Genomic DNA, 72,089 nt, shown 5'->3' on the forward strand with positions numbered 1-72,089 from the left:
TATATGCCTGAATACCGCTCATGTATACAATAAAACACAGTGAAACCTAGCATGATATACATTATACATATATATACATTGGCACAACATTTTTGAATGTTTGGCCTGCAATTCTGTTGAATTTTGTATTTGATTTTGGCCTTCATTTTTTCATTCGAGCGCCACTGATGAGTCTTACATAGACAAAAAGCGCGTCTTGCATAACAAATTATTGCCCGGTATCTTTGATATGTTTTTGTTATGTATATAAGGATGAAAAGTGCAGAAAACATTTTAAGTTTATTAATACATTCTTCATATTTTAATGTTTGTGTCAATACACATAGATGTCTTATGATTTCATTTGTCATTGAGTTGATGTCTCACCAACATTTTCCTCTTTGGGACCATACACATATTTTACTGTAAAAACCTCCAATGTTAATAGGTGTCGATATTTCGTACAAAGAGAGATAACATTGATCGATGTTGCTTTACTATCAAACATTTAATCTGAAAAATTCACTTCATTTGATACCTGGTGAAAATTCATATACCTCTGAATGAACTTTTTATGAAAATAGTGATGAAACAAAAAGGGAAAAGGAAAAAGGTTGACTAATATTCTTTATCACTTGCAGATAAGAAAACTTTAGTGCAGAGGGAACCATTCATCGAAAGAAGTAAGGTGTAAACACAATTTAGTTGAGGGGAATAATTATACATGCTTTTCTCATTAATGGAAAGAAACATGCTTACTATTTATATATTGATATTTCCATCATTAATTAGTGTTGACCTATAATGGCATTAAAAAGGGGATAACCCAACGCAAATCAGTGAATACAAGCACGTTTAGCTAACTATCTGGTAAATCCAAGAGACCTATGCCCAGGTTGGAAATGCAAGTAAGATGTCCTGTGTTATATGGCATTTGTTTAAATAAATCTAAATCGGAATTCTCTAGATTTTTTTTAAAGTAATGGTCAATATTGCTGATGTAACCGGTTGAGCTTGCCCTTTTTCTAGGAGTTATGCCCCTTTAAACTTTGGCCTAAAATATTCTACTGCAACAGTTTCGCAACTCCTCTGAAATCACTCAACAGAATTAAATGGAATTAGATGATAAGGACATACTATGTGGATGTGTATATCAACTGGAAATTATGATTCAATGTTTTTTTCTAGGAGTTATGCCCCTTTGAATTTAGAATTTTGGCCATCATACTCACAGAGTTTTTTTCATTTGATATGTTTTAATCATCTTTATCTATCGTTGTTGGTAGCTCACCAACTGTTATAAATAAACGTTATCTCTTAATTTTTATTGTGCATTAAAAGTTGCATTTTGTAAATACAGCTGTTTCACAAACCACGCCTGTTTTGGGGAGATAAATAATATTCATAGATATTTTGTTTTGTTTACCTACTGGTTCCCAGATATGATCTCTATGTTTCATCTCATAGAGAGATAACTTGGAAATGTTACCAGTATAAATACACATGGATAGCGGCGAAATTGAATTATGAGGAAGACCCAAAGTGAAGAGAAGGGTAGTACAGAGTTTTAGTATAAGTTTAAACTGTTAGAAGTTCGGGGCATAGAAATGTTGAAAATATGCCACACATTCCTATGTTTTGACCTTTGAAAAAAATATCATTCTAGGATATAATTTTTTACAAAACTTAAAATTAAAAGTGACACAGTTTTAGCCGTAAAAGGAGTTTCTATGGGAAATTGCATTGTCTATATTTACAGAAGTGCAACCTAAATACATGCAATGGTGATTGTTGGTGTTTAACGACCGTGCAGCACGAAAAATGCTGATGTCGAATCAATGAACATGAGGTATATGATAAATGATATAAAATAGATATGAGATTAAAAAGAGGTGGGATAGGACACAAACGGGGAACACAATTCATCTGCCACATGGAAATCACGGAGAGGTGAAAAGGAGGGGACAATTTCTAGCCTCAACATCGGCCTCCAATGTACATACTCATTACAAAGGATGCTGGATATGCTTTTATTAGATACCGAGAGTGGCACACCAGTTGCATATCTAGTACATCCCGACAACCACTGATTCTGATGTTACTTGTGGGAGGTCATACGACTAAGAGAAATCTGGTTCAATTCATATAACTGTGGTTCCCGCAGAAGTATGTTTAACCATTCAAAAAATATCCATTAACATCAAAGTAAGTTTATTATGACCTATGAATTAGTAGATGGTACAATAAGATTTGTAACCCCACACGTTCACATGTTATCAAGTTCGAGTCGATCCGTCTTTATGCTTACTCCTTAATGCATATACTTAGAGACGCAGTAGATACACGTTTTAAACTCTTTGAATTGACATGGCTTTGATTGAATCCACAAACTCTCGCATTACATCCAAACAAGCTACAGAATCAATACTGATACGATTCTGAATAAAATGACGTAATATGTATGTTGGAAAATATCAAATGTTATAATTATGTTTTGTCCTAATTAATCTCATATATATACACAAATGATTTCTTGTGCCCACTAAATAATTCCCCAAGCTTAAGTAATGTTGGAACACAAATATCCAAACATCATTTAAAGCTTTGAAACTTTGATCTTGTTGAAACGCTTTATTAAAAGGAGCAGTATAATGCTTAGCAATGGGAACATAGAGTTCAAGAACAAAACGAAAAATATAAGGCTAAATATTAAGATATCTAAACAGGCCATGATTGAAAGCGACACTTTTTGTTTGTCCCTCATTAAACCAAAAGTGTTTCCGTTAATGGTAAGACTAACAGAGTATGACTGTGAGTTTATAAAAAATCTGTTTTTTCAAGCGAAGGTGGAGTTTTTAGAGACTAGACATGCGCTTAAGTAGTCTCTCTATTCTATACCGCGGTTTCCGTTACATAAACGTATGATACACATATCCGTACACACGCCAAATGTTAATCAGCAACGTTTGAGATCGTTATTTTGAAAGGATACTAGTAGTCCATAAAAGTTGTGTATAAAAAAAAAAATGACGTAATGAGAGTAGTCAAATTTGAATAAAAGCAGGTGTAGCACAACGACATATAGAGGTCAACGTAAAGGTGTATATTTACTACATTATGTCAAGCACTAAATTATCAAATCACCAAATTCTCATTATAAATAACGGATATTTATACATGACATGTATAAACCACTTAAGGGAAAAAAGGGGGGATTACGGACTTCAATCAGACAAAATTGCTCGGTTAATACGTCCTTTTTTCTTTTTTTTATTAGATCGTAGCCCTTCCGTTTTCATTTCGATGAGTTGGCTTAGAAAATGAACATAAGAGATCAACTAAAGGGATATAAAAACGTGGTCAGTTTTGCCTGAAGATGGTGACACCTTAGATCTATCAAAGTTACCAAAAGGAATCGTATATTATAATAAGGTAAGCATTTGTTTGGGCTATGCTGACATAATACAGGAATACGTCTGTTGTTATAGCAAGTCTTACATGTCTTACAAAATGTCATTATTATAACGTCTTTTTCAGTACTACTAGTATTGGCTATATCTTGGCGGTCAGTTTTTTTATTTTAGAAGGAAGTCGGAGTGCCCAAAGAGAACCACCGACTATTGGCATTTAAAAACTTACAGTCCTAGTCAATTTAGATTGGAGTCGAGCGCACTCGTTCCTTGCTGGGTTTAAACTAACAACCTCTATGTTGAGAGATTAGGAATACAGTAGATGAACAACTTAGACCACTCGACTACCGAGCCCACATCTACCGAAACGTATGGACCGTGTGCAGGCATTATACTAACACAAGTACTCTGTGAAAAAGAAATATAATAAATAATAAGAATATGCAATTTACACGTTAAAGTAAATTTTACTTTCAACTGAGTCAAGAAAAAGAACTCTTAATTATCATGTATGTAGAATAACTCCTACTAAAAAAGTATTTGAAGGAGACTGTCACCATGAAATAGGCTAAAATTATGTGTGAATTAGTTTCGGTGAAATCTTACAACGTGAATGCTAGTTTAGTGGCTGAACACATGGAACAAATGTAACGAATATGTTGATGAGTCACACTCAGTGGTAAGGCATGATACAGTTAAGAATAAGTAAAAGTGACGCATCTAACCCTAAAACATTACCATATTCATAAACGTTCGGCACATGTAAATGATCTATCCCTTATGAATTACAGCATTTTTTTATTTTGAAAAGAAACTCAAGACTGTTGCATACATATTCCATCGGATCCATTAATATAACAATTAGATCCAGAATTGCAGATAACATCTGTGCATGGTGTATCTGAAATATAATAAAAACAAAACTAGACTTTAAGCCATAATCAACAATATATGCAGTATTTTTATCATTAAAACAACTAATATAAAAGACTTAACACAAGTTGTTGTCTTAGACCGAAAGAGAGAAGAATAGACAATACGTGCGCCAGCTACGTGTTAATTTTCAATTGGCCGTTTCAGAATCTAATGGATTGTGGTTAATTTAATTGTTCGTACCTCAAAATAAAAATAACGTCGCATCATTGGCTGACTTTCCATTGTTAAGGACGCTTTTAACCAATCACGACGTTTTGGTGTACACTTTTGAAAATATTACCCAGAATGCATTAGATTCTGAAAAGCCGAATTGACCCTTTCATCATACATGGGCTTCACATACGTTCGTTCGTATGTTATCTATAGAATTGTTAGTTCACATATTTTGTTATTAGATTTATATAATTATGCAACTATGTTTCACAAAATTCTTCTTCATTTGGTTTTCAGATATTTCAGTGACGTGTGGTATTACTCCTTCAGTTCAGACGATTTTGTGTTTCGTTAAAGAAAACACATTAAACCATAATACTGTAAATAAGTATTTCACAGACACAACAGTTGATTCATATTTCACTTTAATTTCAAAAGAAGCAAAGAATTTAAATTTTAATAAGGAAACAAGACTAAGGGCAATACAGTGCTTGATCCGTAGTATACACGCTCGTTTGTTATTTATGGTTATATGTCAACTTCTGGTTGGTCTATTATTTTTTGTGTTTTTTTGTGCTTTTTTACATTTAATTTCAATTTTGAATGTTGAATCTTTTTTAAGGGTGAGCGCCATGACAAACAATCATGAACAAACCATTTTTCTAGACCTCACTAATTCCTACACATATGAAAAGTGTTGATGGAATTGTTCATCATTGAAAGAAAACACATGCGTTGTAATGGAATTATAAATGCCACACAGAATTATATCAGTTTGTGATTGAGGCAATATCATATACTTATCTAAAAATTAATTTTCATTTAAACTATATAATTCCTTATCTCCTCTTGTTCATACAAAGGAAGACTTTAATATTGTCGTACTAATGCTATGTATACTGTTTGAATCAGTTAAACTATCACTTTAGATCTTCCAGAAGATTAGTTTCTAAAACAAAGCTGTTCTCGCCGAGTCTCTTGAATTATAATTGTAATGTAAAAAAAGTGTGCCCCCGTTCTTTGAAAATATTGAACTATATAAAAATAGGGAGATGTGGTATGATTGCCAATGAGACAACTATCCACCACAGTTCAAATGAAGTGGATGTAAGCAATTATAGGCAACCGTACGGCCTTAACAAATGAGCAAAACCCATACCGTATGGTCGGCTATAAAATTTATTTCTTTTATTGAGATAAATAAAAAAAAATGTAGTTAATAGAAATACTTACGCTCACAATGATCGCCATAGTAACCTGCCTTACAAATACTTTAGTGTCATTTGAACAACGGTCAAGGAGTGGGAACTATTTTGTTTGTCACGTCCATTGTTTTTTATTTAAAATGATCTTAACTTACTTGTTTCCATGAGGGAATATAAGCGTGGAAAGTGATATGTTGGTATTGTTTTATATAATCATACAACGTGTGAGGAATGACCAATTGAGATGCCATTCTTTTCATCGTAATTAATTCCGGGATCGTTACCCTCCGGTATTTTAAGGTTGTCTCACTGGCAATCATCTTGCATCTCCTTTGGTTACATTAGAATATGATTAACTGAGTGGCACCAAATTATACTCTTGAAAAGGGTACTGGAATAAACCTTGGCGTCCATATCCAATCAAATGAATGTAACTTACCAATTTTCAAGCAGATATAGTTATTGTACATTGCAGGGACACATCGTTGTCCAACTTCACATGGGTTTGGAGTGCATCTAACTTAATCCTTAGAGTGATTAGAATATTGCTTCCGTTAAAACAAATGTATAAGCGTGTTTTTGTTTTGGTATCATTTATTTTTTGTTGTTGTTTGTTGAAACAAGAATGGTTCTTTTTTTTTAACGTATTTACATTTTAAGGATTAAGCATGTTAAGGTAGCTTCGAAAGGTTTGTTTTTGAATGTTTTACGTCTCACCTCTTTAGAGGTAGTATTATGCATAAGATTCATATTAATTATATTTCTTAGCTTAAAGTAAAATGAAAAGGTTAAACGATGTTCCGTGTTTTGTTACAATTTAGAACGGACATATTCCACAGCCTTTCTGAGTAAAATTTATTATCACTGTTTTATTTCCGTTGATCAATCATCAGAACGCTGACGATCAAAGAGCAAGAATTGATAAAATGAAGGATTTATTCTTCCCAGCTGCTTTATATTTGCTAGTTAAAATTAGCATAGCTTAATTACTTGAACAAGAACTCAGAAATGTTATCAATGTTGACAAAAACGCAATGTGGCTGCAAAAAGACAAGTTCAAATATGGATTCCTGTATCTTCTTCGCGATAAGTTTCTTTGTTTACTTGAATAATTCGAATCATTTAATAAAAGTGTTATGAACTAACTATTTCTTTATTGGTTTTGTGATATATGCTGGGTCAGTTGTGTTGGCGCTCCGCCCTTCGAGTTTCAAGGACAAATACAGTCAACCTCAAATATATAACATGGACATTACAGAAACAACCAGTTAAGAATACTATAGTAAAGCCAGTGTCGAGATTCGCTTCATCAATTGATTTATTTGTTTAATTTTTAACTAGAACATACCCGCGACATCGCGGGTTCGTGACTGAATTAAAGTACATATGCCTTATTTTAGCCTGGATGTTTAGTATTCGTATTGTCATCTGAAAAAGAAATGCTGATTTTAAGGTGCACAGTTTTCTCTGCTTACAAATCTTTCTGTTTGAACCTGTCCTTGTTTTCTTACTACAATAAACCTACTATAAACTTAATTTAATTTTTTTAACTAACTAACCAAAATTAATAGTGGTATTGAGGTGGAAGAAAACAGACTTTCTAAATAGTGTACTATTGTGTAACATAGATATAAAACAACTACGGGGAAAATTCCAGGTTCTCCTGAAAGAGGAGGGATTTACAGAAAGTGAGAGGTAACTACAACCGGAAAGTACATGTGACATATACTATTGGTATCGGTATCGGGTTCGACCTGGAACTTATTAATTATTGGTAATATTAATTATGTGGAAAACAAAAGGTCCTGGAATGGTGTAAGTTTTAAACAACATCTTTGTCCTATATAAGTTATATATAAAGTTGAATTATTTGATAAGTCGTTTTTACGTCATGCCGGCTAACACATTGATACTCGTTATTTTGGTAGTATAGACATGCAAAAGGGATTCCAATAAATACACAGTAACATTGTAAATTGTGTAATTCAAAATATCATTTTATCGACTTTAGCATATACACCAACAGCGATCTCGTTCTCATGTCAGCGTATACAAAGCTTAAAATTAAAAAAAAAAAAAAAAAAAAAAAAAAAAAAAAATGGCGGAAGCCAGCATTGTTACCATTTTTAGCAAAACCATTTTCAAGTCAATAAGAGGAACAAAAGTGATGGGTTGCAAACAGTTTAACATATATTTCATTGACGTACAAAGTATGTAAATGAATATAGGAAAAAGGAATAAGATATTAGAAACGTGTTAACTGTGTGCTCTCTACCATTCAGGACGTTTCCTAGTGATACCTATTTGCTTCATTTCACAGTTCCCAATGATGCATGAAGTATCAAAAAGGCCTTATTGTAAATTATAATCAATAAAATCTACACAAAAAAAACCTCTAGTAAAAAAAAAACCAAGGTCATATCATCTATTTATATCATAGGGATCTCATATCTAAAAGAACAACAATGAATGATCACCAACTAAACGTTTCAATCATAAGAAATGGAGACATAATCATTCTTCCGTCACACTTAAAGATCTTCAAAATATCTTCAGAAAAATCTAAAGGAAGAATTTATTTATAATGTCTATCCTTTTTATGGTATACAGTTCAAGTCTATATTAGCATACTTCAATAATGTATCTTGATGTTAGTCTACGTTATGATCGAACTCAAATTATTAGAGCTTTCTTTTAACAGACAGTCCTGCATGAATGTCACAGAATGATGTCGTTTGTTTTGAATAGGTAAAATTAGATAGACTAACAGAGGAAATAATTTAAATAATTCTTCGAGTATATTCAATTATTGTAACGTTGAAAATGTGTGCTCCCATACGCTGAAAAAAGGCGAATTTCATTTATCCTATCACACTTACACATACCATATCAGAACCATAATTTTCTTGCATACATCTTTCTCTGTAAACAAAATTGAGGAAGAGCACGTCGCCACATCAACTGAACTGACAGTTGCTACCGATGGGTACATTGGAATACCACAGTCCAATAATAACAGACAATACCACGTCCACAAATTAGAACAAAGAAAGGAAAAACAACAATTACAAATATCATACAGAAAACTAAATGATGGGTACAATGAACCCTCCAAAACTTTGAGATCGCATGTGCCTCGACAAAAACAATCAGTTACTGCTCCACATGCCACAACCTTCGTGAAACTCAAGGAAAAGAGGTTGGGATTGTGGTTATTGCTAGTGGGACATAACCGTAGTCATATAAGACACAGATATTCCACATCGGCCAGCCCAACAATGGTAGCATTCTTAAACCATTCGGAGGGATGAATTCAGCTTTACCTGAAACTTCTTACACAATACCTTCTCGCTCAAGGATCACAGGTTGCATGTTGTGCTCACGAGTAACGCTTTAACAAGCTTATTAAACTACACAAATCAAGCATGCAGGTCTAATAACTACATTTAAACGATAAAATCAGAGAACTCCCGTTTACTTCAAGGTTTTCTTTCGTTTGTTAAGATATCCCTACGCACTATTTTGACGCTTGGTTGGAGAGCATTTATTTTTTAATTGCTATACCAAATATTGTTGAATTATGAAGAATAATATCTGACATAAAGATGGACTGGAAAGCATAAATTATTAAAAAAAAAGCAGACCGTATCCTGAAATCGTAAATTAATTCTAAATGTACAAATGGATCAGGGCCATAAGCAATGGTAAAGTTTAATAAAAAAATACTACATCTTTTAAAGCCTCAAGTTGAATAACTACTATAATAACAAATCAACAAAATTTACTGTAGATAGTTTTGGTATTGCCAAGTCAATCGTTGAAGTTTGAAAACAATTATACACAATACTCTAAATCAATATAATACCGATATAACAGTTGAATACTTTTATAGGCATTCGTATTTAATTCAAGAACATACGTTCCCTTCTTGTTGTTCTGGAGAGATATTATTAGTTTTTGGTCGGTTGATTGTACGTATAATTTCAATTTTGAAAATACTAGTAGTGAATATCACTGCATAGGTGAACGCCATGACAACCAAACTTGAAAAACCCGTTGATAGACTCATGAATATAGATTCCTACACAGTTGAAACGGGTCGATGAACGTTTTTATTCAGACAAGATTACAAGTGCGTTTAAATAAAATTATAAACGCAACAGTTTGTGTGTGAGTCAGTCGATTTTACACATCGATTTGTTCCTTTGAATTAACTTTTTAATAACGATATCATCCCTCATCTCCCCTTATTCATACCAACGAAGACTTTAACTATGTCTAGCTAATGCCATACGATCTGTTCTACACCAGCCTCACGAAGGAGCTCTTCTACCCTTAAAAACTTTAGGAAGTTCAACCCTTGAACCGGTTTTGACTTTTCTATCCTTAAAGAGTTCTATCCTAGTACATATCCTGACATTGGACCAGTTCTACATTCGAAAAGATTCTGACAATTATATATTCGAACAGGTTGCTACGGTTCAAATGAAGAACAGTTCAAAGCTAGTACTGTTCTAGAGTAGTTTATAACAGTTCTATGATATATTATTTTGATAGTTCTGATTAAAGGTTACAACTGATCTCATATGTGCATGTGTATGTTTGAGTTTCTTTTATTGACAACCTATGTAGTTAAAGAAACATAAAGAATAATACTAACGCTCACAATAATCGCCATAGTAACCATCCTGACAAATACATCTATAACCATTGACTTTATTTCTGCATACACCATACTTATGTTGACATAGGTTAACATCGCAAGGTAAATCTAAAATATGAAGAAGAAAAAAAATTGACTCTTCAGCGTTCGCTTTAAATTTCGCAACAAACAAACAAAAATAATTATCAATATTCGCTCTAGCAGTACAGCATTAAAATAATTACATCCTGTCTCCTTTGAAAATTAAAGTCAAATATTTAGTACGATTTCGTCTCCCTTGACCGATCGAGTATGCACCATCGTGTAAATTCACAGGAAAAAAAGAAAATTTGAAGTCATGATTGAATTTTGATCAATGATATACTGAGATCTAACATAGTCCATACGTAAAAAAGATCTGTATTAAGGACAAAAAACAAATAGCATGAAAGGGTCACTAAATGAAAAAAGATCTGTAAAATACGTGCTTTATTGACTACTCTTTCGACTTGACTGTCATTTGAACCCCGGTCAGTAGGGAAACATGCTCTGTCACATGAATCGTTATCGATTGAAAATTAGTTGAACTTACTTTTTCTTCACAACCTTTTCGTCCCTATATCCAATCAAATGAATGTAACTTACCAATTTTCAAGCAAATATAGTTATTGTACATTGCAGGGACACATCGTTGTCCAACTTCACATGGGTTTGGAGTGCATCCGTCTTTATCCTTAAAATGATAAGAATATTGCTTGCATTGAAAAAAAAGAACAAACGTGTTATTGGTATTGTATTATGTTAATTTTTGTTGTTGTTTGCGTTTGTTGAACATGTCGAAACAAGAATGGTAGCTGTTTTTTTAATGTATTTAACGGATTTACAAGAATTAAGATAGCTGAGTGTCTTAATATGTGACGATACATTTTTCTTAAACTTCTGAAAATGACTCCTTGGTCAATGTACTTCCGATTTTCAATATAAAAAATGGGGGTCACGGTATGTTTTTTTCGTTAAAATACATTGAAATTAACGAAATCCCAGTTATTTTGTATATATGGAACACCTAAATTTTCCGTATTGCGGAAACATTAAGCGATAGAATTGGTAAAAATTCCACTAGAGAATTGCTTTTCATAAATACTTCCGAAATGTAAATTAGAATAAAGGGCCACGGGCGTTATTTTGTTGAGAAAAAAAGAAAAAAAAAAAAAAAAGAAAAGAAATTATCCTTCCAAGATCAATATAATTATCTGCCTTTGATTTTAAAAATGATTCTTCTGAAAACGTTAGATGTACTTAATGACACTTAATTTTGTGATAGTTTAATCTTTAAATTTCAACCTTAAGATGTTTCTGTTGTATACTAGTATTGAATGATAATTGGTAAAATAATATTTAACATAAAAAAGTGTTTTTGAGACATGACCAGAAGAGATGGATCAGATCTACCTTAATTTCAAAATGTTACTTCAATATTTCATACGCGTTAAGAAACTGCCAAATCAATTACTAAATCAAATTAAAAAACATTTTGATATTTAGGGGTGAACTTTATTGCTGAGAACTAAATATTTGTGACGATATATATCAAAACAACGAGGCTATTTTCACTTGTTCCGTTGATTGATAGCGCTTGATTTTGTCTGTTTTTATTGACCATCCCCCTTTTTGAATTTGCCTTGGTGTTCAATTGTTTTGTTATACCTTTTCGAAGATTGTTGGATTTTTTACCGAAATTCAAGAAGATTGAGGGCATAAAATGAAAATAAGTAAGGCAACATTCTAAATTACTGAAATTGATATCTTATAGTAGAATATTTGCACATTTAAAGAATACTATTGGATTTTAGAATTGTATATGTATATATTTATATATAAATTATGTATCCATAAATGACAAAAGGGTGGCCGTATCATACTTTTGTTTTAGAACAACACATAGGGATATATTTTATTCAACATTAAATCTAAGAAGTAAGTCAGAGTAACTGCACAAATGTCATTCGTAGAAAGTTTTTCCGCTGTATTTTTTCCTTTCTTATACTAAATGACATTCTGGGTGCATACTTATATACTTGAAAAATTAGAGGGTGCGTTCAGTGTTTTGAATAAAATATAAAGGTAACATATACAAATTATACTCCCTCCCCCTAAAAAAAGAGATACATATAAAATCCAAAGAACAAACAGTATACACAAAAATTTGTCAGTTATGCTAAACCACTTTAGTCTTGCTAGTATACGCTCATCGATCAATTTATGATTATGAACTTGATCATCACTAAACACAATCGCCGTAGCTTTAAATCCAGTAAACACAATGCAGTTACAAATACCGAAAAAAAAAATTTGAAACTAACATTACTTTATAACTTACCTTCGTCCAACCATCTATTTCCGTATAAAATGAGCCTTTAATATCAGTTAACATGTCATAAGGAAAGGTAACATTCAGCAATTCGCATTCAAATTGACTTCCGTTAAAATTCACCGCTTTGCACCCTTTGTGCAGCAAACAGTTTTTTATGCACATCAGTGGACCAACGTTGTCAAAAGCCAATATAACAGGGGAGTAACTATATTTATTTTTAATGAACGAACCACCGGTTATGTTTTGTCGAATTCCCTCAATAGTTCGTAAAATCAATATTGAAATGAAAATTTGAAAGAAATTTACAAACATTGTAGTAATTCAATGTGATTATTTTAACCTTTTTATTTTTTTCGCCGAATTTGAACAGCTTTTTAAAACATGTATTCTGTTGACTTGATAAGGTCGTTTCGACTACACTGGTTTCATTGCACTGTAGCAGATTACTTCTGTGTCGTCGTTTTATTCGTTGTTTGTGACGTCAGTCAACGTACCTAACATGAGACACCATGAAGTTTTCCGTTAATAACAGAATAGATAAACCAATATCAATAGTTTAGATCAAACTACTTGTAATTTAATCCTCAAGTTTGGTGTCGTATTATACATTTACAACCAGACACATATCGCTCTGGTATAATTGTATTCTATACGTAATAATGTTAATCGTATCGCTTTTAGCTACGCCCACACCAATTCGTTCTTAAATTTCGATGCCGACAGTACTTAAGCGGTAAAAAAAACATTCCCACACAATGTTAGGCAATGATTTATTATTGGTATTTACCATTAGAATTAATTAATATATAATAATTGATAATTATTTTCTGAAAGCGACGTGTTTTTACGCGAGCACGAGTGATTCTTTGCTGCGTACCGATCATAAGCTGATTGCGTCAATTTCACTTTCTAAATATTACGTCAAACGTGTTGGTGTCATGGGGAAACTAAACAAACATTAAATATTTTTGAAACGAAGTAGTTACAGACTTGATACAAAATAGGAATAATTAAGAGCATACCACTTTATTTATCCTGCAGTCGGAAGTATTATTGATAAATTAACAACCCCACACATATCGCTCTGCTATAATTGTACACTAAACGTTTATTGCTATAAGCGCCACCCAAACCAAGTCATTCTCAAACTTCAATGCTGACAGTACCATTTTAGAACTGAAGCGCTGAACAAAATTATCTCAACACAAAGTTGGCAATGTTTTATTACTGTTAGTTACTATCAAAAATATTCATAACGTTACAATTCAAAATAATCTACTTGTAGCGAGTAGTTCTTTCCTGCTTACCGTTCATAAGTTGTTTGTGTAGTTTTATCTATAAATAAGAAAACATTACGCAACGCGCGTGGGTTTCATGTGGATACTTAACAAAAATTAAAAATTTTCAAAACGAAAACAATTGCAATCAGAATGAGTGTACCAATATGTTATAGCAACACTATTAACCATGTAACTTGCAGGATAAAGACACTTTATGGTTATATATAATTAGTGTCTTTAAATATCAACTGAATATTTAATATATACATGTATGGTCACTTGCCTGATTGGTATTTTTTTTTTTATTTGAAAAAAAAAAAACACGACTCTATGGGATTTTCCCTCATTAAAACATACTGCAAATAGGCTTAGTGTTTTTATAATATGATTGTTTGATTGTGGTTTGCTTTTCGTCTAAAGCCAATATATATATATATATATATATCTTACCTCCTAGAGATTTCTGGGGATATGATTGGTTAAAGGACTACACGTGGTGACTACATATATTTTATATAGTGTGTCTTAAAAAATATGGGGTTAGTTACCATATGGGAGTTACTTACCTTTCAAAACAAAAAAGAAATCTGAAAGGTTTCAACAGACGAAGAAATTGATAATGAACGATTGATATAAATTAATAAAACAAATTTAAAGCTAACAAGTTGTTATTGTTGGCATTTGTATTTTGTATAGACAAATGGAAGTAGGTTCTTAATACTAAGTATTGAAGACTTAATTAATTTGATAGGCCGCTAGTCTAAATACCACATGTGAAGACAGTCGGTAAGATAAATTCGTTACACGGTGTGCTAGTGACCTAATACGATATATATGGGGTCAGTAAATTCTATATGGGGATTAGAGTTTCGCTCTCACCCCATATGGAATTTATTGACCCCATATATATCGTATTAGGTCACTAACACATCCTGTAACTAATAATATATGATATGAATAAATAATTGAAACAGCTTTTATTTTGGTCAACCCTCTTTATTCAAGTTGTTTTTTTAGTGGAATATTGTAATTCCATTGTTAGAAGTACATTTTTACTACAATTGGAAAATTCTGACCAATATAAATTTAATGATACATATATTTGTATTACATACATTACAATTTCTTTTTTTGTGACATTTATCTAATCATATTCTTCTCGTATGGATATCATTTGAAATAATTATATTTTGTTAATATAACAAAAACTCACCAAAGATACCAGAATTTAAATTTGTAACGTCAGACGCGTGTTTCGTCTATATAGGACTTTCCAGTGACGCAAGAACCAATTGTGTTATATCAAACCTTATATGCAAATGTCTAAAAAAGGAAGTTGTCGAAACTGAATGTTCAATAAGTCACTGAAAATAATTTGAATAATGAACAAGGTATTTAAAAATTGATATTCGAGTCTAAATAAAAAGAACATGAAACATTTTGTAAAACATAATATAAGGATTAATCAAAATATTAATTATTTAAGGTATGTAATATCATGAACATGATGCGTTGGCTATACGTCACTGAGACATGCATAGCAAGACAGTTTACCCCTGGTATTCCCTAATTGTATCACATCAGTTATCATTTAAAGAAGTAAAATAAACAAACACAAATTGTTAAAACTATTACAAGTATATTGGTAGCATGTATTCGTATGTTTTCTGTGTAAAAATATTTTTAACTTTGGCCCGGGTATTTTCGGTTTTTGTCAAAATGATGAGAATCACTTGCTATTCAACTACATTTTATAACCCTTACATTACTAATATTTCCTAATAAACGTCTTAACCGCTTATCTTTACCCCCAAAGTTGACTTAGAGTGAATTTGGATTTCTTTGAGATCGGTTTTGGTTATATAACTCCTTACGGATTCAGAAATTTAAGAATAATTGGCTTTTAATTGTTTTGGGTTGAGCGTTCCTGATCAAGACAAGTGCTTCGAATGAACGGAATTTCACAAACAAAATTAAAACTAATCATAAAAGTTCCATTTATATAAAAGGAATAACGATAGCTAAAACAAGTATGCATGTTACAATTTTTATAACAAGCAAGGGTTAAGAAGCATTGTATTGAAAAAATTAAATTATATCAAGCACTTTTTATCAAACAAAACAATAAATTTTAACTTATTTTAACTAAATCAAATTTAATTGAAGAAATAACTGCAAGTTATTTCTATTTGGTACATAAGTTAGATAACTACTCGGGAAGAAAGGCTTAGTCACTTAGTCATATTCACTTAAGTCGAAACGTAGTTTATCTTGCCTCCTATACATTTGTAGGAATATGATTGGTTAAAAGCGACCGTATGGAGACCCTATATATTTAATATGGGGTTAGTGGGCGTGTTTAATTTTAATATTGGGTTAGAAGCAGTGTTACGTCCCTTTGTAAAAACAACATGCCGTTGAAGTAAAATCCTAAACGTTTCGCCCAAGCAACAGATGAAGAAATCGATGATGAACGACTGAAAATGAATGCAGAAAACACATTAAAGCTAACAAGCGGTTACTGTTGGCATTTGTTTTGTATAGATCAATGGAAGTAGGTTCTTAATGTTAGACTTGATCACTTTGATATGCCACTAGTCTACATGCCACATATTAAGAATGCTGGTAAGATGAATTCGTTACACAGTGTGCTATTGAACTGAAACGATAAATATTGGGTCAGTAAATTCCGATAGTTAGCAAAATAACTCATGTCCGACAAATTTGTCTGATGTCGCTCATACATTTTGATTTTTAACAAACCTACAAAATTTCAAAAGCAATCACCATAGAAGAACATGTTAAAGAAATGTCTCTCAATTTCAAACGAACATAGTATTGTTAATCCATGGAAACGTTACAGTTGAGGAAAACGATAAAGCCGTAGGATAATTCGAAAATGCAGTTCTTTTTATCTCTTGTTTGCTTTGTCGCTGTGGGTTTTTTTTACTGTTGTATTTGTTTTCGAATTGTATTGTTTGGTTTTGTGTTGTATTGTGTTTAGTTTTAATGTTTTTGGTTTATTTTTGTTTGCTTTTTTGCTTTTTTGCTTGTTTGCACGTTTTGTTGATTTAGAGTATACATCACTATTATCCCGACATTCTTTTTTGAAGTTACAACTATGAAATCGACAAAACAAAATAAAAAAAACCTAAATGTGTTACTGCTTTATAAATGAGAATCAATATGCTGTATCATGTTGCGCTAAATATAAACAGTTTTGTTTAAAGCATATGATTAAAATAAGACAAAATGGCAATTACAATTAATCATTCAATATCTTGTGACATTGATATCAAAAGACAATTGAACTATGCTGTAAATATACGACACGAACACTACGGTATTAATTATTTATCAAAAGATACATATTTCAGTACTAATCTGCTGCTAGAGCGATTAATTTAGTTTTTATAACATTTCTATTATAAATTAAAAAGTTATTATAAACATTAGGTAAATTTTAGGGTTTAAATTTATGGTGCAATTTGATTCTTCTATAGGTCACGAGTAATTTATCTAAATTTCAATATTTTTCTACAGAATCTGCAAACGTCATTCCAAGTCAATATGAATAACATAGTGAGCCATAACGCCAGTATAATTAATTTGATCTTTGGTTTGTAGGGAGATGTAAATATATAAAATTTTTCTTCCATGATTTATTAGCTAAAGGAGCAAATGGCTTGTTCAAGAGAGATGCACATTTTTGCAATATAATGTCTATTTAACAGTGACTTAATTTAAATTTGACAGGATCAGTTTTAAAAATTTGACAGTTAATTCTTTTGTAATTTTTATTTCTTTTCAATTCAGACTGTACGAAATTCATGCATTGTATCTGCTGTTGACATTAAAACTCTTTAAAGATTATAATTTGGTACGCCAAATGCGCGTTTCGGCTACATAAGATTCTTAACTTTGGGCTCCAATAAAAACAGTTTGAAGGCCAGATCAAATATGAAGCAAAAAGGTATTAAGAAAAATAAGCCCAAAAATTTGTGCTAACTATGGTTAGGCAATGTATGGTTTGAGAGGGGGGGGGAAGGGGGTATTAGAAAAAAATCATTAATGTTTCGATAATTTCACATCTGTTAAACAATAAATTTACAGAAAGCAAACAAATCAATGATATTTCATGTCAACACGACAGTGATCATTTTTAGACTTGTGATACCCTCGGGTACCAAAACTTGCACCAGCAGTGGCATCAAGCCATATGTTAAATTATATTATTGTGTTTGTTTCTGTTTCTGTTTCTGTTTTGCTTGGCTTTTGTTTTTGCTTGTTTGCACCGTTTTATTTACTAAATTATTCCGACATTCTGCAAAGTCATACCTATGAAATTGACAATACAGAATACAAAAATACAAATGTGTTGATATTTTATAATTGAGAGTCAATATGCTGTATCAAGTTGCGCTAAATTTAAACAGTTTTGTTGAAACATATGATTAAAATGAGGAATGACTGGCAAATACAACTAATTATTCAATACCTTGTGACATTGATATCAAAAGGCAAACTGAACTATTCTGTAAATACACGACACGAGCACTAAATTATTAATTATTAATCAAACAGATCGTATGCAGGGATAGTATTAACATGAGTAATGTGCTAGAGCGATATGTTTAGTTTTTATAACATTTTAAAAATAATATGGTAAAATATTACATAAAAAGTTTAATGTTTAAAATTACGTTTCAAATTGATATTTCTAAAAGTCACGTGTAATTTATCTAAATTTCAATATTTTTCTACAAAATCTGCAAACGTCATTCTAAGTCAATATGAATTACATATATGGCAACAGCAGAACAATTAAATGATCTCTGGTTTGTAAGGAGTCGAAAACATAACATAATATTTTCCTTGACGTAACTATTAAAGGATCGAAATGCCGTTAAAGAAAAAATAATCATTTTTACAACAACAAACAAATCATCTTACAGAGAATTATTTCAAATTTGACATCATCATGTGACGATTCTTTTGTATTTTTTTCTACTTTTCAATTCAGACTTGTACGACATTTATGTATTTTTCTGCTGTAGACGGCAAAAATCATCAAAGATAAGAGGCTTATAAAGACGCGCTTTCAGTCTAGAAAAGGCTCATAGTTGGCGCTCAAATAAAAAACAGTTTGAAGGCTTCTTCAAATACGAAGTAAAATAGCATAAAAAACCAAAAATATACAGCAAAATTAACATATCAATGATATTTCACGTCAATACGAAAGTGCTTAATCTTGGGCAGGTGATTCCTTCGGATATTAAACGTGCACCTGCAGTGGCATCGACCCAGTGGTTGTTAAATGGGTATTTATTACAAAGATCGCTCGTTGTACGTGTCCTGTTTACAGTTTGTGATAAAAATATTGACCAAGAACTGTACCCGCACCGGTCCTATTCCTTTTGGACATACGATTCCCGCAGCAATTGTTGGTTACCTTGATTGTCTTCTAAATCTATTGATGAGATATGAATATCGGTAAACAACCGTTGCCTATATTTTTCTAAACTATTCAACAATGATTAATTGAACAAATATTCCATTTTGCTAATATCAAAACAGTTTGACGCACCACAATTTAACAGATACTTTTTTTTCGAAAAACCTACAAAATAGTGTTACTTCAATATATCTTAATTTATGGTATTCAATGTACGTATTATTCAGTAAAGCGTATGTTCCGTAAAATGTTATATATTTTATAATATTGTCGTTTGCATATTCTATAGAAAGGATGTGTTTGGAAACAGTCACATGTACATGATGTGCATCTATATTTTCAAAGGAAGACCCAAAACCGCAATGGAAAAGTGATATCACACAGTTATTTTTAAAAAGTAAAGAAGAAATTTCAAAACATCAATTCTTTGTAACACAATCGTAAAAACCAATAAAACCAATTATTTTTCTTTTAATGTGTACTGACAATAACGACATATAAATTGTATCTCCTTTTCAGGTCGATACGAGGATATATCCATCTTAAGACTTCTTACTCATACGATTTAATTCTCTCAAGCTGATTTTTCCTTATAGCACCCTGTTCTGTACAACCATAAGTTGACTAAAAAACATAGAAAAAACCCTCAGTAATGATCTGTCTAAATTCCATTTAATAGATAAACATTTACTAGAAGCTCGATGATATTTTTGATTAAGATAAACAAAGGATTATTTTATTATACTGCGGAAATTTACCTAACGCGCTTGATCTTATAAGATAAATCTATTATAAGGATACAATTATACTTTTTTAGATTTGAATATTTCCGATTCAAACGGAAAACTGTAAATCTACTACAAAAAAGACGTTCCTTCCTGATTATTAATTTGTTGTTTTTGAACGTTGATGTTCTCTCAATTAGCTGACTATGCCCATATTTGTAGTGAGGTTTTATATTTCAACGAACAATATTTTTTTATAGATGTAAGATATTTAGTTAGGGATCTCGTTGCAAAACATTACTTGAAACGTTTACCAACGTCCTTTAAAGATACACATATTTGGCTCGGAAATTTACATATAAAATTTTTAATATTAAGGGATTTCACATCCTAATTTTTAAACTGATGTTGTTTATAATGGCAATAAATTTCAATACGATATATGTGAATCATTGATCGTTAGAATAAAATTATTCTTAATGATTTTCATCTAAATACCGTCACATTGTAATTTCTTTGAATACTGTTGTCATCGGTACTCACATAAATTTATGCTTGATAAATTAAAACATAATTCAATATAATAGAATTATTGTTCTTAATTATGTCGATACCGTTCATTTATGGTTTATCATGCATGGAAGAAGTTCAAGCTTTTCTCAGACTGTTTATGACGTCTCGAGAGTAAATCCGTTTGCATGGTGTGTACATCTTGATACTTTAGTGTAGGAGAACATAGTTTATCTATTAGTTGCAATTGGCTTGAACTGGCTTTCTGTAACTGAGAGTTCTCTTAAATAAGTACTTTTTGTCTTTTCGTTTAATTTTAGTTGTTTTTGTGCTTCGTGGCAACCTGAAGAATCAAGCATTTACATAAGAGAGTTTGAGAGCTCTCACAATTGCTTGCCACCTTTTTTATGTACATTTTTGTTGTACCTGTACCAAGTTAAGAGCCTTTAATTCCGTGGTTGTCCGTGGTTGCTGTCTAATTGATAGTTGTCGTATTGGCAATCATGCCACATATTATTTTTGATTCTAGAAAACGGTAATGTTGACCTCGCTGAAAATGTACAACATATGCCGCGCCCCGAAAAGAATAAAAAATAATTATGTATGTCAGCTTAAATTTTTGGCATTTTCATTTCCGAAGATTTTAATTCTGAAATATTGTATATCTGTCATTGAGGCAGACTCGTTAATTTCACGAAGAAAAACAAACAATGATTTATCTCAGCATACTTTTTTTTCACCATTTTTGCAATATCAAGATAGGAACTTGATGAAGATTGTTAAACATTTTTAAGTCAGCAGTATGCTGGATCAATTTCCATACAATTCATTAACTACAAACTATCGGTATCTTCTTCTCCTGTTTGGAATATTGTTAATACAAATCATATTATAGTTTGTTTTGTTAGTTCACAAATTATTATGTCTATGGGTTGATAGACAAAAAACTTTCAGCCAATCAGAAGAAGTGTAACATCCAAAATTAAGTTATTTTAAGACGGTCCAATTGATTATTTGTTTTTTGCTGAATTTAGTGAAAAATTTAAATGTCTTTGTGATTTAGAAATCTATGTTATTTTATAAATGCAAATGGACTTGTGATTAATCTTAGTTAGTTTAGATTTATAGGGTTTAATAATATTAATCATCTATTTGTGTAAGGTTCTCTCCAGTTTGTAAGTATTACAATTAAGTTGTCCTTATTTCTAATTTTGCGCCTTATAATGTCAGATGATATATTTCTTTTCTCATCAAATACATTTTTAAAGCTAAAATGTTTCGATCAATCCACTTGTTCACCTTTTTTCTAAAAGAGAGGCGAAGGATACCAGAGGGACATTCAAACTCACAAGTCAAAAAATAAACTGACAATGCCATGGCCGAAAAAGAAAAAGACAAACAGACAAACAACAGTTCACAAAACACAACAAAGAAAAGCAAAGACTGAGCAACACGAACACCACTAAAAACTGAGGGTGATCTCATGTGCTCTGGAAGCGTAAGCAGACCTTGCTCCACATTTTATAAATTGCCCAATCTAAGGATGATTCATGCACGGAGCCATATATTTTTCCTGTATGTACATAAATTCATAATAGATACTAGGTTTAAATTAGTGTACACCAGATACGCAATAGTCTACGAAAAACTACATTATTGTCGTATCAAATGCTTTGGATTCATGATTTTTATTCTACAGAAAGTGCGAACCGGGAAAACGATTTTAAGCTGTTCTGCTGTGGTCATTTAATGATTTAATCGTTGGAAAATGTTGAATACTTTTCAAAACACAGTATATATGGGAGAAACAGTTAAGTATTAAAACAATTGAAACTGATATCATGATTGATAATTTGTACACATTACTTCAGGGAATAACAACGCGAGGTCAAAATGTTTAGTTTTGCAATGCTAATAATGAAATTAACACTTTCTAAATTTATTTTGTTCGGAGAGCTTTGATTGATGTTCCAACATCAGGAACGCAATCATTGACAAATAAAGATATATAAGAACTTAAGGAACTACATGACCAAACGGGACCTTAAAATATCTAAAGTCATCGAAGGTTAATTTCGCCTGAGGAAGTTGGAACCTTTGTTGCTAAATTTAATAATGGAGAAACAAAAACATGCTTATATTAATAGGTCAATACCGAAGAAGGTGAGAGAAAGATACAAAGTACTGATACAAAATCCATGATAATATTTTGAAAAAGTTCAATATGATAATTTTTGTGAGATTGAAATATCAGAAGCTATAATAAATGTTAATCTCACAAGTTGGATTGATAGTTTTGCCATTCATTCGAATTCTTACTTCATTAAAGAAATGCCCATTCTGCTATAGAAGCAGTTATTTAACGTTACGAGAGTTAACGGATTATTTTGGTGAACACGATGGAAGAGATATGTCTGTAAAAACTGTATTCTTGATATAAAAGAGACAGACCATATAAAGGGGGTAATCATTACTCGAATATTTAAACCCATTAAATGAAAATTTAAAACATATTGATAGTGCTTTATATCTTTTAAAATCTTTTGGATTTTGGTTTGTCGGTTTATTTTTCGATGCAATCACTTGTTCATAGCGTTTATGCTAACACATGCTCATAAGGTTTTGAACGATTTTGGTGGAGATTTGGAAGGAATTTACAAATAACAGGTTGTTAGAATCCATATGACATATTCACGTTTCTTTTGATCAAAATATCGTGGATAACCTAAATGTTGTTGATACTAAAGATTTAGTACATTTTTCTCCCTGCTTTTTTTCAATCGCTCTTAAGGTAGGAATGTTAATGCTACAATAGTTATCAAAGGCAGTTTAATACATGTAAGATTAGCATTGCTTCAAAATGTACATATGTCGATTCCAATAACGAGATCGTGTCCTATTGTTGACATTTTTGGCGTCTGGAAGTCTTTTAGCTGTACAGACGTAGTGAATCATCTATTGGTCCTGAAATCTTTTAACCCCAGTGAACGAAATTTATTGCGTCAACAGTCCATTGCCGCAACGTGCTATCCATTTAATCTTTTGTTCGATAGGGGTGATCTTTTCTGATGAGTTGTTTCATGTTGAAAAGCTTTTTTGTATGTCTTCTGTAATGGGAATCCATGGGTGCATTATTCATGTTATGTAACGCAGTGACAATGAAGTTCTGGAAACGACATTGATAACTTCTAAACTATTGAAAAAAAAACAAGGCAAAGGAGTGCATTCCTATATATAATGAGATTTGATACCCGGTACTAACCTGAATATTGCTTATATAGAGTTGTTTTCCTAATAAAGCTATTGATTTTACGCAAAACTCGAATTGTTTTATTTAGAATATATTGATTTAAAAAATCACTTAATTCAAATTTTTAAAAACCGATATTTGATCTGAAGATTTAAAACTTGAAAGACATACATTAAATAAACACCAATTTAAATGCCTTCTTAATATTTTAATTCTAAATTCTCATTTTCGAAATTGTTTGTCAGTCCCATGTGTTCAATAATAAAGTGCATTTGTTTTCCCTATCCAACTTGGTCAGATTTTCTGAGTAGTATATCTTTGCTTTGCAAATCAATGTTTTTCTGTGGATCAATTAACACCTTTTCATATTTATCATATTTTATGATAAATTAAAGTTCAAAATTCTACTTTATGTTCATTGCGTCTATGGTATCATATGTTGCTAAGGTTTGGAACGATTTTTGGTAGGTATTTTTTTTCACTATTCTTTATATTTTTGGTATTGAATTATTATTTTCTTCTTTAAATCCTATTTAGGTCCTCATACAGAAAACAAGTGTCAGACTAATTATTTTTAACCTATAATGGGCGATATAACATTTCTCTTTGAGTTATCTATCGTTTACCAACCAAAAAAAAATAAAACAAATATCAAATATAAAACAGATATGATCCATGATGTCCATTTATTAATTCTTTGAATAAACTAATACTGAAAGGTTATCAATTCAACACCGGTATAAGAATGATTTTTTTCATATTGTTTTCATCAGTACTAACATTGATTTTGTTTTTAATAAATTAAAACATGGTTGTATATGTATGGCTATGCATTTATAAAGACTTTTAGTCCTATATCCTATCAAAACTTTTAGTTTGGCATTGCACAAAGTCATGCTTTTATCAAACTGTTACTGGCATCTTTACAAAAAATCCATTGCATGTAAACTGATCGATACTTTAGTCTTGGAGTACTCTTAGATCTGTATTACGTGTTTTCTGTTCTTTTTTTTTTGGTAAGATGTTTGTTTTGTGTGCTTAATGTCGATCTGATGAGTCAAGCCTCTTCCAACGGATTTGGTTTCATAATTATCATGTGGTACTGTTACACAATGTCCTTGTTTAAGGGAAGGGCGCTCACCAACATCTTTAAACCCGCCAAGTTTTAAAAATTAATAGCAAGCTGTCAGCCTGTGATTCAGATGTTGTCTTAAATGACAGGCGAAAGATACCAAAAGGACATTCAAACCCATAAGTCGAAAATAAACTGATAATGCCATGGCTAAAAAAGAAAAAAAACAAACAAACAAACATTAGTACACAAAACACAACATTGAAAACTAAAGACTGAGCAACACGAACCCCACCAAAAACTGGGGGTGATCTCAGGTGCTCCGGAACGATACGCAAATCCTGCTCCACATGTGCTCCACATGTGCGTAACATTCGCTACTTGTCATATATATATATATAAATATGTTTTTCGTTTATTGTTTAAGCATTAATCAGGCCGTTTTTTCTGTTTTGAACTGTGTCATATTTTGTCATATCAGGTCTTTTATACCTCACTATACGGTATTGGTTTTTTTTCTTCATTTATGATTGTTGAAGGCCGTACAGTGCCCTATATATATATTTACATCTACGGCCTTCGGTCGCTGGTAGATGTATGTCTCTTTCGCAATTATACCACATATCCATTTCTAAAAAATATAATGGCTATAGTAAATGTATTGTAATCGTGTCTGACAGGTAAAATACTTTTAATGTATTCTTCACAAGACTCACAGAATATGTTTCATTACTTCAAAATATCAATGTGAAATCAAAACTATGCATTTAAAAAGATCCGAGATACTTACACATAGTATTTATAACACATTTGCAAGCGGTTCTATTTGATTTATATCACTTACGAAGATAACGAAGGACAAATAATACCACGGTGAATAGAACAACGTCTTTCCAATAGTGAGCGATCATTCATATAAGATCCAAGATTGTGATGAATTTTAGGTTTAAAAAATCATGAAGCAAGTTTTTCATGTTAGTATTGGAAATTATTATGCTTGAAAAGTCCTGTGTGATAAGAATCTTATAATTAATTAGTTTCGGATTTTGTTTTCCAAATACATGAATATCACAATTTCTATGATAATCTGATCAATTGATGATACATTCTAAAACTTAGTTGCTTTCCTCTTTTGTTCATACAAAGAATATAAAACTCTTTCTTTCTTTAGAAAATCAAATTATCATACCAAGCTGCTGTACTTTTTCTCTTTGGAACACAGCATTGCTACATTGCTATGCCTGAAAACCTCTGACAGATACAAAACAAAATATTAAACAGAATATAAAATTCAGCATTGAGAGTTAAAATACGGGTCATACTTTTTGATAGCCGGACTATAACGACTGAATTATTCTGATACCTGTTGATTTTTCTGTTCACACCCAGAACGTTGTCAGCTGCAGTGACTGTGGATTTTTTTATTGTATCTTATATATAGTTTGTTTGTCATGTAGAGATTAAAGTATTGATATTATAAAAAAGGAAAATTTTTGAGAGTCGTTGTTATTTGTATACTTTGTTAGACCATAAATGTTTTAGAGATTGAACTATTGAGCCAACACTTGTCCGTTGTTGAAATCTGTATGTTGCTCTCAGGGAATATTTTTGTTTTGTTTTTTGTCATCGGGTTATGGTCTCATTGGTCAATATTAATCTCTTATAATCACACAATCTCCTTATATCATAATGAAATACCATCATAACGTATATTATAAATAGATTTTAATATAAAGTTAAAATCGACAAATCTTTAGCGAGAAAAAAGATTTAACGCACACTCTATTTTCAAATTCAAATTAACGTTATAATAAAATATGTATTGTTTTTCAAATCAGAACTGTCAATTAAATGTTCACTGGATAGTGCAATTTCCTACCAAATGAAATATTTATTGTTTTTCAAATCAGATATGTCAATTAAATGTTTGTTCTATTTTGCACTTACCTACCAAATGAAAAATTTTTTGTTTTTCAAATCAGATCTGTCAAGTCAATGTTCATCCGATTGTGCAAATACCTACCAGAGAGTTGCAGATATGTTTTTCCAATTAGTTCTATCAACGTTTGCCGGAAATGGTTATGTAAGTATCACAACATCTGTTCAAGGTTACTATAATTGTTTTATCTAGTAAAGATTTCAGATAAGCGAACAAGAACAGCTTTGTTAGAATTGTAAGGAAAATCGTCTTTCAAGAGTGTCCTGGTCAAAAATGTGTTCAAAACAGATGAAGGCAATATGGTCGTTTACAATCTACATATTTGTTAAACACATACTTTATATATACATAATATATATATATATATATATATATAGATAGTAACAATATTTCTGACATGCCATAAAGTGCTACTTGGATTGTGTAACAGACCTCTTCATGCATTTTTGTCATCATTACTTAAGTATCAAATAAAAATTTTCAGATTCACACGTAACGTTAAATGAAATGAAAATATAATGAGCGTGCTTCTATAAGGGAGCAATACAACAACACAATAAACAAAACATGCTAAAAATGTCTTGTCCAGTACGGAAAGATAAACACTTGTAAATACATAGGAGCGATAACAGGAATCACCAAATATACTAGTCAGCAAAAACTACCAACGTCCGACACCTTCGAAAAATAACAGACACACAAACAAAGACAAAAAAAAGGAAACAACAACACACGGTTTAGAAAGCCTGACTTGATATAGACACATAATCTGTCGGAGTTTGACCAGTTTAACGTGCTCAACCTATCGTGACCGTATGACATATAGACATAAAATAATTACACACACAGACACATACACACACACACTCAAAAACCCGCACAGTGGAGCTACCAACAAGATAACCAATAACTTGAATAATGATATTTAAATGGCCAACCCATAGGCAGACATTTTTTTTACTTAATTGTATTAGTAAGTTTTACACGCCTGTAGCACTTGCAGATGAAAAAGTGAGGCGAAGGATCCCAACGGGACATTCAAACTCATAGAAATTACCAGAGGTTTTGTAGGTGTTGGTAATTTACTCAGGTTTCTAATGTTTTATTTTGATCTACAATTTTTAGATATTTCGAAATACCGTTTAAAAATATTTATTTTAATGGTAAACACCGTATTTTAACAGATTATATGTTGATAACGACCTTAAAAACTTTTGATTGCTTGCTTGATTGAATAATTGGTGTTTTATGCCACTTTCAGCACAATTAGCTATTTCGCGGCGATCAGCTTTTATTGATTGAGAAAGCCGGAGTGCCAGGAGAGAACCACCAAACTTCGACAGGAAAACTGACAATCCTAGTCTATTAAGATTGGAGTTGCCACGTACGAATTCGAACTTACAACTTCAGTGTCGACAAGCTAGTGATACAGTAGTAGTTGGACTACTTATGTTTGAAGAGTCCTATGTGATAAGAATCTTATAATCAATTAGTCTGGGATTTTTGCTCTTTGGTCGGGTTTTTGTCTCTTTGACATATTCCCCATTTCCATTCTCAATTTTATTTTGTACCACTCGGGCACCGAGACCTCCAAAAACTGTTTAAGAAAAGTACTAATATAAATCACCCTAATATATACAATTATGAGACAACGATACAAAATAGTAAATAATATTTAAAGGTCAACATAGTAAATATTTTCTGACTTGCTAAACATTGTTTATACGGTAGTGTAACAGAACTGTTCATAAAAACACTTATAATCACAACGGAAATATTGAATTAAAATTGGTAAATGCACTCCTAACCCTATATTGATAAATCCCGTTGCCATTTTGTGTTTAACTTTAATGTATAATGGTTGAAAAAAGATTCAATGCAACAAAATTGACTCCTGGCCGTTGGAGGTTACAGGTATGTCAAACAGAATACAGATAAACTTCGTATCGAAAGTCCAAATATCAAATATTTTTGATCTGTGATGAATTAGTATTAATATGAAGAACTAATTTTTATACATATTACAATACCACATGTAAATGTGGATATTTGAATAAGATAGTTAAGAATAATAGTTATGTTGTCTCAATGGGTTCACGTCACTGGTATAGCATCAATTTGAGTAGCAATTTTAATAGTGCACATAAGGGTGTTACGCCAATAGACTTACTGTTAATACATTGAGCAACACGGCGGATGCAACAAGTGGAACAATTACTGTTTACTCTTAAAGAACACTGTATATATCACCGGTTTTAGGTTGATGTCATGTAAATAAATATTAATCAATAAAAGAGCTGTTGGTAAATGACAAAGAGAGAGTAACCTTCTGAAACAACATAAACTTATGCTAGTGTTTACACGCAGTATTCAACAATACATGCCTGTCAATACAATACAATACGCGACGCTTTAAATCGATATGAGCATACAAATATTGTTTATTAATCAGTTTCTTGTAAATTTAGTTTTGTTTTGCGGGAATTTAATAATCCTGGTTTTGCCATGCATGGTCTTGTCTGTCTGTGTTAGGCTTGTGATTTCGATTGTCGACAGTCTGTTTTTGACAGCAGCTACTCCGATTGAAAGTGGATGATTGAACCATGTTTTACAGATCGCCAACATACCACACGCAATATTCAATGTGTCTTGACACAAGCACAGCTAAACAAATTCCTTGCAGCAACACCGAGTTATTTTTTATTTGCACCAAGAAATATAGGCAAGCAAGAGAGACGACCTTTGAAAATGGTTTCAAAATGCATAAGTATAGAAGTAATTAAAACAACCGGCCAAGAACAGAGTGACCTGATATGACAGGTGTTCGCCCTAAAGATGTGATCATCTTGGCAGGGTAGATTACATTTCAATCGGAACGTTCATAGTCTTTCAAAATAATGGAATGGTACTATTATCGTTTCCATAGACCCGCAAATTATTTCCTTTTAAAAATTTAAGTGTTAACACGTTTAAAAAGCAGTCCTTTTTAATAAAACGTTTTAAGCTAAAAAAAAGAAAAAAAAAAAAAGGAACAAAGTAATTTATTTCCAATTGACAAAACATGCATTAAGAATCTACAAAGAAAAAAGTGCAAATGAACAATTATTTATGTAGATAAGTGTAAAAAGTGTTAGCAAGGAAACATATTTTTTAGTAGAGTTGTCTAAATTTTCTACAATATCTACCACACGCGTGCACTTGTATTCAGATTAATTGACGATTTTGCAATTCATGGTGCATACTTGAGACATAGCTAACTCATATTTTAGTTGTTCCATTCATTCATGCAGTCTTAATTACGCAATACTTATGTTTCAGATCTGTATTTATAGATAAGAAAACTAGTACAATTACTTTTGCACATGCCAAAAATATGTAAATAGGTTAATTTCAATTTTATTAGAAATCATGATCTACGTGTATGTGTAACACAAATCTGAAGTATTCTTTGTTTGAAATTTGCAAAAATAAAACTTGGAAATCATTTTTAATTGAAAAAAAAAAAATATATCTTCATCATCCCAAACTCTGATTCCTTGTCCGTATGTGGCTATTGTACTAAAGCCCCTTCCAGTTTGTTCAACTCCTAAAAATTATAAACGTTTGTAACAGTTCTAAATTTTCGAAAAATTTGACCAGTGGTATTGAATAGACAGTTCATGTTTAAATTTGCAATCTGAGTCAGTAACATTGGTAACACAATTGTTATTTCAGTATGTTTACATAATAGATAAAGTTTTGGATATCAGAATGTTTGTAAAGAACTAGAAGAAAAAAAAAACTAACTAATAATTTCAGCGAAAAAAAAAGAACGGACTAGAAAATTGCTATATATATTATACAACATTACAAATTATATCTCCGAACAAAAATGAAAGGCATTTCATATTTGCAAGGAATATCACCTCAATTTTTCAGTTAGGTCTTTTGAAATCGAAAATCTCAACTATTGATTTACCTCACTCCAATTTACAAGAATGTATCAAAATGTAGATAGTAATAATATTTTTTTTACAAAGAAAATGATTTCATAACACGATGTTAATGTAGATCAAATAACATTTTGGTTAGGTTGTTTCTGTTTTTTTTTTTTAATTTACCAAAACCTATCTTTTAAATGGCAATTTTCTTCAAACAATGACATTTCATGAGATGGCATTGATTTTGCAATACAATTTACATTTCTACTTTACAGTGACCAACCATAACCCTTTAATTCATTTATTAGGTAAATTAGTGTCATGAAATTTTTATGTCGATAAGACAAATACAGATTGATTTTAGAACTGATGTTACAATTTCTTGTTTTATTAGCAGATGTTATCTCATCAATCATTAAAAGTACTTATAATAACTGTAAAAAAGTAAGTGATTGCGAGAAACAAAAAAGCAAGGAAAAGACAATAATAACGGATGAACACATTTCATATATCATTGTCATATCTAGCAGTTAATCAACAAATGACATCAACAGTACGTAGTTCATATTAATAGAATGGTGAAAAGTAGCAATTACGTATAATTTCTGAACTTATAGATTAAGGTCATGTGCCTTGTAGAATTGAATAAACACTATTTAGGTAAAACTTAGTGTTAAATAGTAAAATATCTTTGAAACAAAATTTTGGACATGTTGTTCATGTTGTTTTCAGAGGGATACATTTTTATCAATGGCATATAATAGAGAATGGATAAGTGTAATATGTCAAAGAGACAATACCCAAATTAAACTGCAGAAAACAGCCGAAGGCCACAATTGATTTTCAACACAGGGAGAAAACCCGCACAAGTGACGGGCTTCAGTTGGTCCCTTAACAATTACGTATACTAGTTCAGCGAAATGGATGGAACATACAAATGAACCAACATTAAAAAAAAACACACACGACTAGATCTTCCTGACTTGGGACAGGCGCAAACATGCGGCATACTTTTTACTCGTCTACAGTAAATGTAATTAGAAATCTTGCACTGAATAAATGTTTATGTTCTTATTGATTATATTGAAAAAACAGCTTAATATATTGCAGAAACGTACACTGTGTAATTCTGTAAATAAACACAGATCAATGTTTATTATAAAAATATGCAATGTTTTTGTATAAAAGCAGATACGTCGTTTTTCGTTAATCAGTGCAGGTCAGTGAAGAAATCATAATTCCTGCTTGTTTTTTTTTTCACTCGTTGAACAGTAAATTGTTGACGCAAGGTATTTAATATCACTTTGAAATTTAATTTGCCACAATCTCTTTTCCTCAAATAGGACTCAAAATGCTATCGTACTGACCTTTACGTATAAGCAATCAATTACTTTAAAACAATTATTAAATGTATATAAAGAGTGTTGTACTAAATAGACTGCACATTGTACATTTGTGTCTTTATAGTTCCCCGTAAAATTATGAGAAACAGCAGCTGTGTGTCGTTATGGTGCCAGCTTATTGACGTACACCCCATATCGTTGTAGCCAGATAATTGATAATCTTTCTGTGATTAATGATAATGAATGGGACATTGATAAATTGGTCCGACCAACAGCTGTATACTACAACACAGTGAGTAATAAATTGTAAGTTTTTAAAGAAGAGGACCTGAATGCTGCAATTGAAACAGTCATTTTAATGAACATCACATTTTGTTGTTTGATTGCCATACTTCAGAAATGTTTTACCTACCAATTACTTACTTACTTATCCTCTTCATCCCCAGTGGGACATAAGGCCTAAACAATTAGTACCCACTTTATTGCAAAGACAAAGATCAATAGTACGTTCTCATTTCAATCATGCCTGCCTATGAAATATTTAGCATCAGTGTGACTTTTTCCTGATTCCTCTTCAGCTAAAACCACGAAAAAGATTGTTCTGATTTGAAACTGTCAAATATTCATTTGGCCTGACTGAATTCCAACTGGTTGCTTTCATGTTGCTAAATGTTAATGAATAAAAGAGGCGTGGGTAAATGTCAAAGAAGGAGTAGCCTACTGGCACAAAATAAAGGTATGTAAGTATTAACACGCAGGGTTCAAAAATACATACGTTTCTACACAATACGGAACTTCCTTAATCGTTATGAACATACATATACTGTGTATAAGTAAGTTCACTGTGAATTGTTTAGTGCTCTGTTTTTATTAAACTTTGGTTCGTCATGCATGGTGTTGTATTTCTTCGTTTGGCTTGTGATTCCGATTGCCATTTGATATATCTTCATTTTTATTTTTTCAGTGGCTTTTCCGAATGAAAGTAAATAATTGAACCATGTTTTTTACAGAACGCCAACATCACACACACACACAACTGTATGACCATCATCTAAGTTTCGATTTTTAATGTATTTTGACTTTAATAGTACAATGACATATATTGAGGTTTTATACATCTAGCACATCCAAACAACAATGCAAGTTGTTTTTTGTTTGTACCAAGACATATTTGCACACTCGCTTTAGTATTATAAGTTTGTACACATTTTTCTAGAGGTAATGTGTTAACATGGCCGAAGGATATTTATGTTCAGTTTGTGAGTCAGTGGCCAAGTTTAGACAAACCAAAAAAATCAGTTGAATCCTTATAATTCTCAACCTAAACACTTGTTTATTTTTTATTTAAAATTATACTTTTCTTGGACCCCAAGGAATCCATTCACGTTTATCACAAATAAATATATTTCCAGAATAGTTGTGCGATTGTTTATTTTTATGGTCTACCGTAAATCAACACAATACTAATATAAATGTCAAGAACAAATGCAAAATCAATATAGGTAAACCTTTAAATAAGGTTCACCTTCAGGAACAGCGTATAATGCATAGGTAAAAAAACATAATAATTAATGCAGCACGATAAGAAGATGGTACCTTAACATGCAAGGTTTTTTGCTAAACCGTGTGATTTTTATGATAGGCTAAACTATATCCACGGCAACGTTCATTGCTTTCCAAAATTATAAAAAATGAACTCCTATCGTTTCCATTGACAAGCAAAATGGTTCCTTTTAAAACTTAAAGATTCAACATGTTTAAACACCAGCCTTTTTGATTACAATTTCTTACGCTAACGAAAAAGATATAATGTGAATTATTTTTCAGTTGACAAAATATGCATTGAGAATTTACAAAGAAAAAAGTGCAACTGATTAGTTATTTATGAAGATAATGTTAACCCAGTTTTTTTGCAGAGTTGTCGGAATTTTCTACAATATCTTCTACAAGTTTGCATTTGTTATCAGATAAATTGTCAATTGTGCAATGCCTGTGGCATATTTAAAAAAAATATTTATCTCATATTATTGTTGTTCTATTGATTCATTCAGTTGTAATTACGCAATAATCATGTTTCAGTTCTTTATTTATAAATAAGAAAACTAGTACAATTGCTTTTGCACATGCGATGAATATGTAAACAAGCTTCCTTTGAGTACAAATCATGCTGTACATGTAAGTGTATGATCTGTTAAGGGGTTAATATTATCTTGCGGCAAAAACTTAATCATGCCTAATAGTTTAAAGAGTTAATTGAAGTTTGCAGTAATAAAATTTGGAAATCGTTTTAAAATAGAAAATATATCTTTATCAAGACAAGCTCTAATTTCGTGTTCATGTTAGCCTATTATACATTAAATACCTTTGCCTTTATCAACCCTTCGACGTTTGAATAAGTTTTTTCGTTTATCGCATAATTTGGCCATGCGAACTAAAGCAATCATACCACATCTTCTAATTTTTATATAAACAGGCATTTATTGTTGAAATGCGTATCTAGTGCAGTAAATTGTTAAAGTCAATATGTTTACACTATAGATAATGCTTTGGATGTTCAGAATTATTGGAAAGTACAAGATGAACAATACTATTTAATTTTTGCAACGAAAATGAATACAGAACTAGAACATTGTCTGATATTTAAAGGCAATTTGCAATTGCTAAGAATATCTAACCTCCATCTTTGGACTAGATCTTTTGAGTTGGAACATCTTAGCTATTGAGTAACAACCCTCCGATATAAAAGAATATATAAAAATGTAGAAAGAAAGGAAATTGTTAACAAACACACAATTTTCTAACACGATGTAAATAAGATCAAATAACATTTTGGTAAAGATAATCCTTTTTTTTTTAATTATCAAAAAAATAAACTAAGTATTGCAGCTTTAGTCAAATAATGAAGTTCCAGGACATCACATTAATGTGACATTACAAATATCCTTTCTGCTTTACAGGAACCAAACTAAACCTTTCCATTCATTTATTAAGTAAAATAGTGTCTTGAACTTGTTATGTCTAAATACAGATTGTTTTAATTAAGGTCTGATGTTACAATTTCTTGTTACCATACAATTGTATCGTTATCACAATGACTATGAATAATCACACTTTGTTGTAAACAAGTAATTATTTGAGAGAAACAATAACTAAATCAATAAAAAGGAATTTACAAATAATTATGAATAAATACATTTACTATACCAATTTTCGATCTAGCAATGAATCGACAAATGTTATCAAAAGTTACGTATTTAATATTAATGGTGAAAACTAACTATGTATACTTTTTTACTTTCAAAATTTTAGTTATGTGAAATTTTAGAGTAAGATAAACATGGCATACTAAGTATTCGTCTACAGTAAATTTATTGATACATCTTGAACTGCTTATGTTCTAATTGAAATAACAACTCAATGTATTGCAGAAACTTGCACTTTGTAATTCTGTAAATAAACACCTAAAAAACTGTGTATAATATATAAACATGCACTACTATTGTACAAAAATAGAACCGTAGTTTTTCTTTAATAACTGCGGGCTATCGGATAAACTATGTTGGAATTTTTTGTAGTTGGGCATACGTGATGCTTTGAATGTTCGGAATTATAGTTAGTACTAGAAGAAAAATACTAATACTGATTGCATTAAAAAAATCAACTGCTAGGAAATAGCCAGATCTATTATAAAACGTTCAATATTGCATCGAAACGAAATTTTAAGGCAATTCGCAATAGCTAGGAATATTATTTTAATGTTTTGGCTAGTTCTTTCTAAATCGAAAATCTCAATTATTGAATAACCTCCCTCCTATATACAAGAATGTTTTAAAATGTAGATAGAAGTGCAATTTTTAATTAAACATAAATAGTGTCCAACGAGATGAAATTGTACACCAAATAACATTTTGGTAAAGATGTTCTTGTTTTTTTTTTATTTACCAAAAATATATATTTAAAATTTCAATTGTTGTCAAATTATTCCATTGTCTAAAGATATTATTGACGATACAAATAGCAATTACGTTTTACAGAGATCAAATAATGCCTTTTTATCTATTTATTTAGAAAAAAAAATAATATCTTGATTCTTTAATGTGGAAAAGACGAATAGATTGGTTTTAAACCTGATGTTACAATTTCTTGTCCATGTATAGTTGTATCGTCATTATTAATATTTATAATACTTTATTGTAGAAAAAAAAGTATTTGTGAGAAGAAAAAAATAGACTAAAGCAAGGAAGATACAATTGCAAATGATAAGTAATACATACATTTAATATACTGTTATAGTATTCGACAGTGAAACGACAAATGGCATCAAAAGTAACGTAGTGCATATTTAAAAAATTGTGTAAACATTCAATAATGTATACTTTTTATCTTTGAAAACTAGGGTTATGTGACTTGTGGAGTTGGATAAACCTAACATAGCTACAACTGAATGTTTAATATAAAAGTCTTTAAATCAAATTGGACTGTATGTTGAATTGAGAGGAATAGTTTTTTTATGCGTAACATACTTTTTATTCGTCTACAGTCAAAGTAATTATTAACCCTGTACTGCATAAATGTTAATGTTCTAATTAAAATAACAACCTAAAATATTGCAGAAACTTGCACTGTGTTATTCTGTAAATAAACACCAAATAATGTTTATAATATTAACATGCACTACATTTTGTACAAAAAACAGAACCATCGTTTTTTTTGTAATCACTGCGATTTAGTGAACAAACTATGTTGGAATCTGTTGTAGTATGGCATATTTTCATTCGTTTTACTACAAGTTTTTGAAGCAACGTTTATATATGTAAGGTATTTCAATTTCTTTTTGAAGTTCGCTATTATATACAATCAATTTACCTTACTTTCGTTACTGTTGTGACGTTTATAGGTTAGCAATTATTGATTTTAAAACAATTACAACATGTATATTAACAGTTTTGCACTTAACAGATGCATCTTTTATATTTGTCTCTTTGTAGTTCCCGTAAAATAATAAGATGAATTAACTAACGGGTAGGTTTGCATTGACAAAAATTGAAAAAATGAAGCCGTCTGAAAAGGCATATACATACAAGTAAATTGATTGGCTATAAGAAATATATATTTATACTCGTCTGACATATTTAGTCATCAAAAATATTGATGTCATAATGTAGCTTTCCTGGGTTTTCAGAAGTATAAATTATTGGAACTGTGTACACAGTTTTTATCCTCACTTTTTAACGTCTTTTAAATTCACTTTGAATGAAGTTAATTTGTTTTCATTTGATTTATTGCTGCAGATGTCATAATAATACTCAACGGTTCTTTCAATTAACAACTGGACACAGGAATTGTATGGACACATGCATCGTCAGTACAAGTAAATCCCTTTGAAGTGATGAAACATATATATGACCGATGCAAAACTGCTTAATATTCAATTAAAGTTTATCCATTTCCTGTATTGATCGATTTATCGATACATCGATTTGTTCTTTAAGGTAGTATAGAGGGCCTAACTTAAATTGGCTGTAACGAAATGATTCCTTATTTTTAATATTGTACAGGAAAATATTCAGTTTATTCTTTAATTTTTTTCGAAATCAGGAAATCAAATATGCAACCAAAATATAATTCTAATGTCCAGAAACTATGTTATCTTAAAAAATGGTTTATAAAGCACAGATAACATATGAAATATGTTCTTCCGTTACCAGTCAGGGGCGTTACTTAAACAAGTTATTTTTTTAAGTTACTTATATAAGTAATTTTTGTTTTTAAAAATAATAAAATTACTTAATAGAGTTATTTTAAATATCAATAGAAGCATAGACTAAATGTAGTTTTCATGAATTTTTACATCATTTTATATCATAAAATAAAGAATTTATTAGATTTGAGAGGAGTATAGAGATAAAGGGTTACTTTAAAAAAAATGACAAAAATATTACTTGAATAAGTTATTTTATACATTTTTGAAAAAAATAGTAATAACACTTATTGAAGGAACATATGTAATTGATTTTGGTTACAAGTTATAAATAACTTCAAGTCTTAATTAAATCACAAGTATCTATCTATTTATATCAGTCTACCTTCAAGATTTTGGAGGAAAATGATAATTTAATAGTCCCATGAGACCAATCTTTGACCCAGAAGCGTCAGTATGAAAGATAAGTGCGTCAGAAAGTTAATTAGTTTTTCAGAAGGATTAGATTTTATATTTCATGGGAAAAATAACCAGATGACTGTGACAATTTGTTAAAGCTACTAAAATCTGTATAATTGGACACCTATAAAAATAATATTCAGAAAAGTTACTTATATAAGTAATATTTAAAATAGCCTCGTTTTCAACATTACTTGTATAGGTAATTTTAATTGTTACTTATTTAAGTAATGCCCCTGACTGGTTACACCACTGTCCCATATTAGGGGAGGGTTGGCACCTTCAAACATGTTTACCTCCGCCACATTCTGTATATGGCTGTCCAAAGTCAGGAGCTTGTAATTTAGTGGCTGTCTTTTGTTGCTGTATTTCATATTTGTTCTTCGTTCATTGTACTGTACATAAAACAGGCCGTTAGTTTTTTTTGTCTGAACTGCTTTACATTTGTCATTTTGATGGCCTTTTGTAGCTAACAAAGCGGAATGGGTTTTGTTCATTGGTGAAGGCCGTGCGGTGACCTATAATTATTAACTTCTATGTCATTTGGTCTTGGACGCAGATGTCTCATTGGCAATCATACCACATCTTCTTATTTTTATATATATAATGTTTAACAACTGTCATATTCCTGACTTGGTACAGGCATTTTCTTATGTTGAAAATGGTGGATTAAACTGGTTCTATAGCTAGCTAAACCTCTCACTTGTATGACAGTCGCATAACATTGCATTATATTGACAACGATGTGTGATAAAAAAAACCCAGATTTAATAGAAAATATTGTCAAAAATAGGGGTACAGCAGTCAACAGTGTATTATAATCTTAATCACTATAAAAACAAACAATTATGTAACAAAGAAACACAAAATGCATATAGACAAAGAACATTAGCAAAAATGAAAGACAAGAATACAAAAATATACCATAGCACAATAACATAAAAATAATAGAATATGCAGAAGATACAAAAACCAGTTACAAAAACCAGGTTATTTATGATATGATATCAGTTTTGATAATACAAGAACATTTTTATGTATGTCGTGCCAGTGATTAACGTGCTACTTATTTTTCTTGTATTGTTTGATTGATTACTTAACAGGTTGTCCGAAAGATAAAGTACTTTTTTCAAAATTTGATTTGTACTTTTTATTTGAGAAAGTCTTCTAAGATCCATGCACAATAGAGTAGAAACCAAAGTGGCAAAACCTAAAATGAACAAAATATATGTACAACAATTTGAAGTAAAATAATCACGAAAATAAAAATATGTCAAGATAACACTGTACAGAAAACAAAAGATAAAGCAGTATGAATCGTGTCAAAACCGGGAAAACTCGGAGAGATTAGGAGATTCAGCTTCACTATTGCCTAATTTTTTTTCATAGCAAGACAAAATAAAAGCAATATCTAGCATTGGATTATATAAGAATTCAATGAAAAAGAACAAGTTTGTGACAGCGGCAAATCGAGCATATCATGGTCTTTTTTTGAAACAGATATTCTGCAAGTGTTTACTAAGTCTTTAATTTTCAATGTTGTGTTTTGTGTTTTGTGTACGGTTGGTTGTCTTTTCGTTCTCTTTTCAGTTATTTTTTGCCATGGTTTTGTCAGTTTGTTGTCAACTAATGAGTTTGAATATTTCTTTTGTGTCTTTTGCCTCTCTCTCTTTCATAATAATATCCATTAAGCATTCGAAAGGATTTTCTCAACCATTACTAATGAAATTATTGGTTTATATAGTTATAAGAAGATGTGGTATGAATGCCAATGAGACAACTCTCCATCCAAGTTTATTTCATGTATAAATTAAAAAGAGAATAAAGATGCCAAGGAGCATATAAAAAGCATATGTATAATAAAAACAAAACATAAACATAAAAACATTGTCAAAAATATAAAGGACATACAACAATATCAAACTATCACATGAAAAACTACAAACTAGCAACATGAACCCCACAAAAGCCTGTGATGAACTCAGTTTCTTAGGAAGGTTTATCAGTTATCAATATATAAAAATGCCTGACATAACTTTTTCCTTTTACTAACGATGTAGAAAACAGACATGGATTCGTTATGTAATTGTTGATTGATGAAGTGCATAATCTTGTAAAATATATTTCTTTCATTGAAGATTGATTAATATGCTTATAAATCTTAAATGTTTTAAGGATGTTCGCTAGTCACGATTTTGGCAAAGTTGGCGCACCGTAATGCAAAATGATATGTCGTAAAAAGATCTACAGTTTTATCAACAATAAAAAGAAATAAAGGCTTTATTTTAGTTCTCAGATTTCTCCTACAATGTTTCTTTGATAAATAAGAAATTAATCGACAATGAAACGTACATTTCCGCAACTTCCGGTATTTTTGTTTACATTGCCGACGGGAGTTGCAGGGAAAACGGTACTATTACATTTTCCCAGCATTAGGTTAGCCTTTTGTGTACCCAAGGCAGGTGAAGGAAGTCAACTTAGGAGCGCCGTGATTGGATGTAAGTGTACAATATATTTTTTTATTTATCTATGAATAACTGCAGTGTGTATATTTACAATATAAATTTTGAAACCCATTGAAATATTTTCTAGAGAATTATTCGAAAAGACTTCCAAAATTTCATAAATTTAATGTAAAATGACGGTGGGCATGGATAACATAAACAAGCTCCGTTGGAAGTTGGTCATGATACTATTTGGCTTCAATTTTTAAAACAGAGTAACAAAGTATTAACACCACACATAACTGTTTTGTCCAGGTTTTTATTATAAAAAGTGGTAAATTTAGAAAATGTTAGTATTGTCGCCTATGGCAGAATAAATAGTACCGTTTTCCCTGCACTTTGCAGACGATTGTTTCACTCGTACTTTCTATAGCGTTTTGATACCTTTTCTATATTTTATACACGTTTTTGAACTATATATTTTACACACTTGAATTTTGAATATCGTTTTAAGAATGGGGAAGCTTAAGTCTGGGTTTAATTCGTCGAGGAACAAAAAGAAACTTAAAGCTATTAGAAAAGGGCAGATCAGACGGTCATTTAATCGGAATTTGAAGTTGGACCACCCATATGCCTCCAATTTTCGTACACCTTATTCAACACCAGACATATCAAACGTGATACACGAAGAAGTTATTGACGAAGATGATGTAAATATAACACCAGATACGGATGAGTGGAGAAAAGGCAGGAGAGTTATTGAGTTGGGGGTTTTAGCTGACAATCTGGAGTGTAAATTGTGTGGCCTTCCTCTACATTTAAAACATGCAGTAAAGATAAATGAGTGTGGTTTAGGATCCATTCTGAAAGTTATGTGTATGAATCAAAACTGTAAGCACCTAAACAATGTACTAACTGGCAAGCGACATGGAAGAATTTTTGGATATCAACAGTAAAGTTGCACTAGGTAATAATAATGATTTCTGCATAAATAAAAACTTTAAATGTACAGTTAAATCTTGATAAATTGGTGCATACATGAACATGACCGATTACTTATCAACCACCTGGTTTATATAGTGCATTTTCTGGGACTTATAAATCTGCACTTTGCACTTATACATCTTAAAAGATGCATGGTCTATAAACTGGCCCGCCATACCATCTAAATCTCTGCACCGAAGTGTAGCTATAAGTGAACACAACAGGGGTCCAGTTTAGCAGGATATGTACATCAAACCTAAATGTACTTTTTTTGTAGTCATAAGTTATAGGACATCAAGTTTCTAACTATTTTAAATGAGAGGACAGCAACTTTATAATTGATCAGCATAATAAGAACAAAGAATGTATATGACCACACTGCCTAATACCATTTGTTTGTTTACTTTTGTACAACATATATAAAATTAATTGCATGAATTCTTAACATCTGAAACTATTCAGAAAGGCATTGAAAAATTTCGATGAAGATATTTGAAAATAATTGTCTATTTTAGACCATTTATTTTTGTGTGCAATAAAGTATCAATTAAGACACTGACAGCTCTTCTTAAGGCCATGCATATTGTTAACTTGAGTTTCACAGACCAGTTATTGACAAAGGGGTTCGTACAATACTAAAAATTATTGTTTTACAAGAAAATCGTATTTCACATTAGTGCATAAAATTTTAAATCAGTTGAATACTATTAGTACTTACATATATAACTGATGTATAAGCAATCATTAAATCATAATAAAAATTTCTTGTATCTTACAGCTGCCATACATATTGGACTTGGAGAATATCAACTTAATGCATTCTTATCAATTTTAAACATGCCAACAGTGAGCCACAAAATGGTTGATGAAAGATTAAAAGAGGTTGGAAAAGTGCTGGAATCACTTGCAGAAGAATCAATGGATGAAGTTTTGAAAAAAGGCATGATGAGCAACTTGGCAACAAAAAATGGCAGGATGACAATTAGTTTAAAAATAGTCAAGATAAAATAATAAAAAAAGGCAGGACCAAATCGAGTGAAAACTTTGAAGGCAGAACAGAGATTACATCTAAAAAAAATGCAGGACACAATTTATTACCCCCCCCCCCCCCCCCCAACCCCAAAAAAAAAAAAATCAAATGGTAGCTTCCTAACAATCCATAGAAGCTAGATAAACATAGAAGCTAGATAAACATAGAAGCTAGATCAAAATAATATTTGAGACAGAAAAACTATAGAATTACTATGAGAATATCTCTTAAAAGCAATACAGCTATAACCATTCTAATGAAATACCAGAAAAAGTTCATTTGGGCTTATCATGACGTCATATAATAATTTTCACTGTAAAAAGGACACATCTACTAAAATGAATTTTAATGATTCAATGTGGTGGCTCATTTAAGGTAAAACCCTTATCTACAACTAGTCTTTTAGGTGCAAAAAAACATTTTATTTTCAGAAAGACACGTACAATCACAAATAGACAACTTTCATGCTGGATTAAACAATTGGACTTATCAACTTAGTCATTGATACAAATTATGTTTAGTGTTTTATTTACTAATTTAATTTAATTTTAGATTTGGAGGAAATGAAAACATAACAGTTTGTGTAGATGCAAGTTGGCAGAAAAGAGGAAGTGGCTGGGCATATGATATCCTCACAGGTACATTATATTTAAGAAAATAATCCCTGAAATATAATATATAGTTATAGACCAGACATACAAGAAAAGTTAACATTACAATCAAAAACCATATGACTATAAAGTAGGCTTCCAAACCGTTACCTATTAAACAAACATAGATATGACAACAACATGTAGTCACAAATCTCATAAGAAATCTTTTATTGTAGCCATGTGTGCTTGTTTTACCATGGACAAGACATTAATTGTATATATCTGCTATGATATTATCCTGCTCAATAAACAAAGAATGTCACAATTTCCAACTGAAGGTAAAAAGTAACATACACAATTGGATATACTGACAAAATTCTATGAATAAGTAGCAGTATACTGATTTAATTTTATAAACCTATCAACATGATCGAGGTGCCCTTTAAGGGACAGAAAAAATACAATGGTACAATCATGACATAATAAACAAACTAAATAAAAAAAAAATAAAACATTTAATGGTTCATTAGAGTTATAATTGTATTTATTGTATAAAAACTTTGAACTTAATCATAAAAATAGAAATGCCAACATTCTAATGATATCAAGCTAGATTTTGACAAAGAGAGACAACTCCCTCATTTTCATATTTCAGATGTGGGTTTGATTTAGTAATGAATCTTGATTGTTTGTTAGTTCTAATATAATGATATTTAATATAAGTTTTCTAACATAAGCTATCTTCATTAGTCATTAACCATAAATATTTATTTTCTGAGGAAAGCTAATTGATATTACTTCCAAGTTTCCCCCTCATACCAATTCTTGAATTTTTAGTCCAACTCTATAAATGCATACTGACAGAATTTTAGGTGAAATTTTCTTGTTTAAAATTATTTAAAAATTTTCAAGGTCCGATAGAAATATTTGAGATTGAATATTAGGTCCAAGGACACAGTTATCGTCCTTTGGTTTTCGTTGTCTACGAATATAGTCCCTAGTGTAAACAGTGTATAACTTGCAATTTTTTTCATACACTTTCCCAATTTATTTCTTGATATTTGATGCATGATATATTAAGTAAGGGTGTGAAATTACATGTTAAAAAAATTCGTCTGCTGAATCTTTATGTTGAGTAGTGATTTGGTCTAGTGAAAAAAGGTCAAAATTAGTATGTCTGAAACTGTCAAACTGAATTTTAGACCCCCTTAACATAGAATTATCAATATTTTGAGTTAGAGCTGGTAGAAGTTTCTATAATTTTGATATTATTTGTCCCAATAGTAGGACATTACACTGTACAAATCTTTTTGAGATAGAGCAGGTGCGATTGTTTTAATTTGAATGTATTGTCTAAAAGAAATGTACTACGAAAAAACTGTGTTCCCTGGCCATATGTCTATTATAGAAGATATCTAAGGTTTAAAAGGAATGAAAGATTTCCTTAATATATAAAGCTTTTGAGTCTTTATTATGAATATATCAAGCTTGGATATCTTTTTTTAATAGGACATTGTTCAATGATTGGAGCAAAGTCCCGCAAAATACTTGGTTATAAATGGAGGTCAAAAACTTGCAGGATATGTGAGGTAGCCAGTAGAAAAGGAAAAATACCAAAGGTTCATCAGTGCAGGAAAAATTTTGGTGGGAGTGCAAAAGCCATGGAGCCAGATATGGTAATTGACCTAGTCAGAGAAGCTAGATTAAAAGGTACGAACATCTGTACTATTTTTGGGGATGAGGACTCTATTACAATTGCCAGAATAAGATCTTACGTAGATAAAAACATAATAAAGCTGTCAGACAGTAATCACATCAAAAAAACATTAGGTAAAAAACTTTACGACTTAAAAGATAAACATCAATCATTATCAACTAAAGTGATAAATTATGTCGTAAAATGCTTTAATTTCTTGGTGGCACAAGGAAAAGGTCAACCAGAAAAATTTTGTCAGAGTCTGCCAGCATTGGCTAAGCATCCATTTGGAGACCACAGTGACTGTCATACTGATTGGTGTAGGTTTATTGAAGAGAGTGGACTTAAGTACAGATCATTGCCTTATGGTAAACCGTTGTCTGATAAGGCACTACAGGCATCATTGAAACAAATTTTTTCAAATTATGCTGAACATTCAAATAAACTTGCCAACTTAGAAAGTACTCAAGGAAATGAATAAAACTGTTGCTTCGAAGGCACCAAAGTCAAAACATTATGGTGGCTCAGGAAGCCTAGGTTACAGAATAGCTGCAAGTGTTGTCCAAAAAAATAGAGGTCACATATACACAGTTGATGTAAGAAAATTCAATTTTGATTTTTTTTAATGCATGCTGTTGGTTACAAAATTAAATTGAACATGTTGAAATACAATTTCTTTCTGGCTTCTGTTCACTGACACAAATTATAAGGCCATCTTGTCATTACTTAGCATCTGTTAAAAGTCTAGTACTATCCAGAAAAGAAAGAAAGGGCATTGTTATTTAAATGTCACTCTAAGTTTCATGCAGTCCCTATATGTTCATGATGTTAGAATTATTTACAATTAAAAAAAAAATGTTTATAAGATGTACCCCAGAATGGTCAATTGTGGGTCATGGTTTTAAAGGTACATTGCAATTCATTGTAAAATATTTGTTCAAGTTCTCTTTCCTTCTTCAGAATATACTGAAATGCATTCTTTGTATATTTTTTCTCTCCCAAGACCTGGCATTATATAATTGAATTCAAAACAGAAAATTGCATGATTCTTGGAAAGAGTGGCTCTTGAAAATAGTTTACTTTTTTTATATTTTTTCTTTTCTATTGATTAAATACAGCAATAAATTTTAGAATATGTTTGTTTTCTTTCTGAAAATACATGAAACTGCTGTGACAACTGTAATGTGTTGAAAATCATGCATGACTTGTTGAAAGATATGTAATATTTTTTTCATTATCAAAGTTCCTCATAGTCTCTTAATAACTGTTCATTCATGTATGAAATTTTATTACTCTAACTTATGTTTGAAATTAATGAAAGTTAATTAATTTACACAAATACATATATGCATTGCAATACTGACGAAATTATATGACACAAAATTATAATAAAACATATATTCTTTTATATAATATTTTATTTTTCAGGCTAATGTATCTGCAGGCCTATTACCTGGGGTCCACACAAAAAAACTGTCCACATTACGGGACTTGCAGGCAAAGAAAAGAAAGGCAATAGCAGTGACAAAGAAAGCAAAACTGCATAGAATCCAGTTGAAGTCAAAGCGGTATAATATTTATTTTATAATTCATTAAAAATGCAGAATTTCACATTAAACTTGACACACATGATGCTGAATCAACCAAACCGCTAAATAACCAGTCACTAAGTGCTCTGAGTGATTTAATTTTTAGAAAAACTAATTGTCCCTGTCCCAAAAATTGGTTTCCGTTCTCCAACTTTAGTTTGCCTCAACCAAATGTGTAATGAAACTTATACACAATGCTTATAACCTTAAAGTTCGAAATTGGGTGGCATCACTTTTACCGTTCATGAGTTATGCCCCTTTATAAACTTAAAAATTGCTAAATTTTTCAACTGTGTTCCAACTTTAGTTTTCCTCATCCAAATGTTAAAGACTTATACACAATGCTTATTACCACAAAACACAGATCAAGTTAGAAATTGGGTGGTGTCTCGTTTACCTTTCTTGAGCTATGCTTAGTTATAAATAGAAAATTTGATAAATATGTCGTTCCCGTTCTCTAACTTTAGTTTTCCTCAACCAAATGTAGAAATATATTTCATTAACTTTTAAAAGAAGTAAAATGTCAATAATTAGTACATTAACTCATGCATATTTACAAGCGGTGGCATCTGTTGCCCATAAGACACATTCTCCATTTATTTAGAAATATAGTTTTAATAATAATTAAGGGTTCTGCAAATAAAAATTAACACCCAATTTCTGTTTGCTGTAGATTTGATATTTGAATGATCAATCTATTATTATCCTACTACCATGACTTAAGATTATATACTTTATAAATCTATTTATCTCTTTCACAGTCACCAAAATACTTCAAGTTGTGAAGTAAGAGAAGGGGTGTGTTATGAAGAGGGCACAGCACTAGGAGTTGAACCGGATATAACAGAAATACCTGCACCAGTTCAAACAGTGACCAGTCAGTCCATGCCTCTAAATTTGTCTAGAATATATTTTGACATAGAAGCTACTGGGCTTAGTAAGTATTATATGTTTATCTTGCAGTAAAACATTAAATGTGATTTAGGAATATAATGTTGCATTACCAGCAAAGGGCTATATTCCCTGATCCGAATTGAAAGGGATCTGTTATAAACCATGAATCTAATTCTATCAAAATGTATAATAAACAGATCAATACATGTCAAAATCCGTATCGCATGCTGTATCACCATTGGCCCTCGGTATTGATATTGGTTTCTCGTGGTGATACAGCATGTGATAAGGATTTTGCCATATATTATTCTATATGTATTGAAATCAGGAATACATCCCTAATCATTATGAAGACAGCTTATTATAGAATGCCCTAGGTTTTTTTTATCAAGGTCAGCTAGTGAGTCAACTTCAAAGATCAAGTTTTCTGTAGAGTTGACTCTATTCGAAAGTCTGTTTGTTGATGGCACTCAATAACAATAGTCACTTGCCGCATTTCAACAACTTGTGAAAGATAAAACAAGAGGCTGTCAGAGAGACAGCAAACCGGATTTTCCTACAGAGGTCGAACCCTGAACAGTTGAGCAAGTACGGACACAACATTTAAGCTTAAAACAGCTCTGAATTTGGATTGTGATTGAATATTTGATACAGCATAGGTTTGTGACACAAAATAAATGTGGTCAAAGAACTGAAAAATTTGAAATTGGACATTTACCTATTATGGTCCAATATCCAAAATATATGTAAATTGCTAGAAACAGCATATCAAGGAACCCCAAGAATTCAATTTTTGATGAAATACTTCTTAGTTAAACCATTTCTGTTCAAAGGGAAATAACTTTGTTTCCATGAACCAATAATGTAAATCTAAAATTAGTTATGATTTAACTATAATTCTCTAAAATTAGATATGATTTAACTATAATTCCCTAAAATTAGATATGATTTAACCATATTTCTCTAAAATTAGATATGATGTTATTGTTGAGATTGTCGCGGGAACATAACGTCCGTACTATTGTACTTGTCCATTGTCGACGTCGTATTGTCAGTGACGTCGCCTTGGGCGGAAATACGTTAGTTGTATATAAAATGTAATGGCTGAACAGTTGTCTTTATACACATTGCCTAACTATCACCTATATTTATGGTACCGTGACCAATGGATCTCGAAAAATTGAAATCAGTTCGATCTGGGAACAGAAGCGCTGTTACCAGACTATTCCGCAGATTAGATGAAGCAAAGGAGAATACGAATTTCGATGAAGAAGAAGTCATTGCAACGCTCGGAAAACTTGTGCAAAAACAAACATTGTTTGAGGACTTAAATGAACAAATTCTCAAGTTAACAGAACCGGAAGATGTGGAAAATGAGATTATTGATTCAGATGAATATTCAGTGACTATGGAAACGAAGATTCGACACATACGTAAGTTCATACAAAATGTCCAAACCCCGCAGTCCCGTCATATTGAATCACATACTACAACTCACACGTTAAATCCAGAAACAATACCGTTTGTTCCAACGCACAACATAACCAACCCACACAACGCACAGTCCTTTGAAAACCCGTCTGTACAAGCCAGTCACACATTTAACACGCAACAAAGTACATTTTCGTCAACTAGTAATCAGAGTCACCGCCTACCGAAACTTTCGCTTCCAACCTTCTCAGGCAACATTTTAGAATGGCAAACTTTCTGGGACTCATATGAGTCGGCCGTACATCTTAATCTGTCACTTACAAATGTACAAAAATTTAATTACTTGAAAGCACAGCTAGAACATGAAGCACTAGGATCAATAGCAGGTTTCGCACTAACAAATGTAAACTACGATGAAGCCGTAAATTTGTTAAAAGAGAGGTTCGGTCAACAAGATAAAATCATAAATGCATACATGCAGGCATTATTAGAAATTCCTTCGCCTAGAAATCAGTTAACAAGCTTACGAAGTTTTTACGATAAAATGGAAGGTTACGTCAGGGGATTAGAAGCTTTGGGTCAAACACAGGAAACATACGGCACGTTACTTGTTCCCATTATTATGAACAAATTACCCGGGGAAGTCAGAAAACATCTCGCGCGAGGACACAGAACAAAAACTTGGGTATTACGGGACCTCCGTAAAAGCATATTAGACGAGATAGATATAATGGACGCAGGACAAGAGATAGAGTCAACACACAATTTGCCCACAACATCGTCTTTCTTTGCCGGAGCGAAATCGCCGAAGTCCAAATCTTACAAAAATATTGAGACTAGACCTTGCGTTTTCTGTCACGAAATACACGCACCTACCCATTGCAGTAAAATAACCGACACAGAATCCCGTATGAACATAGTAAAACGTGATAAGTTATGCTTTAATTGCCTTGGTAAACACAGACTAAACGAATGTAAATCTAAACACACATGTAGACATTGTAATAAGAAACACCATACAAGCTTGTGTAATGTACGTCTAACAAATAGCATAAAACCAGTCCATGAGGTAAGCCATAGAAACGGGGGTAGTAACTCAGCACATACGAATTTCCGCGCGAAAGATAATCAGAGCAGCAACCCGCAAAACCCACTATCTTCAAATTCGACAAACGTTCACCTCGTAAATGATAGTCATACAACGGAACAAGATACTACCATTTTGTATTCACAATCGACAGAATCGCGTTCAAATGTACTTTTGAAAACCGCCGTAGCACAAGTAGGGTCGAATCAGCTCTACACCGAGACAAACATTCTTTTTGACGAAGGAGCGCAAAGATCGTTTTTAACGCAGAACTTAGCGAATAAACTCAAATTACAGATAGAGGGAACAGAGATAATACATTTATCGGCATTTGGAGGTGAAGAGAAAAACGCGAGACACCTAGAAAAGACAACAATCTATCTGAAAACCGATGCAGGACACGTATTGCCAATCAAAGTACTGATAGTACCGATGATAGCCATGCCTCTACAGAATCACATACGTAATATTGATACACAAAATGGTTATTTGCGTGGTTTAAAGTTAGCGCACACGATGACACAGCAAGATTCATTCGAAATATCGTTTTTAGTAGGCGCAGATCACTATTGGGACATTGTAGAAGACCATATAGTACGGGGAAACGGTCCGACCGCCGTGAAATCCAAGATCGGATATTTGCTTTCGGGACCTATATACGGTAAGAAAACTAACACGTCGAAAACTAGCATGTTTAATGTTCTAATATCACACAAAGTTGAAGAATACAATCTAGAGAGATTTTGGAATTTAGAATCAATAGGAATAAATAGTAAGGAGGTAGACGAAGACGGTGATGCATATATTAAAGCCTATCAGGACAGATCAATTGAGTTCCGAGAAAATAAATATTTCGCTAGGTTACCATGGAAACAGGATCATGATGAATTGCCTACAAATTTAGCAGTCACGAAGAGAAGGACAGAAAACGTCATTAAAAGACTTACTCAAAACCCAGATATGTTAAAGAAGTACGGGAACATCATACAAGAACAGGAACGTAGGGGATTCATAGAGAAGGTGGATGAAACAGCAGAAACTTCAGAAAAACTGCACTACATTCCTCATCATCCAGTACAGAAGGAATCAAGCACTACGCCTATCAGAATTGTTTACGACTGCAGTTGTCGCCAGTCGCCTAATTCGCAAAGCTTGAATGACTGCCTCTTGGATACACCGCCGAAGCTAAACGACCTGACAAAAATTCTGATGAGATTTAGAGCCAACCCTGTCGCCATAACAACGGATATTGAGAAAGCCTTTTTACATGTAGGATTAAACGAGGATGACCGAGACGCTACACGTTTCTTGTGGCTAAGTAACCCATCCGACCCAACAAGTTATTTACAGACTTACAGGTTCAAATCCGTCTTTTTTGGAGCGACTTGTTCACCGTTTATACTAAACGCCACAATACTGAAACATTTACAACGTTACAACAGTAAAACAGCTACATTGATGGAAAGAGACTTGTACGTGGACAACATTCTGACAAGTTTACAGAACGAGGATGAGGCTGATACGTATTATAAGGAAGCGAGAACAATGATGAAAGACGCCGGATTCAACCTACGATCGTGGACGTCAAACAGTCAGAATATACGCAAGCTAGCCAAGACGGAAAATGTACTAGATATGGACATAAACACAAAAGTACTTGGTATGTTATGGAATAGCAAATCCGATGATCTGATGTACCAGAAATGTGATATTCCAATACGAGACATTGTAACAAAAAGGGAGATTTTGAAACATTCGTCGAAAATATACGATCCACTTGGAATAATCAGCCCGGTAACAATAAGAGCAAAGACACTAATACAGGATCTATGGAAAAGTGGACTGGATTGGGATGAACAAGTTCCGGAAAACTTTAAGGCTACTTGGATTAATGTAGCAAGCGACTTAGAGAAAGCGACACAAATCGTCTTTCCGAGATATTATTTCTCCGGTAATTCTACTTCGGAACAACTTGAACTACACGTATTTTGCGATGCCAGTCCAAAGGCGTATGGAGCGACCGCATATCTGAACAACGGAACCGAAACTGCGTTAATGATGGCAAAAAGCAGAGTAGCGCCAGTGAAAAACCTAACATTACCGCAACTAGAACTTATGGCCGCGGTTATTGGAACTAGACTAGCGTCACATGTACAATCGACTTTCGAATGTAAAAACGTGGTTTTCTGGTCGGATAGCTGCATAGTATTGCACTGGTTAAAATCATCGAAACCGTTAAAACGATTTATTGCGAATCGAGTGAGAGAAATAACGGAATCTACAAATCAACATGAATGGAGATATTGTCCAACAGAATGCAATCCAGCCGATCTCTTAACACGAGGAATTAACGCCGATCAATACATCGATAGTGTCATTTGGAAAAAAGGACCAAATTGGTTAACGGATCGCACAAAATGGCCAGAAATAACTCCCACAAGTAAAATGGTAATGACAATTACAGGAGAAAACGACGAAGAGGAATTTCTAAACAATGAAGTTCATACTGATCACTATGGTATTAGTAACGTTATAGACATTTCGAAATATGGGACTTTCAGGAAATTGATTCGAGTAACCGCTTACGTTCAGCGGTTCATATCTAACTGCCTATATACCAAACATCGGAGAAAAGGTGGAATTTTGACGACATATGATATAAATACCGCGGTGCGTTCATGGATATTAGATTGCCAAGAATCTTCATATTCAGCCGAAATAAAAAGTTTAAAGGACACACGAAATAAAAACACAATGAAATTTCCAAGAATAAGACAATTAGGACTCTTCATAGATGACGATGGTCTTGTGAGATGCAATGGAAGAATTCACAATGCACCGATTTCAGAGAATACCAAATTTCCGTACCTTATACCTGCGAATCATCCACTTACCAAACTGATTGTGATAGACGCACACGAACGTTCACTCCATTCTGGACTTAATGCTACGCTAACTTTTGTACGACAATCGTATTGGGTACCGACACTTCGACAATTTATTAAGAAGTTATTGAATAAGTGTGTAACTTGCCGCAAAGTTATGGGAAAATCTTACAGCAAACCGGACCCGCCACCGCTTCCGAAAATAAGAGTACAGGAAGCCTCGCCATTTACCGTCACAGGGGTCGATTATACAGGCGCTTTATACGTAAGGGATCAAGAAGGAACTTTAAAGAAAGCGTATATATGTTTATTTACGTGCGCATCGACTAGAGCAGTTCATCTCGAAGTAGTTCCAAACATGAGCGAACATTCATTTATTCAGGCATTTCGACGCTTTGTTAGCCGTAAATCTCTGCCTAAAATTCTAGTATCTGACAATGCATCTACATTCATTGCAGGATCTGAGGAAATAAAAAGATTATGTGAATCGGATATAGTAAAAGATACTTTATCAACACACGGTGTAGAGTGGAGATTCATACCGAAACGTGCACCATGGTATGGTGGATTCTGGGAGCGCTTGATTGCTCTTACGAAGACAAGTTTGAAAAAAGTGCTTGGACGATCGCAAGTTAACATGGAAACATTACAAACAATTGTTTCGGAAATAGAAACTATCTTAAACGACAGACCGCTTACTTATCCATCGTCCGATATCAAAGACTGTGAAGCTTTAACACCGTCTCATCTACTATACGGAAGGCGCATTTCAACATTACCGTACCCACAACCAGAAATCGATAACATCACCGACCCGACTTACATGGGACATTACGATCTTAATAAAAGTGTACAAAGACAAACGCAATTGATTCAACATTTCTGGAAAAGATGGAAATCCGAATACCTTACGTCGTTACGTGAATTTCATAGGACTACCGGAAAAAATGAACAATTAATAAATACAGGAGACATCGTGCAAATTCACAACGAATCTCCGCGTATAAACTGGAAAATTGGGATCGTAACCGAACTGGCGAGAGGTAACGACGGACTTGTAAGATCTGCACGAATAAGGACCAACAATGGGGAAACAACTAGACCGATCGCAAAACTATATCCATTAGAAGTTACACAAACGATGACAAACAATTCTAACGTTCCAATAGATGATCAGCAGGAAAATATGGAGAACAGACCGAGACGAAAAGCAAGTCTTAAAGCCCGTGAGACCATACGGAAGTGGATACACCAATGACGTGAAAGACGACCATTAGTGATGTAATTGATAGACAATTACGCGTTTTAGTGCAAAGTTGAATTTTATTCTTATTTCATGAGTGACATTAATTGAATTTAATTGCTAAATGTAATTTCCGTTTTAAATGATTTCATGTACTCAGTATTTCAAAGAAAAACACAACGCGAGAGACAATTTCAAAGTATTATTATTTATTGATGGACAGTAATTTATCAGTGAAACGATTGATCAATGGATAATTGAGATTATTTAGAAAATTGTGATATTTTTTACTTTTCGCGGCCCCAGTATGTTGAGATTGTCGCGGGAACATAACGTCCGTACTATTGTACTTGTCCATTGTCGACGTCGTATTGTCAGTGACGTCGCCTTGGGCGGAAATACGTTAGTTGTATATAAAATGTAATGGCTGAACAGTTGTTTTTATACACATTGCCTAACTATCATCTATAGTTATATTATTTTCAAATTATAATCTAATATAATTAATAGTTTTCAAATAAATCTGTCACTACAATTATAATTGGGTGATTAACAATTAAAAGATGGTGTGTTATCTTGATAAAAGGTGAAAATCATTTAAAAACACTTAATGTAACCAATTAAACTTTATATATATCATGTATATAGTTAATAGTTCCCAATAATTTTTCTTTCATTTGTATCAAACTGATATAGATCTGCAACTTCTCTATGAAATTCTACAACTTTATCTACACAATGTCATGTAATGAAATATATCCTTCAATAAAAATAGATTATTATCTAATGAATTTGCAAATCTGGAACCCCAAACAGGATCAAGTAAAAATTAAAATTAACACACACAACAAATATAGCATTCATAAAATTACTTTATACAGAATAACAAACAAACCTACCACAAAATTCTTCAAACAATTTACCAAAGAAAAGAAAAAAAAATCCAAAATGTCTTTTATCATTAATACAATGTCTTTTAAAAAATGAGTTATTTCCCTTCGTACAGAAATGGATTAATTCATCAAAAATAGAATTCTTGGAAAAAGGCTATAACTGACTAACGAGAAAAGCTAAAATCGTGAAAATTGAACTTGACCTTCATTTAGTCACAGGAAACAACATATCTAAATTTGAAAAAAATTTCTTTAAAGCGTTTTCATGTAATTGAACAGACACTGTTGGCAGCCGCCCGCCAAACATCGCCAAATCAATAACCGATTTTTACTTAAAAAAAACGGTCAAAAAAATAATTAGGTATGCTATAACAGTCAACAATGTCTCACAATTGTTCTAAGTAATTTATACGAGTTTTGATATATAATCACATGCCATTCATTTATGGCTTTAAAACAATTATTATCATTATGCAACACATATTTTTCTATGTTTATGATAAAAAAAAAAATCTTTGCAGGTAGAACATCACACATATTACAATTATCTGCCAAAAGGGATGAGGAGATGTATACTTCATTTGTATTACCATCATGCCAATTAACACAGAAGGCTGCTAAAATCACAGGAATTACGTATGAGAATGGTCAGCTCTTGTTTAAAGGAAATGTTATGCCAGCTGTTGGTATCAAAAAGTGTTTGAACGATTTTATTTCTTTTCTTGATAAATCACAAAATAATGTTATTATAGGCCACAATATATGTAATTATGATTGCATGGTATTATATACAGCTTTAGAAAAATATAGCTTACTTGATAAATTTATGACCAGTATTTCAGGTTTTGTAGATACATTATTATTATTTAAATCTTCTCATCCAGGCCTTAGTTCCTATTCTCAACCTAATTTATTTCAAACATTATTGGGTCAAACTTATGATGCTCACAGAGCTGATGAAGATGTAGATGCACTGTATACACTTGTACATAAAACTGTTGTAAATAATTGTCATTTTGAAAAAGTATACTTGTCAAATAATTTTATATTAGAAAAATACTTATTTATGAAAGAGCTTCAGAAAAATCTGCCTTCATTGAAATTGTTAGTTGACAATAAAATACTGTCTATAAGTATGGCACGAATTATTGCCAAGAGTGGTCTTTCCTTGCAGCATTTGAAGCTAGCCTTTTCAAGGAATGGTGCAAAAGGGATAAGAGATATTTTTACAGAGAGCTGTGGGTCAGGTGTACGTGTTACAAAATCTCAGAAGATAATAAACAAAGTTTCAGAGTTTTTACAAACACTCTGAAATCTCACACTTTTGCAGATTGTTTAATATTTATGTATGTAATATAAAAGTATGCACATTATCAAATTTCAGAATGTAATGAATTCTTTACAAAATTACAAGTTCCTGATATAAATAGGAATGATCAACATAAAAAAGGGGTAACATATGGTGCCTGGCTAACTGCTCTTATTATACCCTGTGCAGTTTTTAATGTTTTTTGACCCGTCAGTCTGTTTGTCTGTCAGTCCGTCAGTCTTGTCATCGAAACTTCTCTCAAACCACACAACAGAATTTCATGAATCTTTATAGATAATAAGGACATACTATGTAGATGTGCATATCGACAGGAAATTATGATTTAATTTTTGTTCTAGGAGTTATGCCACTTTGCACCTATTGGCCTAGTTATACTACTGCAACAGTTTGTCATCCCACCTCCTCTGAAACCACACAACAGAACTTCATGAAACTTTGTAGATAATAAGGACATACTATGTAAACGTGCATATTGACAGGAAATTATGATTCAATTTTTCAATGTATAAATTAGTTTTATGTATACGCCAACCCTAACAGTGGGGGGCTGTATTGCATTCACCCTGTCCGTCTGATTGTCCAACAAAAATTTCTGTCTAGCTTTTCTGATGAAAGGACTATATTAGTTCAGCAGCTTACAATGATGAGTTCTAATGCATTTTTCAAATTTGTTGATTATATACCTTCTGAATTTCAAAATATTTTGAATGAACGTGAAACTTTACGTTCTATACCTTTTTAAAGTACTGATGAATAGCCTTACAGAAAAACTGATTGTTGAACTCTGCTTTTATGAACTTTCATGGTTTTGTCCAACTCCTTATACAGTTAGGTTAGTCTGTTTCAAGTTCGAAACTTTATGCAACCTATAGCTAGGGTGTTTGTACCAATGTCAAATAAATGATGTGTGCATACATGTATTATTAAATCAGGGTCCAGATTTTATTTATACTGTTACCTATGCTGGGACTTAATTATGGGTATAAGTTATAAATAATTGTTATTGCTTGTTCATAATTACATAAAACTTGACAAAGAGTTATCTTACTTGATATATGTTAAATCATTATTTTTGAACAAACCCTGATGATTTGCATTTCTGACAATGGTCATTGAAGAACAATATTATACTTTTGCTTTAACATGAATAGTGTATTTAATTACTAGATTTATCACTCATACTGTAAACTACTAATAACGTATGTACTTGTAAATTTGGCATCAAATTAAAAATTCTCTATGACCACCATCATAGTAAAATTATTATATTGAAATGAGGCAATATACTCAAAAGAAGTTTTGTTCATGTTAATTATATATTATTTAAGATAAGTTTTAAATTATTACACACAAAAGTGATCTTTGATTATTTTTATAAACAGTATAGAGGAAAAAAGTCAAAATTTTAAGATTTTCCTGTACCTATTTATCTAATATTTTAGGTTTTTATCATTGTTTATAGGCATCATTCAAAATTTTTCATACCAATCTTTTTTTTTCTCCATAGATTTTAAGAATAAGAGTTAATACACAATTTCTGTAATAACTGTCAATTTCTTGTTAGTATAAAAGGTGCCTTTCAAAGAATTTAGTTGAATGATATACAATTTCCCGTACTTTTTGTAAATTTTTGGCTCGAATTCAAAATTATGCACACAGATATATACTTTCTTCTTTATAAATTTCAAGAATAGGATGTAATACACAATTTCTGAAATAATTATTAATTTATTGTTGGTTTAAAAGGTGCTTCAAAAAGAATTTAGTTGAATATTATACATTTTCCCGTACTTTTTGTTATTTTTTGGCTCTAATTCAAAATTTTGCACACGGACCTATACTTTTTTCTTTATAAATTTCAAGATTAAGACCTAATGAAAAATTTCAGAAATTATTGTAAATTTCTTGTTATTCTAAAACGATGTTTCAAAGAGTTTTGTTGGATGTCATATGTTTTCCCGTACTTTCTTGTTTTTTATGAAATCAAGCAGGTAAATAACAGTGACAAATGACTTGTTTACAAAAAAATTTGTGTAAAATGAAACAATGACATGTTTTTCAGCATTATTTAAATAAAAAGTGTTCATACTTATTGAAATGATTGTTTTTTGTTTCTTCAAATGTACATATACAGATTTCTGGAAAAGGCAGATTTTTATCAATAAGCCATTATCATGAACAATATAGGGCTGCGGTACGGAAAAATAAGCACACGGACCTATATATTTTTTTTTATTTTTTGACTTGCCTATGAATGAACTTTAAAAAAAAACATATTGGAAAACTTTCTTGTTATTTTGAATTTGAGGAGCAAACATCCTTAATGTACTGAACAACAACCGATATTCACAAGGGAATATCTGTACAAAATTACAAACTTGTAAGTCGAGACAAAAAAGTTGAACGATAGTCTTACAAATGCATGAAACTATGATGTGTAAAAGATGGGTATATACTAATTTTACAGCAACCTAAGGACACATATAACTAGAAGCCATATAGTATTGGACAACAGCCAGGTGCTTATCCAATATGTAAATTTCTAAATAGCATCAAATCAAACAAAACTGATAAGAGGAAATTTTATTTAACTGGTACAGAAATATTATTTACACTTATTTTCATACAATGTACTTTCACTATTTTGCAACAATGGTAGAAAATGCTTAAATTTTGTCAACTGTTTGATTCAAACAATAAAGAAAACCACTGGATATAAATTACATCAGTTGAAATCACGAAACGTAACAATAAACGAAAATGTTATAAATGCATCTCTCAATGGAAGACGAAAATAAAATTCAATGATGATACACAAAAGTATGGAGTACAGATGTATTAATCTAAACTTTTAGCACAGTAGATACAAAAGCTTATATGTGATCCGCCATGACATTTCCAGGCTTATGGCAGTAAATTGCATAATAAGAAAACGTCGACGTTAAGTACCGTAACTGGGTCACCGGTTATTGAATGTCAAATTATATCATGCGGTAAAAAAAAAAAAAAATTTTTCTTGTCTTGAGGAAATTTGAATCTTTTTTTTTTTTTTTTTTTATTCAACAACAACTAATTGCACTTTCTGCTGTTAACAATGTTTTTTTTAATTTGAATCTTATATTAAGATGTATACAAGAAAAGTAGATTTTTACGTCAAATTAACAATTTAGGTAAAAATCCTGTTTAAAATCGCGTTCGCACAATTTATCTCTTAGATTTCATTTTATTGATCTGAATTAAAAATAATTCTCAAAGGGGCCTGAAAATAAGCTTTAGATATTTATAGGCATTTTAAAGGGCAGTGTTTATATGTTTCTCTAATCTATTTCTAATACAAACTGCAGCATGGACACCAAGTTTTCGGAGTAAATCTCATTGTTCAAATTGCAAGGGAAAATATCTTGGTATTCACTTATTACCATTAATAGATTTTCTTAAGAGAATTATTTTTTTTTAATTCATCATTATTTATATTGCAGATTCCGGTACATTCTTGCTATGGCAATCAAATGGTTGATATAGAAATAAAAAATCTAGTTTTTTTTTGTCAAAAAAAAAATCACAAAAAAAACCCAACAAAAAATGAATATGACAAGTTTCAAAGATAAGTATAATAGATAATAATAGATGGGAAAAATTGAAAAAAAAATGAAATTTTTTATGAAATCTAAAGTAACAAAAATAACCATAAATCTGGTATTTTGCAGAATCTAGCAAAATAACCTCTCAGGGTGTTTTGAATCTATGTATACTTCATAAAAATGGGTAAAAAACCAAACTCATTTTGACCCTGGTACCTCCATTAGTCTGAAAATCTCATGGCTGGTCACATATTTGCTATTTGAAATAAGCTGATAGTTGTTGTAAATCCAGTTTATGCCAGCCTACGATAGAAGGGGCCTGATATTTTCTGCTCTATGCGTCCGTTCTTTAATCCTTCCCGTATCAGATCAAGAATTTGGTTTAGGTAGTTTATCATATAGGTGTGGTCACATAAACACTCTTTCATAATAATGTTAAAATTTCATATTGTATGGCGGATAACAGTTATGACTCTATTAGTTACTATAAGGTTTTTGTCACATCAATTTGAAACATTACATATCTTCATTTTTATAAATAATTCAATATTCTAATTAAATTACTATTTTTCCTAAAGAGATACATTATTGCAGTAAATATCTATCGGGCTAAAATTACTTATTATTTAATTTTTAACGATTCCACTCCATTATTTTAAATACATCAGCACATGATCTATTCACCCAAACAATTCATTTGTATATTGTTTAAGATTGACCTCAGAGGGCAGTGTTTTATTGAAATTATGATAAAAAATAGATTTCTTTTGGCGCGAATTGACAATCATGCACACTATCCGTGGATAATAAAGTTATGTGACGCGTACTGTATTGGCCGCTAATTAATTGAAAACTTACATCTAGTAAAAAAATAATATTTTCATTTAAGAATTCATTGTTAAAAACGGCTAGTGTGTTTGTATATTAACAAGTCTTTCCTAAATTGAGGTAAATTATATGGCCTTCCAAATACCGTTTCGATTTGTAACATCACTGAAGAGACATTAATTGTCGAAATCCGGATATTGTGTACTAATATTTGCACCTTTTGTTTGCGGTTTACCATCTTTTCCGCAAGTTTATTGTTTTCTATTTGGTATTAAATAAATAGTTAAGATCCATTTTGTTACATCTGGTGATCCGTTTATTTGGCAATCGACAATGGCAGTCAGCAGGGTTTAAGAACATCCGTTGTTCGACCTGCTAGTGAAATGCATTTTGTTAAGACATACTTTTTCATTTTTTGGTCTTTTGGAAAATGTTGTTTGTGCTGTATTTAGACCCCTCTACCAAGAAATTTGTTATGCATGCACTAGTGTAAAATTGCGGTTTTTATCCAACGCAATCATAGGTTTGAACGTTGTTTTCAATTTAGACTCGTGTATAATTACAATATATATAGAAATAGGTTATACTATGTTTCACATTATATTTGAAATATGTAACCATAATTACACTTTTTACATTGTTTTTTTTTATCATTTGTCTCTGTTTCATAATACACAACTTAGCAACAGAAATGATAAAATTAACAATATGGATATTTACAACTTTTACTTTCACTGCCATTCAAAGACGGAAAAATCTTCTTGTAAGTATACTTTTAAAATAAATCAATTCAGACTTGAAAAACAACTCACAAAGTATACTGAATATACAATTATGAAAACTTTTCACGTGTTATAAAAATATAAGATAAATCTTCCTTATCATTTGGACAGTTTCGACATAAATCACAGTCTAATATACTAATTTTCTTAAGTTTAATGTTTGTAAAAATTCTGTAATGACAAATCTTAAAATCTAATCAATACAGTCTGATGGTTTCCAATAACTATGCACTTGTTGGGAAATGTCAACAAATTCACTTTTATTTATATCACTATCATGATCTCTCCAAAATTCATAACTATTTGGTTTAATAAAACATTTACTCAATAGAACAGAATAAAATCGTTCAGTCTTACAGGAAATTACATCACTAACAACGTTTGCATACTTCATAAAGAATTTAGAAACTTCTTCATGCACTTCAGAACACTTTGTGCATACAATAGTTGTCCATTCATCAGGTATTAACATTAACAATTTTTCACATTTAACCTTTATGCTATCAAAGCTAGCATTGTCCATTTTTTTCTTGCATTATTTCAAATATAGCCTAGATTGGCAAGAACCCAGGAATGACTTCATATGTAATATCTTTCAATTGAACAATACCAGCAGTTATAAAATACTTTTACTTGATAAAAAACATTTTACCACTGAACCACCGATGCTTATAACTAATGTTAAACTTGATCGTATAAGAACACCGGTTACATGATATGTATATCATATAGCATATTATTTATATTTACTTTGTTGGCAGAAACACGACACAAATATATTTGACAATAGAAAATCGACGATAATTTATATCCCATTTGTTAAGCCGCAGCATTTTCTCCGCTAATGGTTGAAATGTAGTGCCCCAAAATATCCTGCTGTCGACTTCGTGTATAACCGAAAACTTACCGTAGTGAAGTCGTGATATAAAAAGGGAGAGAGATAATTATTTCAGCCTTTCAAAGAAGACAGTATACAGTAGAGTAACATTTAAAATTTGTGAGTGAAACACGTTTTTCAAAAACGTCGAAAATGTTCTTAAACACAACTCCGAATGTTTACATGTGTTTTTGGATATTTGTATTTTATAATGCTTAAAATGATATCAAATGAATTCCTAAAATACCACATCGTACAACATACCACAGCTTTTTTGGCTTTCTTTTATGCCATTTTTTTAAAACCAATAACTTCAGCCTTTACATACAAGATTAATAAAAAGAAAATGAATAATTTGATTGATGATAATTTTGATCATGTTATAGTAAAAAAAAAAAAAACTAAACTAAGATAGCGTTTACACTATAGACTGCACAATATATATTTTCTTTTACTGTTTGTTTTTCAAAGTGTGACATTAAATCAAATGTGAACATTATATAAATAGGAAGATGTGGTAACATTGCCAGCGATACAACTCTACACTAGAATTCCTTTGTTAACATGTTCACATATATCAACAGGTTCAGGTACAAATTATGAAGCATTACTGTCAATCTGAAGCTGTGATTTACACTCAAGCATGACCATGTGATGTCAGAAATGGAGAATGCTGGTGACTTATCAGACTATGTCCCGGTGTGTACTGTATACTGAAATGTGATTCATACCTTTTGATATTTTTTTCAAATTAAGTGATACCATTATTATTTCATTTCTGTAAAATGATCAATTAAATTTTGATAGTTGATATCAAGCAGTATATAAATCTCACGAGTTGTTAAACCTTTCAACAATTGCGATGTTAAATATTTTCGATTCACCATCTTCAAATTAGCTTGTTGTACGGTCAGATTACTGTAAACATCAGACGTCTTCATTTTTTTATTTCAAGAATATTCTAGGGTAAAATATGTGATCGTTTTGAATATTACTGTAAAAATCACAAATTTCCGTAGCCTGGGGGAAACATTGTCCATTGTGATCTTTGAAGGTTTTCATTGGCACAACGACTATCATATACAAATGTCACAATTCCGAAAACATTTTAACATGTTTAAGATGGGTTAACCAAATTATTACGTTTTTTGTATCACTTATTCATATCGCATTCCGTTCAGTGGGATAACGGAAACATCTCTTCATGATGGAAATTTATAACAAGACACAGCCATAAAACAATATCTATTCTTTTAAGTCCATATATTTTCTGAAAGATATCATGAAAAATCTAATACTAGATTCTCAAAGGTGAAATTGAAGGATAACATAAACTTTTTTCTCACTATTTTTAAAGATTTACAAAAATGTTTGCACTATCAGTTCATTTTATTTGAGTCTTACATTTAGATGTTTGCACTGATGTCCTACTAAATGTCGTGTAGAATTGTCGTTTGGCTTTTTCTATCTGATAACATATAGGAATCCTATGGTTGGTAAGTATATTCCTCTATAAGGCGTGGTTTCGGAACCAGCAAAATTTATAAAGTACAATCCAAATCCAATTCCAAATCGTGTCAATGATCATGACGAGTGATAGTCATGGTAAGTTAGTGTTGTTATTCAGTGAATTTAGATAGAATAATGCCGACGGGGTCGCAACCCCTTTGTAATTGATAGTAGACTTTATTTACAATAGTAATTTTTACTTCAAATAATAATGTATGTCTTGTTATAATTACTTCGTTCTTTTTACGAAACAATGATTGCTACTTTTTTTGTAACTGAACTGCAACACAACTTTAATTCATATAAAAAATTTCAAAATGCGAGTTTAAATTATTGCGATTATAACCCTGTCGCATTTTTCGCAATAATAAAAACATCGCAATAATTTTTGAATTTACAGTATGACTATATTTAGTAGGTAAAGTAGATACTGTGGCAATCAATCGATATATATATAATATATATACAATTATAAAAGATTGATGGTTGCTGAACTTCCAGTACCAAATGTTTCATGCATGTTGAGAACGAAAAAATAAATACATATTATCCCAACCTTCTTGAACCATATTTACCAAATTTTATCTGTAAATGTTGTCATTTGGAAGCTATGAATAAATAATATAACTGGAAAAAAAAAACAAAACAAAACAACAACATCTATACGTATATGTCTAGATGTAAAATTAAAATGCATGTTTAATTTTTTATTTTTGTATCTTAAGTATGTTGTTTCTGAATACTGCAAAATAATGTCATTTACGATCATTTGGTATTTTTTAGTGTCATATGGTTTTGTCATGAAAAATACTCTTACCTTTGCCCTTCAATTAACAAAAATTATTTCTGTTTTTTTAAACAAGTTTTTACTTTTAGACATGTTAGATATGAATAACTTATGAGTGTTATAATCATATGCTATGAATGAAATCGATTTTATTTGTATTAACCTTTTCGTACGCAAATCATGAATTTCCCAGTCCGTCACAATTGTCGTGCTGTCAGACAGTTTATAATCTCAATACTTCAAATATATTGAGTTAAGTTATAGAAAATAAAATGAGTTCTGATGAAAAGTGTCCAATTTGATTGACATAAACAGCTATAATAATTGTGTATGTCTGGAATACTGACATTATTTATAACATTACAATATATATTGGAAAACAATAATTCTATCATAGCAGTTATAGAAATATTCCTTCAGTGTAAGTACGATTTCATAGTTTGCATTCAGGACAACGGAAATAAGTATAGCAGCAAGGGTTCTGAAATGACTCGTCTTTAACGGAATAATTTTTTTTATATTTTCTATCCTGTTTGATAATACTTAAAGGGGTAAAATAAAAAAAATACCAAACTCCAAGGAAAATTCAAATCGGAAATCCCTTATCAAATGGCAAAATCAAAAGCTCAAACACATCAAACGAATGGAAAAGAAGTGTCATATTCCTGACTTGGTACACGCATTTCCTTAAATATAGAAAATGATGGATTAAACCTGGTTTTAGAGTTTATGGTATCTTAATCCCTATAAAAACAAACAAATATGTCGACAAAGAAAAACAAAAAGACATATAGACAAAGCACATAAGCAAAAATGAAAGACAATAATACAAAAAATTACCACAGCACAACAACACAATGGAGGGATGCATAAGTATCGAACCACGCCAAAAGGATATTACCAAAAATGGACTAACCAGTAAAAGTTAATAATTTACAAAGACAAATAAAAGAACACTATAACACGTAATTAGGATAATAAACAACGTCAGTACGTAGAAGATATACTTCAAGACCATCATGTATCATTTGTGAAGTTGATACGGAATATTTATACACAAGGTCTTGGTATCTTCCGATGAACTTTTTAAGAAACAGGACGAGACGTTCTTTCACATAACCATGGTTCATAAACCTTCTGCTCAGACACTGGTGACGTTTTATAAAGTCTGAGTAGGAGCTGTAAGCTCTTGAATACTGAATGAGTTGGGAAATGTATATCTTATATGCAGTGAAGATGGTATATTGCTACTAAGGTGGGGGAAATTGATAATTTCAAAATCAAAATAGTCTCGTTTGTCATAGATTTTGGTGCTGAGATGATCGTTTATGTCAAACTCGAGGTATAAGTCTCAAAATGAAGCGTAAGAAGCTGTGTCTGTTGTTTCTTTAATTTCTAGTTCTGGAGGATTTATTAATGGAACCCAATCAGAAAAGTTTGGATTGTTGATGGAAAGAACACCATCAATATATCTGAATGTGAAATTAAATGATCGGGATTCTTTGATCTTCTTGTTTTTGACAAAATGTCTGAAGGAACTCCGACTCATATGATTATAAGAAGAGGTCGGCAAGGAGAGGTGCACAGTTCGTTCCGATATGAATGCCGAAAATTTGTTGAAAAAGTCTACCTCCAAATATTAATTCAACAAATATGTTGTCATTAAGAAACTCCAGCCAACTGATCACTTGTTCCTCTGTGTAGCAAGTTTTACCTCTCTTTGTTCACTATTAACAAAATATGCCGTATGGTATCCCAAATTAATAAATTTATATCGTATGCTACCATTTTTTTCATTGAAAAGCATTGTGGATTATTTCTTTTAGACGATTTTTCAATTTCACATGGGGAATAGTGGTATACAGGGTTGAAAAATCAATTGTTTTGAAAGAATTAATTTCATAGAAAGATCGAGAATTAACATTAACCAAAAGTTCTTTAGATTTTTTTAGAATCCACATATGGTTTATACAACTACGAGAGTAAACAGTTTCATAGTATTTCTGAAGACCCTCTTTCACTGCGGACAGAATTTTTGTCAATCTAATGGACAATTCCTTTGTAGAACATGCGGATGAGTCGGCAATGTAACGTTGTTTGTATGGAATTTTGTAAAGCTTAGGTATCTAATACAAACAGGGTAAGTCCTCACATTTGCTGTTCATTGTAATTTTCATTGAAGCCATGAAGGACAAAATATCATCCTTGTCAAATGATATGTTTTTGTATGTGGGATTACCTGAGTGCTCATTTATTCCTAATTCTTTTACCAGACACATATAGTAGTACGATTTACATACAAAGACAATATTAATTGAACAACAACATTTTATCGTGAAGAGATGATAGTTATTTTACAGCTTCTTTGTCCTGAGAACGGACGATCATTCACACAGTTTTTCAACATATGAATTCGACGTTATATCAGAAACCTGATTGTTTTGACCCATTCTGACAAAGTGTCCAGTACAACTTCTTCTCGTTTAGCCCATGCTGCGGCGTAGTCATCAATGGTATCCATAATTATTTTAAAGTTATGGTTTCAATTGATGCGTTGGGGTTCACTGAACTTAGGACCATCAGATATCACCTTTCGGAGATGTTCATGTTGAATTATGTTTAAATCCCCAGTAGAGATCCTTCCTAATAAGGCAATTATTTGGTAGTACTGTAAAACCATATACATACGTAAGTATATCCGGCATGTGATACATTTGTAATTACTTCTCATGTTCCTTGCTAAAAGAGGACGTAGATCTTACAACGTTCGGTTTCAAGACAAATATTTAAATGACGAAACCCCTAGCCATTATAAGAAGACTACGCAAACAGACCCGCATTATTTGAAGTTAAACATTTTCTTTATTCAGATTTGTATCGAAGGTATTTTGTTGTAGTTCAGAAAGCCAATGCAAAATGAAAATCTTGATATGTGATGATCAGTAGAAGTATAAGTCTTTACTAGGGCATGTTCATCGATTTGTTTTTGCGGGCTAAACATAATGGTAAGACAGTAACATGATATATAATCTTATATGTTGAGAATATCGTTATAGACTTTAAATCAAACAAAAGCATGTTCTTAGTTGCATTGTCAGCTGGTACAAACATGTAATATTTTATTCAATTTTCAGTCCTGATATTGTTTTGATAAATTGGTGTGGTAAAAAGTTACACATGTTACATGCATGTACTTTCAAAATATATAATTCGAATTTCAACAAGTGTTCGTTGGCAAACTTGCAGCGATAAGAAAGATGATCTTATTTCCAGTTAATAGGAAAATTTCAAACCCTCGATCTTTCAAAGTGTTACCAGATTTTTTTACCATACGCATAATATTAAAGCAAAATCAAAATTGCATATTTAAACAAAATGTTTGTAATAACTATGTACCTAGATACATTACTAATAACAAGCCTTTTACTTGCTTGTAGATTTTTTATCATTGCTAATTATCATTGAAATTGATACTTATGTCTATCTTAGGGTTTTGAAATCATTGTTTGTGGACCCACTTCAATTTGGTCACTCATGTCTTGTTGAATGGTTTTGCTTTTTTGTAGTTTCTCTTTTTCTAGTATACATTTCAAGATGAAAGCCAAAATTGAAAAACGTGAGTAATTATGTTTTTATAGGCAATGTTCCCTTTTAGGAGTCAATTTACGATTGGTGTCATATTGACTATTATGAAGATCGTAGTATCCTTTTATCTATTTTAAATTTTAAATTAATAGCCAAAAACGAAATATTGTAAAAATTGTTATTTAAGGGTAATATTTCGAGACAACTGATGATGTCGGTAATGTTCATAAAGATAAGAATATGTAGTAAAACTATGAATACTAAAACAAGTGAAAACTATAAAGAACAGTACAAGTATATAAACAACAGGTTAGTGTGTGGTCTTTATTAATCATAACATTCCATTCATCTGAATAGCTGAATATAAACCGATACAAGAAAAAAACGTTAAACAAATCAAAGAGAAAGCCAATGGCCTGATTTCAAACTAAAACAATGTACGAATAATTTTCATGACAGACAACAGCCAATGCCAACAACAAAATATAGGCTCTTGAATCGGGACAGGTACTTCAAGATTTTGGCGGGTTTAAACATGATTGTGATCAGCTCTTTCCTGAATAGGTCATAGTTAATTTGTTTTCATATACTTTTTGTTTGTATACTTTAGTCAAACACGCAAAATTAGTAAAAGTAATCATGTAATGATAATAAGTATAATACTATTTGCGATCGATTGTCAATGTCCATCATCAGCTTAATATAGGTTATTTTTCTAAGAAAGATGCAAAATCAATGATATCTAGATTTGTATATCATGGATTAGAATAAAAACATGCGTTTAATATATATATATATATAAGCCTATACGTTTCGTCTCAACGGAAATTATCATGTTTCATGATAATGCAACATTGCAATTAATAGAGCTCAGTTGCCAGACGTCTGGTGATATAATGTCTTGATCGTAGATAAAGGTCTTTGAAATTAATAGAAACGAGTTTTATCAAGCTATAAAACAGAGTCAGCATTCATAGATTATACATTTATTTTCCTTGCCTGAGGGAGTTAAGAAGATTTGTTTCCTCAAGAAATGTCACTTTTCCCGAGGCATCGCCCAAGGGAAATATGACTTTTTGAGTATGATCAAATCTTCATGTCTCCCCACCTCATGGGGAATGAATGTTTTATTCAATTGCATTACTCTTTTAACTTTCTGAACATAAAATAGTAATTTACATACAATTATTCTTATCTGCTTGCTTTTATAACTAAACACGAGATAAACATTGATAAACGATATCGATCAAAAGTTCATAATTTATTCCCGTATGACAAGTTTTATCAGAATAGTTTTTACGTCTGAAAATAGTTTGAACACACTAATGATCATACGTTCGTTTTTAAGAAACAAAAACGTTCAAGATGGTATGTACACTAACCGCGCGTAACTTTAAACATGGAGGACTCGATCTTTTGAGGGGTATATGATACTAGTACTCAGATCGGAAGATGCAGCGTTGTTCAATGTCACAACGGATCGTCTCAACCAATCAAAAATGATTTCGCTATCAATATTCAAATACAGTGGAATAATAACTTTTACCAGGTTTTTAATTAAGTAAGTCGTACAAGTGCCTTATAACATGTTATAAAGAATGAATACCATATATCTTCAGAATAGTTTATTTCCCATGAAAATTACTAAAAAAAACGAAGATATGATTTAAAAAAATGATGACTTTGAAGAAGAAATTTCTTTGTGTTCTAAAATAAGTACTGTTTGTTTTATAATGCAATTGGAAAAAAAATTTGAAAAGCAACATAAAAAAAAGAAAAGATAAATAGAATAGAGCAAACAGAAACAAATTGTACTAAATCAATACAAAGTAAATATGAAAAAAAAATCAACCAAAAAATTAATGAACAACAACGACCGAAGCACATGATATGACTGTCCACAATTTATTATGTCCGGACATCAACTGTAGGGTTATTTGAATGACACAATAGTGTGTACAAGTATCATAATGATTCATGAAAGTATACTTAATTTATATGAAACAATTTTTTACTTTTTTGACCTGTTAAGTTCCATGTCTCTTAAGAAACAAAATTGAAAATAGCTAAAAAATGTTGTCATGACAACAATTGAAGTGTGTCTCTCATGGTGAAGTTGAACATCGACATTTGAAAAGTTGATCTTTTTCGAAGATTAAATTTGCATCACTTTGGACCAAAAAAATTGAAAATCATCAAAATGTAATAGGATTGTTAATAACTATAGCAAGTACACGACAACGGGATTATTTAATGTTTTAGATTAAAGTCCGATAACTCTGGAAAGATCAACGTGAATATCTTCAAAAAGTTAATATCTATAAAATATCTTTTCGTGTTTTCTTATACATTCATTCTTATTACCATGGTAAAATTTGAAATACATATATTAAGCAATAGTTCAGTTGATATGCAACATATGTAAAAACTACTATAACTTACTATTATATCTTTTTTCAAAGAAAAGACAGGTGTCTAATTATTCTGATCGTAAATATATCCTACAAACATAGTTTTATGAATTTTATTTATGTTTATTGAAGAAGCTTTTTTTTTTTATTTTATGCAATTATTGATTGAAAAATATATATTGACAGATATACAAAACATCATTGACTAGGATAAGCTAAACAGCTCTTCTTATAAGTGGTGTTGAGAATAGGAACACAATTAAAGTATCATACCCTTTGTAGCAAATCTGTGTTGTCAATATTATTGCATCAAACGTAGATCTTAATAGAATAAACAACCCGTAATTTGCCCTCACTACTTATTTTGAAGAACATATGTTAAATAAACGAAAATTTCATATCATTTCATTGTAGTGCAAAACAGTTTATATTCTCAAATACATTGTTCCTGTTTGTGTTATAGATTTGTTTATCCAGCCTTGTTTTCATAAAATTTTCAGTATTAAAACTAAGGACATAAATCGAAATTAAGATATGTATCCCTCTCGTTCAAAAATCATATTATTTTATGGAATTTAGTTTTTCTTCTTTTTAAACGTTTGTATGGGGTGTTGCATTTTCAGTTTGTTCTCTTCGAGCATCACAAGAAAACAACTTTTTGTAAAAAAGATAAATTTAACTTAGTACCTTTAATGTATTAAGGTATAATACGTTTTGAAAGGTTCTGAATTATAATTGACGACACAAAAACACCATTATATATATAAACAATTGATTGCACGACTTTGTAAAGAATCGTCTCAGTTTAGAACAATGAAAGAAACGTATACATTGTATATTTCACTTTCTTATTAAAACTTGATATACAACTTGACTTGTATCTCACTGAAATGATATCCAACATGTTGTGTAAAATTAACTTTCCTTTAAATTATGAGATAGATACAATGTTGTATGTCCCATTGCTTAAACTGCCTTGATGGTTTCGTGGTATCGTGCTGGCATCGAGAATGGATGGTCGGGTCAGAAAAATTGCGTCTTCGCCTCGGAATACGCAGTATTGAGGAGTAAATGCTAAGACTGCACGACTCAAAGTCGGAATAATGTGTCGAAGTAAAGTGACAAACCTTCCTGTGGACTGTTACTTTGGGGACTGAATATTTAGTTAATATGTCACGGGAGATCTTACAGTCATCATCCATCTAAAATGTTTTTAATGATCAAAATCATTGCATTGCCCTAAATATACCGTATATTGTTTTTTTCGCGTCGGCTTT

At 31.4% G+C, this 72,089-nt stretch overlaps 2 protein-coding genes across 2 annotated transcripts; one reads left to right on the forward strand and one right to left on the reverse strand.

Annotated features, from left to right (window-relative positions):
• Positions 1-3,930: 3,930 nt before the first annotated feature.
• On the reverse strand, positions 3,931-13,121 carry LOC127704780 (neurogenic locus notch homolog protein 1-like). Its single transcript, XM_052208991.1, has 4 exons — positions 12,706-13,121; positions 10,971-11,058; positions 10,344-10,454; positions 3,931-4,290 (listed from the first exon to the last, which is right to left on the reverse strand). Exons 1-4 carry the CDS (start codon positions 13,009-13,011, stop codon positions 4,205-4,207), a joined length of 591 nt encoding a protein of 196 aa, XP_052064951.1. The 5' UTR covers positions 13,012-13,121; the 3' UTR covers positions 3,931-4,204.
• Positions 13,122-46,549: 33,428 nt separating this feature from the next.
• On the forward strand, positions 46,550-56,013 carry LOC127706559 (uncharacterized; the record flags this gene model as incomplete). Its single annotated transcript, XM_052211214.1, has 4 exons — positions 46,550-46,668; positions 47,451-47,626; positions 55,644-55,758; positions 56,007-56,013. Coding segments are annotated over 4 exons (417 nt in total), but the record flags the coding sequence as incomplete, so codon positions are not given.
• Positions 56,014-72,089: the final 16,076 nt, after the last annotated feature.

The sequence above is a fragment of the Mytilus californianus genome, unplaced genomic scaffold (genome assembly GCF_021869535.1).
Source record: "Mytilus californianus isolate M0D057914Y unplaced genomic scaffold, xbMytCali1.0.p SCAF_6, whole genome shotgun sequence".
Lineage (NCBI taxonomy): Eukaryota > Metazoa > Mollusca > Bivalvia > Mytilida > Mytilidae > Mytilus > Mytilus californianus.

Coding starts and splice junctions, on each gene's coding strand:
- LOC127704780 (XM_052208991.1), bottom strand. CDS start 13,011: ATGTTTGTAAATTTCTTTCAAATTTTCATTTCAATATTGATTTTACGA. Junction 11,059..12,705: donor AAATAGATGGTTGGACGAAG/GTAAGTTATAAA, acceptor TATCATTTTAAG/GATAAAGACGGATGCACTCC. Junction 4,291..10,343: donor CTATGGCGATTATTGTGAGC/GTTAGTATTATT, acceptor ATTATATTTCAG/ATACACCATGCACAGATGTT.